Source organism: Bufo bufo, chromosome 9 (genome assembly GCF_905171765.1).
Source record: "Bufo bufo chromosome 9, aBufBuf1.1, whole genome shotgun sequence".
NCBI classification, from domain to species: Eukaryota; Metazoa; Chordata; class Amphibia; order Anura; family Bufonidae; genus Bufo; species Bufo bufo.
In genome coordinates, this window is record NC_053397.1 from 6980236 (window position 1) to 7047924 (window position 67689).

Genomic DNA, 67689 nt, shown 5'->3' on the forward strand with positions numbered 1-67689 from the left:
AGGGGCCACATCCATTCCCTTGTAGGAAGGTTAGCAAAGGCGAGAAGTTGTTAGAGGGGCATGATCGGAAACTGTAATGGGGCCTATGGAAGACTTTAGCATTTCTATATGGGGATTAGACAGGAAGATATAATCTAACCGATGATAGGAACGCTGGACCGCTGAATAAAATGTGAAATCTTTTACGGAGACATTTAATGTCCTCCAGGTGTCTATTAAGTGCAATTCCCTTAATAATTTCTGAATTCCTCAAAGTATTTTTTGTGATTTGGTGGAACTGCCTAGTGATGTGTCTAAGTGAGGGTTCAAGGACACATTAAAGTCTCCCCCCTTTATTTTTACACCTTCAGCAAAGTCTTGGTCTGGGTCGTTTTAAGCCAGCGATGTTGTCGGGTGTTAGGGGCATAAAGACCTGCAAGCGTTACCAATAGGGGACCAATCTCACCCTTCACAGATATGAATCTGCCTTCAGAGTCTTGCTGCACTACTACTGGTAACAACGGTACGTTTTTTCTAATCGCGATACTAACTCCTCTAGAAGCAGATCCATATGTGCTATGAAACCACTGAATAGTGTGATTTGGATATAGACGGAATCTTTCCTGTCTTGAAATGCGTTTCCTGAAGAAAGCATATGTCACTTCCAATTTTTTTTGAGAAGTGTTGAGATTTGAGACCTTTTTTTGGGGCGTGTTAAGTCCTCTACCATTGAAGGTGGTTATATTCAATTCTGTCAAAGATACATCGATAGCGTGTAATGCAAGAACTTCGGAAATATCATGCAAGGTGGAAAAGCCAACACTAAAACAACTAAGCTGAATCCATAAAGATCTAATGAGCTGAATACATGAGAACAAGTATAAGCATCTGAGAATAGGTAATGTACCAAAGTGACAGTGGTGAGGAGCCATGGTGTAGTAGCCTGGAGGGGTAGATGATTACGGAGATACATCCTAACCCGTGCCCTCCACGCCCGTGCTTCTGTTAACAATATAACTGCCTTTCTATAGGGTGGAAAAGTGAAAAATACATATGGCAGAGACTAAAACAACTTAAAGAAAGCACAACTGCTGAAGAAAAATGTGTAACACACCACGCAGGTAAACCCACTGCAGCAGACTAGATATTGTCCCTAGTGTGAACAGCGCCCAACAAGTTTTCCACTTTTGCATGTAGTAGGATCAGTATAACCTTGAAAGGGGATGGTGCGACACTTCTTCAAATGAATCCAAGATGTAGTATCTTGAGGCCCAGTAGATGATGTTCCGGAGGGTGTCAGGTGTTGCCTTTCACTCCGGGCGCTTTTCTATTAGTGAAGGATTTTTGCTTGGAAGCCACTTTCCAGGCGTCCTGGGAAGGGAGCTGTGGTAATCCTGAGACTGTGATGTCCACTGGCAGCCAGGTATCTAAAGTGATTGGTGAAAAGTCCAGAATTGTCCAGGCCGCAGGTAGATCTTGCGGCGAGCGAACTATACAGCGGCGTACATTTTTAGCAAATGTAATCCCAAAAGGGTAGAGCCACTTATACAACAGCTTATGGTTTCTCAAGTGGTCTGTTAGTGGTCTTAGAACCCTGCGTTTAGCCAAAGGTGGAGGAGGCCAAGTCCTGAAACATTAAGACCAATGATTCACCATACCGGAGGGCTGTTTTCTAGCGGGATGCTTGCAAAATGGCTGCTGTGTCTTTGTAGCTTAGAAGGCCACATATTACATCTATGGGGGGCTCCCCATTTCTGGGTGTGGGGCGCAGGGAGCTATGTATTCTTTCAATGGTGATGCCTGCAGCTCTTTCCTCACCCAGTAGATCAGCAAACAGTGTCCTAGCAGCTATTTCTATTTCTGGAGGCACCAATTCATCAAGACCTTTCAGTCTAATGCTCCTATTTTCCTGGTCCTCAATCATGAGGATGGCATTATTTAAGGAGGAGATCTGTGCGTCCATTACGCTTAACATGGCCGCGCTGTGTGCAACCACCTGCCCCTGTCGGGTTTCTAGCTGCTCCACCCGGTTCCCTAGGGCGCGCATGTCCTGTCTTAAATCACGTACCTCCTGTAACAAGGGAGCCAGGGCTTGAGACAGTGTCTCTTTGAAGAAGGCTTTGGTGAGCGCTTCACTATCTTTCTGAAGCGCTGCCTCCTCAGGAGTTTTCGTGTAGTCAGCGTTTCCTTCATCCTCTCCTTCTGATTCCCGCTCTGAGATCCGGGACTCCATCTTGGACGAGCGGACTGGGGAAAGTGTAGTTTTCTTGTTCAAGAATCTGTCGATGTCCTTCTGACTTTTCTTCGATCTGGGGGTTTCAGAGTCATCCCTGGATCTATCTCTTCCGATTTTTCCCATCTTGGAGCTATTTAGAGTCTGCAAAAGCTGTGAAGCACGGGCTTTTGAGGAGAGAGCTCTTTCGCAAGCCCCCGTCATGGGCCTTTCTGACCCGATTAAGGATGAATTACAGTTAGGTCCATAAATATTGGGACATTGACACAATTCTAACATTTTTGGCTCCATACACCACCACAATGGATTTGAAATGAAACGAACAAGATGTGCTTTACCTGCAGACTGTCAGCTGTAATTTGAGGGGATTTACATCCAAATCAGGTGAACGGTGCAGGAATTACAGCAGTTTGCATATGTGCCTCCCACTTGTTAAGGAACCAAAAGTAATGGGACAGAATAATAATCATAAATCAAACTTTCACTTTTTAATACTTGGTTGCAAATCCTTTGCAGTCAATTACAGCCTGAAGTCTGGAACGCATAGACAGGGGCGTAGCTATAGGGGGTGCAGAGGTAGCAGTTGCTACCGGGCCCAGGAGCCTGTGGGGCCAAAAGACCCTTGTGCAACCTAAGACACTGGTATTATAAAAGTGTATGCAAATTACACCTCTGGCTGGACAGAAGGGGTTAGGTTAAGAATTTGGTATGGAGGAGGGGGGGGGGGGGTGCAGTTTAAATTTTTGCCTCCTGCAGCACGAAGGTTTGAGGAAGGGGGGCCCAAGCTGAACTCTTGCACCAGGGCCAATGAGCCTTTAGCTACGCCCCTGCGCATAGACATCTCCAGACGCTGGGTCTCATCCCTGGTGATGCTCTGCCCGGCCTCTACTGCAACTGTCTTCAGCTCCTGCTTGTTCTTGGGGCATTTTCCCTTCAGTTTTGTCTTCAGCAAGTGAAATGCTCAATCGGATTCAGGTCCGGTGATTGACTCGGCCATTGCAGAACATTCCACTTCTTTCCCTTAAACTCTTTGGTTGCTTTTGCAGTATGCTTTGGGTCATTGTCCATCTGCACTGTGAAGCGCCGTCCAATGAGTTCTGAAGCATTGGGCTGAATAGGAGCAGATAATATTGCCCGAAACACTTCAGAATTCATCCTGCTGCTTTTGTCAGCAGTCACATCATCACTAAATACAAGAGAAGCAGTTCCATTGGCAGCCATACATGCCCACGCCATGACACTAGCACCACCATGCTTCACTGATGAGGTGGTATGCTTAGGATCATGAGCAGTTCCTTTCCTTCTCCATACTCTTCTCTTCCCATCACTCTGGTACAAGTTGATCTTGGTCTCATCTGTCCATAGGATGTTGTTCCAGAACTGTGAAGGCTTTTTTAGATTTCGTTTGGTAAACTCTAATCTGGCCATTCTGTTTTTGAGGCTCACCAGTGGTTTCCATCTTGTGGTGAACCCTCTGCATTCACTCTGGTGAAGTCTTCTCCTGATTGTTGACTTTGACACACATACACCTACCTCCTGGAGAGTGTTCTTGATCTGGCCAACTGTTGTGAAGGGTGTTTTCTTCACCAGGGAAATAATTCTTCGCTCATCCACCACAGTTGTTTTCCGTGGTCTTCCGGGTCTTTTGGTGTTGCTGAGCTCACCGGTGCGTTCCTTCTCTTTGATAATGTTCCAAACAGTTGTTTTGGCCGCGCCTAATGTTTTTGCTATCTCTCTGATGGGTTTGTGGTGTTTTTTCAGCCTAATGATGGCTTCACTGATGGTGACAGCTCTTTGGATCTCATCTTGAGAGTTGACAGCAACAGATTCCAAATGCAGATAGCAGACTGGAAATGACCTCTGACCTTTTATCTGCTCATTGTAATTGGGATAATGAGGGAATAACACACACCTGGCCATGGAACAGCTGAGAAGCCAATTGTCCCATTACTTCTGGTCCCTTAACCACCTCAGCCCCCAGTGCTTAAACACCCTTAATGACCAGGCCACTTTTTACACTTCTGACCTACCCTACTTTCACCGTTTATTGCTCGGTCATGCAACTTACCACCCAAATGAATTTTACCTCCTTTTCTTCTCACTAATAGAGCTTTCATTTGGTGGTATTTCATTGCTGCTGACATTTTTACTTTTTTTTGTTATTAATCGAAATTTAACGATTTTTTTGCAAAAAAATGACATTTTTCACTTTCAGTTGTAAAATTTTGCAAAAAAAACGACATCCATATATAAATTTTGCTCTAAATTTATTGTTCTACATGTCTTTGATAAAAAAAAAATGTTTGGGTAAAAAAAAAATGGTTTGGGTAAAAGTTATAGCGTTTACAAACTATGGTACAAAAATGTGAATTTCCGCTTTTTGAAGCAGCTCTGACTTTCTGAGCACCTGTCATGTTTCCTGAGGTTCTACAATGGCCAGACAGTACAAACACCCCACAAATGACCCCATTTCGGAAAGTACACACCCTAAGGTATTCGCTGATGGGCATAGTGAGTTCATAGAACTTTTTATTTTTTGTCACAAGTTAGCGGAAAATGATAATTTTTTTTTTTTTTTTTCTTACAAAGTCTCATATTCCACTAACTTGTGACAAAAAATAAAAACTTCTATGAACTCACTATGCCCATCACGAAATACCTTGGGGTCTCTTCTTTCCAAAATGGGGTCACTTGTAGGGTAGTTATACTGCCCTGGCATTCTAGGGGCCCAAATGTGTGGTAAGGAGTTTGAAATCAAATTCTGTAAAAAATGACCTGTGAAATCCGAAAGGTGCTCTTTGGAATATGGGCCCCTTTGCCCACCTAGGCTGCAAAAAAGTGTCACACATCTGGTATCTCTGTATTCAGGAGAAGTTGAGGAATGTGTTTTGGGGTGTCTTTTTACATGCACCCATGCTGGGTGAGATAAATATCTTGGTCAAATGCCAACTTTGTATAAAAAAATGGGAAAAGTTGTCTTTTGCCAAGATATTTCTCTCACCCAGCATGGGTATATGTAAAATGACACCCCAAAACACATTCCCCAACTTCTCCTGAGTACGGAGATACCAGATGTGTGACACTTTTTTGCAGCCTAGGTGGGCAAAGGGGCCCATATTCCAAAGAGCACCTTTCGGATTTCACAGGTCATTTTTTACAGAATTTGATTTCAAACTCCTTACCACACATTTGGGCCCCTAGAATGCCAGGGCAGTATAACTACCCCACAAGTGACCCCATTTTGGAAAGAAGACACCCCAACGTATTCCGTGAGGGGCATGGCAAGTTCCTAGAATTTTTTATTTTTTGTCACAAGTTAGTGGAAAATGATGATTTTTTTTTTTATTTTTTTTTTCATACACAGTCTCATATTCCACTAACTTGTGACAAAAAATAAAAACTTCCATGAACTCACTATGCCCATCAGAGAATACCTTGGGGTCTCTTCTTTCCAAAATGGGGTCACTTGTGGGGTAGTTATACTGCCCTGGCATTCTAGGGGCCCAAATGTGTGGTAAGGATTTTGAAATCAAATTCTGTAAAAAATGACCTGTGAAATCCGAAAGGTGCTCTTTGGAATATGGGCCCCTTTGCCCACCTAGGCTGCAAAAAAGTGTCACACATCTGGTATCTCCGTACTCGGGAGAAGTTGAGGAATGTGTTTTGGGGTGTCTTTTTACATATACCCATGCTGGGTGAGATAAATATCTTGGTCAAATGCCAACTTTGTATAAAAAAATGGGAAAAGTTGTCTTTTGCCAAGATATTTCTCTCACCCAGCATGGGTATATGTAAAATGACACCCCAAAACACATTCCCCAACTTCTCCTGAGTACGGAGATACCAGATGTGTGACACTTTTTTGCAGCCTAGGTGGGCAAAGGGGCCCATATTCCAAAGAGCACCTTTCGGATTTCACAGGTCATTTTTTACAGAATTTGATTTCAAAATCCTTACCACACATTTGGGCCCCTAGAATGCCAGGGCAGTATAACTACCCCACAAGTGACCCCATTTTGGAAAGAAGAGACCCCAAGGTATTCTCTGATGGGCATAGTGAGTTCATGGAAGTTTTTATTTTTTGTCACAAGTTAGTGGAATATGAGACTGTGTATGAAAAAAAAAATAAAAAAAAAAATCATCATTTTCCACTAACTTGTGACAAAAAATAAAAAATTCTAGGAACTCGCCATGCCCCTCACGGAATACCTTGGGGTGTCTTCTTTCCAAAATGGGGTCACTTGTGGGGTAGTTATACTGCCCTGGCATTTTCCAGGGGCCCTAATGTGTGGTAAGTAGGTAAATGACCTGTGAAATCCTAAAGGTGCTCTTTGGAATATGGGCCCCTTTGCCCACCTAGGCTGCAAAAAAGTGTCACACATGTGGTATCGCCGTATTCAGGAGAAGTTGGGGAATGTGTTTTGGGGTGTCATTTTACATATACCCTTGCTGGGTGAGAGAAATATCTTGACAAAAGACAACTTTCCCCATTTTTTTATACAAAGTTGGCATTTGACCAAGATATTTCTCTCACCCAGCATGGGTATATGTAAAATGACACCCCAAAACACATTCCCCAACTTCTCCTGAGTACGGCGATACCAGATGTGTGACACTTTTTTGCAGCCTAGATGCGCAAAGGTGCCCAAATTCCTTTTAGGAGGGCATTTTTAGACATTTGGATACCAGACTTCTTCTCACGCTTTGGGGCCCCTAGAATGCCAGGGCAGTATAAATACCCCACATGTGACCCCATTTTGGAAAGAAGACACCCCAAGGTTCTCAATGAGGGGCATGGCGAGTTCATAGAATTTTTTTTTTTTTGGCACAAGTTAGCGGAAATTGATATTTTTAATTTTTTTCTCACAAAGTCTCCCGTTCCGCTAACTTGGGACAAAAATTTCAATCTTTCATGGACTCAATATGCCCCTCACGGAATACCTGGGGGTGTCTTCTTTCCGAAATGGGGTCACATGTGGGGTATTTATACTGCCCTGGCATTCTAGGGGCCCTAAAGCGTGAGAAGAAGTCTGGAATATAAATGTCTAAAAAATTTTACGCATTTGGATTCCGTGAGGGGTATGGTGAGTTCATGTGAGATTTTATTTTTGACACAAGTTAGTGGAATATGAGACTTTGTAAGAAAAAAAATTAAAATTTCCGCTAACTTGGGCCAAAAAAATGTCTGAATGGAGCCTTACAGGGGGGTGATCAATGACAGGGGGGTGATCAATGACAGGGGGGTGATCAATGACAGGGGGGGTGATCAGGGAGTCTATATGGGGTGATCACCACAGTCATTGATCACGCCCCTGTAAGGCTTCATTCAGACGTCCGGATGCGTTTTGCGGATCCGATCCATCTATCAGTGCATCCGTAAAAATCATGCGGATGTCTGAATGGAGCTTTACAGGGGGGTGATCAATGACAGGGGGGTGATCAATGACAGGGGGGTGATCAGGGAGTCTATATGGGGTGATCAGGGGCTAATAAGGGGTTAATAAGTGACGGGGGGGGGGGGGTGTAGTGTAGTGTAGTGGTGCTTGGTGCTACTTTACTGAGCTACCTGTGTCCTCTGGTGGTCGATCCAAACAAAGGGGACCACCAGAGGACCAGGTAGCAGGTATATTAGACGCTGTTATCAAAACAGCGTCTAATATACCTGTTAGGGGTTAAAAAAAACACATCTCCAGCCTGCCAGCGAACGATCGCCGCTGGCAGGCTGGAGATCAACTCTCTTACCGTCCGTTCTTGTGAGCGCGCGCGTTCACAGGAAATCTCGGCCATCGCGAGAGGACGCGCCGGCGCGTCCACTCGGAATGAATCAACCACCTCCAGGACGCGTCTGTGCGTACAGCGGTCCGGAGGTGGTTAACAAGTGGGAGGCACATATACAAACTGCTGTAATTCCTGCACCGTTCACCTGATTTGGATGTAAATACCTCAAATTACAGCTGACAGTCTGCAGGTAAAGCACATCTTGTTTGTTTCATTATACACCACAATGGATTTGAAGAGCCAAAAATGTTAGAATTGTGTCGATGTCCCAATATTTATGGACCTGACTGTAGCTGGTCACAAATGTGTCTTTCAGACGTCTTCTTTACCATTCCTGGGATACATCATCTCTCATAGTGGGTTGCAGATGGATCCTGAAAAGCTGAGTGCTCTAATGGCCTGGCCACCCACAGGGTCTTCGCGCCACACAGTGCTTCCCAGGTTTTGCAAATTTTTATCACCAGTTCATTCCTAATTTTTCATCTCTTACATCCCCAATCTCCGCCCTTACTAAGAAAGGGGTGAACGCCACAGTCTGGACTTCTGAGGCTAAAGCTGCTTTAATCCAATCAAAGAAGTTCTTTGCCTCTGCTCCTGTTCTACACCATTCAGATGTCTCATGCCAATTCTTTTTAGAAGTGGATGCCTCCTCCATAGGAGCCAGTGCTGTTTTAGTACAGAAAGGTTCCAAGGGCAATATGCTTACCCGCAGATTTTTCTCCAAGTTATTCTCCCCTGTAAGAACTTCTGGCCATAAAACTAGCATTGGAGGAGTGGCGTTATCTATTGGAAGGGGCCCAACATCCAGTGATAATCTTCAGAGGCATCAGCCAAGAAATCTAGGGCGTTGTTTATAATGGGGGAAGGAAATAAGCAACTGCTCCCTAGGGGTACCCCCTTTAATGTGGGCTTCTAACTCTCCAATCCACATCTTTAGGGACCTAGCGACAGAGGTAGCGGAAATAGCAGGTTTAAAGGCTGCTGCAGAGGCCTCCCAATTTTTCTTTAAGTAAACCTCTGCCCTTCTGTCCATTGGGTCCTTAAGGGAACCCATATCTTCAAAGGGTAGAGAATTTTTCCTGGACATCTTAGGCACGGGAGCAGCCAGCCTTGGGGCCCTATCCCAGGGGGCGGATATTTCCATTTCACAGAGGAAGGAATGAAAAACGTCCTATCTGGTCTCTTCCATTCCCTGGTGATTACCGCCTGAATGTTCTTATGTACATCAAACACCTTCCTCTTTCTAGGACCCAGGCCCTCAAACATAGAGTCTTGCACCGATTGCTGAGGTCTTTGATCATCCAATCCCATAGTAGCTCTGATCGCCTTGACTAGGGAGTTAGTGTTCTCAGTATGAAATAGCGGTTTCCCTGCGGCCTCGTCCTCAGAAGAATAGTCCGATGACAAACGCTCTCCTCCTTCCTCCCAGATAGAATATCGCTGTCACTGGAGGGGGAATCTTTAGATGCCGCAGCAGAAGTACCGGGGCGGCTTTTAATCAATCCGCTAACCGACTCTCTGATCTCAGACTGCCCGTGCCCGACAACCGCCATACTGTGCCTGGATAGATCCATACAGTGCCCACATGGAGAGCCTGTGCCCAACAACCGCCATACTGTGCCTGGATAGATCCATACAGTGCCCACATGGAGAGCCTGTGCCCAACAACCGCCATACTGTGCCTGGATAGATCCATACAGTGCCCACATGGAGAGCCTGTGCCCAACAACCGCCATACTGTGCCTGGATAGATCCATACAGTGCCCACATGGAGAGCCTGTGCCCAACAACCGCCATACTGTGCCTGGATAGATCCATACAGTGCCCACATGGAGAGCCTGTGCCCAACAACCGCCATACTGTGCCTGGATAGATCCATACAGTGCCCACATGGAGAGCCTGTGCCCAACAACCGCCATACTGTGCCTGGATAGATCCATACAGTGCCCACATGGAGAGCCCGTGCCCAACAACCGCCATTTTCTGACACTGATATGATGTAGATGGTGCGGGGGAGTTAATAACACCACAGTTCCAGTGCACTTGCAGTAGTAGCCCCAGACCGCCCCACCCTGCTAGATATGGCTGCTGATAGCTCTGCCCTCTGTGCCTCACCTGTCACTCCCCCCAACAACTGCAATCATCACACCATTAGGGCTCATGCACACGTCCATATGCCCTCCGAGACATACAGTCCGTGAGCGGGCCATATGTCACGAAGCGGCATACATCGTGCGCACAGCATCATAGGTTACTATGATGCTGTGTGCATCGGGCCGCTGTCCCGCACTCATAATATCATACAAGTGCGGGACAATAGTCCCACGAGCGGCCCAATGCGCACAGCATTATAGTAAACCTATGATGCTGTGCGCTCCCGCGCGCACGATGTATGCCGCTCCGGGACATATGGCCCGCTCACAGACTGTATGTCTCGGAGGGCATACGGTCGGGTGCATGAGCCCTTAGGCCTCTTGCACACAACCGTATGGCTTTTTCATTTTTTTGCGGTCCGCAAAAAATACAGATGACATCCGTGTGCATTCGGAACGGAACAGCCGGCCCCTGATAGAACAGTCCATAATGCGGACAATAATAGGACATGTTCTACCTTTGAACAGAACGGAAAAACGGAAATAGAAGGCATACAGAGTACCTTCCAATTTTTTTGGGGGTCCATTGAAATGAATAGTTCCGTATACTGAACGCAAAAAACTGAAAAAAAAATATATAAGTAATATTCCGCCAGACCTGGTACTTTTTGGGTCAGTTTTGGAAGGATGGTGTAAATAGTACTTGTCCTAGTTATGCTCGATGTATAGACCGCCCAACCTCGGGCTTCTGTAAAAAAATAAACAAAAAAAAACGTTGCCCCTAAGACCCTTAATGAGGAACTACAAGTACCTGCAAGCTATGGTGTAGTCATCAGCTATAAAACAGCTGCAGCCATGCTGAGCTCCTGTCTACGGCGCACTGCATGCTGGGAGCTCCACCGTAACTTATAGCTGGCACTGGCGGAAGTGACGACACACGGTACTTCCGGAAAATACAGACGATCTGGTAACCTAGCAACGCGTCGTCCGTTAGCCACGCCCTCGCCTCTTTCAGCCTATCAGTTTGGAGGCGGCTGGAGAGGCGCTATTCATCTTTAACCCCTTCTTGCTCGGACGTTAGCTTCCAGCACTACTGATCAGTGCGGGGAGCGGCCGCGGAGGTGCGGGAAGGGTTAATAGGCACAGGGCGGCAGATTCGTACTCCCAGGCCGGGCTGTGAGCTGTGGTCAGTGCGGACAGGACGTGGAGAGCCCAGCACCATGGAGCTGCCGGTAAGTGCTGGAACAGCCTGGGGACGGACTACAAGGCTCAGCAGAACGTCATGTGTCCCGACATGTGAATGTTATGTTGAGAGTTGTAGTTCCACAGATTTCAATTACCTGCAGTGTCTCTATTTTATGACCGTATAACCCCCCCCCCCCCATCCTTATGGCACAGGACCCCCCCCCCCATCCTTATGGCACAGGACCCCCCCATCCTTATGGCACAGGACCCCCCCCATCCTTATGGCACAGGACCCCCCCCATCCTTATGGCACAGGACCCCCCCCATCCTTATGGCACAGGACCCCCCCCATCCTTATGGCACAGGCCCCCCCCCCCCCATCCTTATGGCACAGGACCCCCCCCCCCCATCCTTATGGCACAGGACCCCCCCATCCTTATGGCACAGGACCCCCCTCAGTCCTTATGGCACAGGACCCCCCCCCCCCCCCGTCCTTATGGCACAGGACCCCCCCCCCGTCCTTATGGCACAGGACCCCCCCCCCCCCCGTCCTTATGGCACAGGACCCCCCCCCGTCCTTATGGCACAGGACCCCCCCCCCCGTCCTTATGGCACAGGACCCCCCCCCCCTGTCCTTATGGCACAGGATGCCCCCCCCCTGTCCTTATGGCACAGGACCCCCCCCCCCTGTCCTTATGGCACAGGACCCCCCCCCCCCCCCCCTGTCCCTATGGCACAGGACCCCCCCCCCACCCCTTGTCCTTATGGCACAGGACCCCCCCCCCCCCTGTCCTTATGGCACAGGACCCCCCCCCCCCTGTCCTTATGGCACAGGACCCCCCCCCCCCCCTGTCCTTATGGCACAGGACCCCCCCCCCCCCCTGTCCTTATGGCACAGGCCCCCCCCCCCCCCTGTCCTTATGGCACAGGACCCCCCCCCCCCCTGTCCTTATGGCACAGGACCCCCCCCCCCCCCCCCTGTCCTTATGGCACAGGATGCCCCCCCCCCTGTCCTTATGGCACAGGACCCCCCCCCCCTGTCCTTATGGCACAGGACCCCCCCCCCCCCCTGTCCTTAGGGCACAGGACCCCCCCCCCCCCTGTCCTTGTGGCACAGGCCCCCCCCCCCCCTGTCCTTAGGGCACAGGCCCCCCCCCCCTGTCCTTATGGCACAGGACCCCCCCCCCCTGTCCTTATGGCACAGGACCCCCCCCCCCCTGTCCTTATGGCACAGGACCCCCCCCCCCCCTGTCCTTATGGCACAGGACCCCCCCCCCCCCTGTCCTTATGGCACAGGACCCCCCCCCCCCCCCTGCCCTTATGGCACAGGACCCCCCCCCCCCCCTGTCCTTATGGCACAGGACCCCCCCCCCCCCGTCCTTATGGCACAGGACCCCCCCCCCCCCTGTCCTTATGGCACAGGACCCCCCCCCCCTGTCCTTATGGCACAGGACCCCCCCCCCCCTGTCCTTATGGCACAGGACCCCCCCCCCCCCTTGTCCTTATGGCACAGGACCCCCCCCCCCCCCTGTCCTTATGGCACAGGACCCCCCCCCCCCCCCTGTCCTTATGGCACAGGACCCCCCCCCCCCCTGTCCTTATGGCACAGGACGCCCCCCCCCTGTCCTTATGGCACAGGACGCCCCCCCCCCCCCCCCCCCCCTGTCCTTATGGCACAGGACGCCCCCCCCCCCCTGTCCTTATGGCACAGGACGCCCCCCCCCCCCTGTCCTTATGGCACAGGACGCCCCCCCCCCCTGTCCTTATGGCACAGGACGCCCCCCCCCCTGTCCTTATGGCACAGGACGCCCCCCCCCCTGTCCTTATGGCACAGGACGCCCCCCCCCCTGTCCTTATGGCACAGGACGCCCCCCCCCCCTGTCCTTATGGCACAGGACGCCCCCCCCCCTGTCCTTATGGCACAGGACGCCCCCCCCCCCTGTCCTTATGGCACAGGACCCCCCCCCCCTGTCCTTATGGCACAGGACCCCCCCCCCCCCTGTCCTTATGGCACAGGACCCCCCCCCCCCTGTCCTTATGGCACAGGACCCGCCCCCCCCCTGTCCTTATGGCACAGGACGCCCCCCCCCTGTCCTTATGGCACAGGACGCCCCCCCCCTGTCCTTATGGCACAGGACCCCCCCCCCGTCCTTATGGCACAGGACGCCCCCCCCCCTGTCCTTATGGCACAGGACGCCCCCCCCCCTGTCCTTATGGCACAGGACGCCCCCCCCCCTTTCCTTATGGCACAGGACCCCCCCCCCCTGTCCTTATGGCACAGGACGCCCCCCCCCCTGTCCTTATGGCACAGGACGCCCCCCCCCCTGTCCATATGGCACAGGACGCCCCCCCCCCTGTCCATATGGCACAGGACGCCCCCCCCCCTGTCCTTATGGCACAGGACCCCCCCCCGTCCTTATGGCACAGGACCCCCGTGGTTATGGCACGGGACCCCCCCCCCCCCATCCTTTGGCACAGAACCCCCCCCCGTCCTCCTTAAGGCACACATCCATGTTTACCTTCTCAGGAGGCACAGAACACGCGGCCGGATGTGACAGTACCGGCTTCTTACCCCCCCCTCCGCTTTCATGCTCTTCTGAATATTAAATCAGTCATTCCAGAGCTTGGGAAAGCTGCGGGCGGTCCCTGCGGGTGCAGCAATGGCGGCCGCTCTGTGCAGACTGATCCCAAACACTGCCCGACAATAGTCCCTTATTACGTCCCAGTAATGTCGTGTTCTCTTCTCAGGAGGATCCTTCCCTGGAGCGAAACTTTAAGGGGCACAGAGACACCGTCACCAGCGTGGACTTCAACCCCAACATGAAGCAGATTGGTGAGAGACATGAACACTGACCTCGGAGCGTGTCCTCTCATCATACATGTAATCTACAGGAACAGTCACTGTACACACATGACACTACTATTCCTGTATTTTACTCCAGAGCTGCACTCACTATTCTGCTGGTGCAGTCACTGTGTACATACATTACATTACTTATCCTGTACTGATCCTGAGTTACATCCTGTATTATCCTCCAGAGCTGCACTCACTATCCTGCTGGTGCAGTCACTGTGTACATACATTACTTATCCTGTACTGATCCTGAGTTACATCCTGTATTATACCCCAGAGCTGCACTCACTATTCTGCTGGTGCAGTCACTATGTACATACATTACTTATCCTGTACTGATCCTGAGTTACATCCTGTATTATACTCCAGAGCTGCACTCACTATTCTGCTGGTGCAGTCACTGTGTACATACATTACTTATCCTGTACTGATCCTGAGTTACATCCTGTATTATACTCCAGAGCTGCACTCACTATTCTGCTGGTGCAGTCACTGTGTACATACATTACTAATCCTGTACTGATCCTGAGTTACATCCTGCATTATACTCCAGAGCTGCACTCACTATTCTGCTGGTGCAGTCACTGTATACATACATTACTTATCCTGTACTGATCCTGAGTTACATCCTGTATTATACTCCAGAGCTGCACTCAATATTCTGCTGGTGCAGTCACTGTGTACATACATTACTTATCCTGTACTGATCCTGAGTTACATCCTGTATTATACTCCAGAGCTGCACTCACTATTCTGCTGGTGCAGTCACTGTGTACATACATTACTTATCCTGTATTATACTCCAGAGCTGCACTCTCTATTCTGCCGGTGCAGTCACTGTGTACACATGTGTTCTAGTATGATCCTGTACTTGCAGCCAGCGGCTCTATGGACTCGTGTGTCATGGTCTGGAACATGAAGCCTCAGATGAGGGCGTACCGCTTTGTGGGCCACAAGGATGCTGTGATGTCGGTGGAATTCTCGCCCTCCGGGCATCTCCTCGCTTCTGCCTCCAGGGATAAGACCGTCCGTCTCTGGGTCCCCAGTGTGTGAGTATGGGGAACTTTCTTTGTTTACAATGGCTGTTAACTACCTATTGAGATCTACTACTTCTCACAGCTGAGGGTTTGCTACTGTTGTATCCTGAACACATTGGTAGGACTTGGCTCTTGGCCTATTGTTTATGACAGTGGAGCCCTTGGGTGTGTACAGACTGCAGACCACTGAGCTCCTGCTCCCCCTAGTGGTGGACTTTCATAATGCACAGTCAGTTTACCAGCCTCATGCCTATCCGATCCTGACCTGCCTGGTACCTCTTAGGGTGAATTCCTACGCGGCAGATTTGTTTCAGATTCTTCTTCAAAGACGACGGCCGCAGTGGCAGATGTATTAATATCGAGCCCCAGACGTTATATATGTGACTGTGTTTTCCAGGAAAGGAGAATCGACTGTGTTTAAAGCGCACACGGGCACAGTGCGGAGCGTCAGCTTCTCCAGCGACGGGCAGTCCATGGTCACCGCGTCCGACGACAAGACGGTCAAAGTGTGGACGGTTCACCGGCAGAAGTTCCTCTTCTCTCTGAATCAGCACATAAACTGGGTGCGGTGTGCCAAGTAAGTGCTCCGTGCTTTCCACAGCAGCACAGAGGATGGACAGTACCCCACTGCTGTGTACTGGTTGTCACAGTCCTGTCATCACCGAGTAATCATATAAAGCGACCTGCAGTCGTAGTACACAGGAGACGGACAGCTCCGGCGCGGAGGTGGGAACGGCCGCGTAACTGCCCACATGGACCCCCGCGGCTGTGGTGTCAAGCTCCGCCCCCTGAGGGTTTCCATTCATTTTACTGGCAGGTCACCGCTGTTATGACTCATACTGCCAGGTGAATCCTCATCCTCTGCAGCACTACTACTCTCAATCTCTCCTCCAGGTTTTCACCGGACGGACGGCTGATCGTGTCCGCCAGCGACGACAAAACCATCAAACTGTGGGACAAGACCAGCCGCGAGTGCACGCACTCCTTCTGTGAGCATGGCGGGTAAGGACCACCCCGACACTGAACTACATTGCCCAGCAGGAATTAAAGGGGCCGCCTGGTTTGGACGACTCCCGCCTTCCCCCACCAGTTCTACAGCTTTGTACATGTATCAGTTTCTCGTGATTTTCCAGACCTCCGCTTCCTGTCACTGAGTGGGAACATTCTTATTTACATCTAGAGGTTGAAAGAGCTTTCTGACGTAATGTTTCTCACAGCTGAGGTTTTGTTACAGTTGTATCCTGGCCTCCGGACTGATCCATTTTACTTTACCTGCACAGATACATTGTAACAAAGTGTCCGGATAGGGGAGAGATTTGTGCCGCTCACAGAGTCCGGATACAATTGCAACGAATGCCCAGCTTTGAGCAGTATTCGGTCAGGGTGAATGTTCCAAGTCAGTGACAACAAGCAGAGATACTGAAATGGTGAGGAACCGAAAGCCAGGATATTGCCGAGGCCTTCAGTCTGGTGGTCGGTAACATAGCCCCCCCTAGTGGCCGCACATGCGCCTGGCGGCCTTTACCAGGACACGTGAAGCTTTAGGTTTATTAACCATTTATCTCGTCTGCTTTGTGCTCCAGGTTTGTGAACTTCGTGGACTTTCACCCCAGTGGGACCTGCGTGGCGGCTGCGGCCACGGACAACACAGTGAAAGTCTGGGACATCCGGATGAACAAACTTATCCAACATTACCAAGGTACTGGCCCCCGCATGGAGGGGCCCCGCCATGTCCTGCAGGTCCATTCACTCACGGCCTGCAGCGCGTATTACTAGGAAACCGTCAGCTGGTGGACACCGCCCCGACCGCTGATTGGAAGGGACATCAAAGGGAACCGCTCTGATTGTTGTAGCTGTCCATTACTCGGGCCACACGACACCAAGATGGCGCCGCCGCCGCGTGTAATGTGGTCGGTTATTACACGATGCCACAGTCGCGAGAAATCCACGTTTGCCGGATATCTGGCCGCAGATCGACCGTCCTGCTGTTGGATCTGAATTGGTGGCGTGCGAGTTTTTAATCCTAAATTGTGCAAATCTCAACCCAGCAGCGAGTTGTAGACGGATCGCATGACGTGTGTGAACCCGGCCCAACGCGTCCGTTATCGGGTTGTTAGAAGACTCTGCTGACGTTACCGGCCCTTTAAATGGCATGCTGCTCATCCTGTGACCCTGGCCGTGTTGACAGAGAGCAGGAAGACGCGAGCGCCGCTTTCGCTGAGTCACCGTGACGCCGGCAGAGTCCATCTGGATCGGGGGGGTTGTAAGCTGTTGTGAAACTACAAGTCCCAGCATTGCCCTGACCATCTGCAGCTTCAGTGCCACTCTGGGAGTTGTAGTTTGACAACAGGCTGGTGTATAATAACCCCCCCCCCCCAGGCTGATTCCGGACCATCAGACCCCCCTCCCCCGAGCTGCTGCCTTCAGGGCCCTAGAGATTCCAGATTTAGGTCTAGGTCTATCTGTACCTGGAAAAGCTGGGTGACTACAATATGGCGGCCATTACAGAGGTTGCACCCAGCTTTCCCACCCTGCCTGATGGGGCTGATTCAGGAGGCTAGGAGAGGGCGGCCATATTGGTTGTCGCAGCTCCATTGGGAGTCCTCGCCCAGCTTTCCTGGAGTCCGCAGTGTGACGTACATAGCGATGTCGCCCCATGTTGGCGGGCTGGTACTGATGGCGCTGTTTGGTGTCTTGCAGTGCACAGCGGGGCGGTGAACGCTCTGTCCTTCCACCCCTCGGGCAATTATCTGATCACCTCCTCCAACGACTCCACCCTGAAGATCCTGGACCTGCTGGAGGGGCGGCTGCTGTACACGCTGCACGGGCATCAGGTGAGCGCCTGACGGGACTGCAATAGACCTTCTGTCTCAGTTCTCCACCACTGTCAGGATCTCTGCTTCTTGTCATTGAATAGTAACAATCTTATTGACGTTCTAATACATCAGTAACTCTCTGTATGTTGCAGGGGGCAGCGACTAGTGTCCGCTTCTCCAGGGAAGGACAATTCTTCGCTTCTGGAGGGTCCGACGAGCAAGTGAGTAATGTGTGTGCGGTCTCACCTGGGATAGCGATGAGGTGTGTGTGCGGTCACTCCCGGGATAGTGATGAGGTGTGTGTGCGGTCTCTCCCGGGATAGCGATGAGGTGTGTGTGCGGTCTCACCCGGGATAGTGATGAGGTGTGTGTGCGGTCTCTCCCGGGATAGTGATGAGGTGTGTGTGCGGTCACTCCCGGGATAGTGATGAGGTGTGTGTGCGGTCACTCCCGGGATAGTGATGAGGTGTGTGTGCGGCTCTCTCCCGGGATAGTGATGAGGTGTGTGTGCGGCTCTCTCCCGGGATAGTGATGAGGTGTGTGTGCGGTCACTCCCGGGATAGTGATGAGGTGTGTGTGCGGCTCTCTCCCGGGATAGCGATGAGGTGTGTGTGCGGTCTCACCCGGGATAGTGATGAGGTGTGTGTGCGGTCACTCCCAGGATAGCGATGAGGTGTGTGTGCGGTCTCACCCGGGATAGTGATGAGGTGTGTGTGCGGCTCTCTCCCGGGATAGTGATGAGGTGTGTGTGCGGTCACTCCCAGGATAGCGATGAGGTGTGTGTGCGGCTCTCACCCGGGATAGTGATGAGGTGTGTGTGCGGTCACTCCCGGGATAGCGATGAGGTGTGTGTGTGTGCGGTCTCACCCGGGATAGTGATGAGGTGTGTGTGCGGTCACTCCCGGGATAGTGATGAGGTGTGTGTGCGGCTCTCTCCCGGGATAGTGATGAGGTGTGTGTGCGGTCACTCCCAGGATAGCGATGAGGTGTGTGTGCGGTCTCACCCGGGATAGTGATGAGGTGTGTGTGCGGTCACTCCCAGGATAGCGATGAGGTGTGTGTGCGGCTCTCACCCGGGATAGTGATGAGGTGTGTGTGCGGTCACTCCCGGGATAGCGATGAGGTGTGTGTGTGTGCGGTCTCACCCGGGATAGTGATGAGGTGTGTGTGCGGTCTCTCCCGGGATAGTGATGAGGTGTGTGTGCGGTCACTCCCGGGATAGTGATGAGGTGTGTGTGCGGCTCTCTCCCGGGATAGTGATGAGGTGTGTGTGCGGTCTCACCCGGGATAGTGATGAGGTGTGTGTGCGGTCACTCCCGGGATAGTGATGAGGTGTGTGTGCGGCTCTCTCCCGGGATAGTGATGAGGTGTGTGTGCGGCTCTCTCCCGGGATAGTGATGAGGTGTGTGTGCGGTCACTCCCGGGATAGTGATGAGGTGTGTGTGCGGCTCTCTCCCGGGATAGTGATGAGGTGTGTGCGGCTCTCTCCCGGGATAGTGATGAGGTGTGTGCGGCTCTCTCCCGGGATAGCGATGAGGTGTGTGCGGCTCTCTCCCGGGATAGTGATGAGGTGTGTGCGTTTTCCTGCAGATCATGGTCTGGAAGACAAACTTTGATTCCTCCACGTACAGCGACGTCTTACGGCACAAGAAGCGAGGTGTGTACATGAGCGGCACAGACAACGGAAGCAGTGCCCCGCTGCAGCCCCCGTACCCGGCCCGTGAGGAGGTGAGGTCTCCTATTGGTATCTGGGGTGGGAGGTTCACATTCAGCTGGAGCTGACCTTTCGATGCCGGTTCGTGTTGCGGTGCGGACGGCGTCCATTATTACGTGTTATAACCAACACTGTTTCCGTGTGTTACCAGCTTATAGCGAGCCCCGACCCACCCGGACCCCAGCCCACCAACCGGCCAGAATCCCAAGCCGATGACTTCAATATGCGGAACATCGCCAGCACGCTGGAGCACATCGTCGGGCAGCTGGATGTCCTGACTCAGGTACTCGTCAAGGTCGCCTCCACCGTAGCGATGGTAATCTCCTATATGTATAGGAGAGACTCATAGCTCTGTCCATCCTGCTCTTCCTGGTTCATGAATAGAAGGCTAGAACTACAGTTCAGACTGACACAGGCAGTTGTGCTATTCAGACCAGGCTGCTCTGTTACTAGCAGCCCCTTATCCTCACATAATCCGATATTCTCTCTCTCAGACCGTAGGGATTTTAGAGCAACGACTTTCCCTGACTGAAGACAAACTGAGAGAATGTATGGAGAGGCAGGAGAAGCGGCCCGGCGCCGCCACATGACGAGGCCAGGACAGGCGGCGCCGCTGCTCATGTACGATATTTGTGTGTTTTGGGTTTTTATCATTTTCTATTGTAAATATTAACAACTTTATTAATAAAAAAGAAATTGTTTTTTTTTAGAAAATGTGGCTTTGTAACGCTCTGCGATGTGTACGCTGCGATGGCGGCCATATTGGTTGTCACCCGCAGATAGAGATGTAGGTGCAGGACGACCCCCTCATACGGGGACACACGGACGCTCCCCTCCTGGGCAGAGGGCTGAATAAATCCGCGGACGCGCCCGTTATTACGAGGGCGTCACTAATGAGGCGATTTCCTCACCGGCCGCGCAATTCTTCTTTGTGGTTTCACAACTTGTACAGGAAATTTCTTGTGTGTAAACCCCCCCCCCCCCCCCCCCCCCCCCCCCCCAATATGGAGGCAAAAGAAGGGGAAGTGCAGTCATTGTACTCGGAGAAGTTCCGCAACTTTTCTAACAGACTTTATTTCATCTCTTCTCCTTTTTTCACATTTCTGCTTGCTGTCAGCTAATGAAAACCACCTAACCTTATATGGAATGACACTGTATGTTTCTATAGGTTTTGTAGTCAAAACTGTAACCACAAAACGTGGTGTGAACAGAGCCTGAGGGGTCGGCAGGGATATGCTATCAGTGTCCCCCCGCTGGTACCTGCTCCTCTCTGCAGAGCCGGGCCCCCGACGTGAAGGAGAACGCGCCAAGCATGAGCAGCACGCTCTATTCATACTATGTGCGCTCGCCTGTTCTCGGACCTCCCATAGCGGAGAGCACACTGTGCGTTCTTCACTGCGGGGCCCAGTTCTGGAGAGAGGAGCAGATCCCCCTCCTGTCTGACACGGATAGCATATCCCAGCACAAAGCCGTCCACGTCTGAGAGGCAAGTAATCATACAAGGTCCGCAATCCACGGGGCACCGGCCGTGTGCATGAGCCCCAACACAGAGGCAGCTCTGAACCCTCAGTTTACACATCAAATATAGAATTAAAGGGGTTCTCACTGTTTACCGCCGTCCCAGTGACGTCACGACTTGTATCAATGGCCTGGGTGCGGCTAAGCTCTGTTCACTTCAATGGAGCTTAGCCCCGCCCAGACCAGTGATACTAGTCGTGACGTCACTGGGTCGGCGGTAAATAGTGAGAAGGCTGCGGCGCTGCTAGAGTGCCCTGGGGTCGGACCCTGGCTGTCCAGTTTAAACAAAGGGCAGAACCCCTTTAATCTTCCTACAGAGTCACTGGGCACATCTTACTTATCCTATATTATACTCCAGAGCTGCACTCACTATTCTGCTGGTGCAGTCACTGTGTACATACATTACTTATCCTGTACTGATCCTGAGTTACATCCTGTATTATACTCCAGAGCTGCACTCACTATTCTGCTGGTGCAGTCACTGTGTACATACATTACTTATCCCGAGTTCCATCCTGTATTATACTCCAGAGCTGCACTCACTATTCTGCTGGTGCAGTCACTGTGTACATACATTACTTATCCTGTACTGATCCTGAGTTACATCCTGTATTATACTCCAGAGCTGCACTCACTATTCTGCTGCTGCAGTCACTCTGTACATACATTACTTATCCTGTACTGATCCTGAGTTCCATCCTGTATTATACTCCAGAGCTGCACTCACTATTCTGCTGGTGGAGTCACTGTGTACATACATTACTTATCCTGTACTGATCCGGAGTTACATCCTGTATTATACCCCAGAGCTGCACTCACTATTCTGCTGGTGCAGTCACTGTGTACATACATTACTTATCCTGTACTGATCCTGAGTTACATCCTGTATTATACCCCAGAGCTGCACTCACTATTCTGCTGGTGCAGTCACTGTGTACATACATTACTTATCCTGTACTGATCCTCAGTTACATCCTGTATTATACTCCAGAGCTGCACTCACTATTCTGCTGGTGCAGTTACTGTGTACATACATTACTTATCCTGTACTGATCCTGAGTTACATCCTGTATTATACTCCAGAGCTGCACTCACTATTCTGCTGGTGCAGTCACTGTGTACATACATTACTTATCCTGTACTGATCCTGAGTTACATCCTATATTACACCCCAGAGCTGCACTCAGTCACTGTGTACATACATTACTTATCCTGAGTTACATCCTGTATGACACTCCAGAGCTGCACTCAGTCACTGTGCACAGACATTACTTGGCCGGAGTTCCTTCCGTCATTCCCCTCCAGAGCTGCGCTCCCTCCGCGCCCCCGGCTCTCCCAGTGACAGGCGCGGCCCCGGCGCTGGCTCCTCCCGGAGGAGGAGGGGATCCCGGGTGTCTCGGTGCGCGGTGTTGGCCCCCATGGCGGCGGCGCCCCCCAGTAAGAGCGGCCGGTGGCTGCAGCGGTGCCTGGAGTCTGGCGGGGGCGGCCTGCTGCTGCTGGACTGCCGGCCTCAGGAGCGCTTCCAGGCGGCGCACATCGAGGCGGCCGTCAGCGTCACCGTGCCCGGCCTGATGTTGCGCCGCCTCCGCACGGGCAGCATGTCCGTCCGCTCCGTCATCGCCAGCGACCCCGAGGCCTTCTCCCGCCGCCGGCAGGTGGACTCCGTGCTGCTGTACGACGAGGCGACCCTGGACTGGCCGGACAACCAGAGCTCGGTGCTCGGCCTGCTGCTCCACAAGCTCCGGGAGGACGACTGCCGAGCCTACTACCTGCGAGGTGAGACTACAACCCCCAGAGTGCAGAGGAGGCTGGGGGGCGGGGCTCAGGGGGTCCTAACCGGGTCTGAGGGGCCCCATAGAAGTATTACACCAAGGTGTGTGGGTCCATTTTCCGGTTCTGACTGTATAGGGGTCCGCGGCTCGCAGTAATGGCACCTGACCTCTGTCTACCCCAGACCGCCAATCCGCGCGGCGGCTGGAACCTGCCCTTTTAGGGTATGTTCACACGACGGGTTTCCGTAGCGGTTTCCGCCGCGGTTTCATCTTGAATGATGCTAAACCGCGAGCAGCTTCCCACGGTGTCCACGTCATAACCGCGCCAAGAATGGACCTGTCCGGAAAACAGCCTCCGTTTAATACAAATTTCAGATCCGCACACGGAAAAAAACCCTCCGTGCGGATTCCCCTCTAAATCCATAGGACACTTGTACCGCGCGGATTGCGGCACAGAATCTTCGGGCGTCACCTGCCGATTCCGAGGCCGATCAGGTTTTTTAGACGTTTTTGTTTTCGAAATAATGAATAATTCTTTCATTAGTCTTTGAATTCCTCATCATTTCCAAGATCTCTGCTTGCTGTCAGCCTGAATACATCTCACAGCTGAGGGTTTGTTACTGCTGTATCCAGTCTGAACAATGTTCTGTGATGTAAACAGACCACTCCAGAGTGATACATTGTATCTTGCACGCGACCGTGTGTCCCCCGTGGTCGTATTGCGGCCCGCATACGGCGGGTCCGCAATACACGGGAGACCGGCCGTGTGCATTCCGCGTCACGGATGCGGACCCGTTCACTTGAATGGGTCCGCAAATCTAGAGATGCGGTGCGGAACGGAAGCACTACGGAGAGCTTTCGTTGGGTTCCGTTCCGCAAAAATATAGAACTTGTCCTGTCTTTTTGCAGAACGGACGGACCGCGGACCCCATTCAAGTGAATGGGGTCGCGATCCGCATGCGGCTGGCTCACGGTCGGTGCCCGTGCATTGCGGACCGCGGCACGGGCAGCACACGTTCACAGTGCTGCTGCTCACAGAGGATTGTCCAGACAGGATCCATTGCAACGGATCCTCAGCTTTGAGGGCAGGTTTTCAGGTGTTCCCATTCCCTGACAGCAAGAAGAGATCTTGAAAAAGGTGAGAAATTGAAACACAAGGCCTTTCATTTTACAATGCTGAAGCTGCGTCAGCAGAGCGGTATGTAGCAGAGCTGAGTTTGTCATTTGCTGCCTTGTCTGAAACCAGATTGCACAACGTGATGCGACAGACCCGGCTCTGCTACATCTGTATAGGCAGTGGTAAGGTGCGGTATACCGCTCTTTTGCCGTTGCCACCACAATCTCACACAGCCGCCATTTTTCCCTGGGAATATCTGGTGAAGTTAAGGGGTACAAAGCGCCAGCTCTTCAGCTCGGTAACGGGTAACGCAGTGCCCGCGGGTGACCCGCGGATGTGTCGGTAACGCGGCGCTGTTTTCTGGGAAAGGATTCCTCCGTACTGGTGGTACAACATATTATTCAGGTGACAACCTTGCTGCATGTGACATTTCCTGCTCGGGTGTAAGACGAGCTCCAGCATGTCAGGGGTTACTCACCTCCCCCGACACACGCTGCGTGGGCGTCAAAATCTGCGTGTGTAATAAAGGGAACGTCAGGCGGGTGGAGCCGGAGCCGACTTGTCACTTCACGTCCTGCAGGGAGACTTCTCCTCGTATACACCCGACGGGCGACCTCTGATCTCACAGAAGTCAGAAAGGTCACCCCCAGAAATGCGCAGCCGCCATCTTCTATAAACGGATACTGAACCTCTGTATGTGAGGTCTGCGGGGCGAGACTTGGACCCATAAAGGTCGCCCAGCCCCCAGACTGGACCCCAAAAGGTCGCTCAGACCCCAGACTGGACCCCTAAAGGTCGCCCAGACTGGACCCCTAAAGGTCGCTCAGACCCCAGACTGGACCCCTAAAGGTCGCTCAGACCCCAGACTGGACCCCTGAAGGTCGCTCAGACCCCAGACTGGACCCCTGAAGGTCGCTCAGACCCCAGACTGGACCCCTGAAGGTCGCCCAGACCCCAGACTGGACCCCTAAAGGTCGCTCACATCCCAGACTGGACCCCTAAAGGTCACCCAGACTGGACCCCTAAAGGTCACCCAGACTGGACCCCTAAAGGTCACCCAGACTGGACCCCTAAAGGTCACCCAGACTGGACCCCTAAAGGTCACCCAGACTGGACCCCTGAAGGTCACCCAGACTGGACCCCTGAAGGTCACCCAGACTGGACCCCTGAAGGTCGCCCAGACTGGACCCCTAAAGGTCGCTCAGACCCCAGACTGGACCCCTAAAGGTCGCTCAGACCCCAGACTGGACCCCTAAAGGTTGTTCAGACCCCAGACTTGACCCCTGAAGGTCGCCCAGACCCCAGACTGGACCCCTGAAGGTCGCCCAGACCCCAGACTGGACCCCTGAAGGTCGCCCAGACCCCAGACTGGACCCCTGAAGGTCGCCCAGACCCCAGACTGGACCCCTGAAGGTCGCCCAGACCCCAGACTGGACCCCTGAAGGTCGCTCAGACCCCAGACTGGACCCCTGAAGGTCGCCCAGACCCCAGACTGGACCCCTAAAGGTCGTTCAGACCCCAGACTTGACCCCTGAAGGTTGCCCAGACCCCAGACTGGACCCCTGAAGGTCGCCCAGACCCCAGACTGGACCCCTGAAGGTCGCCCAGACCCCAGACTGGACCCCTAAAGGTCGCCCAGACCCCAGACTGGACCCCTAAAGGTCGCCCAGACCCCAGACTGGACCCCTAAAGGTCGCTCAGACCCCAGACTGGACCCCTAAAGGTCACCCAGACTGGACCCCTAAAGGTCACCCAGACTGGACCCCTAAAGGTCGCCCAGACCCCAGACTGGACCCCTGAAGGTCGCCCAGACCCCAGACTGGACCCCTGAAGGTCGCCCAGACCCCAGACTGGACCCCTGAAGGTCGCCCAGACCCCAGACTGGACCCCTGAAGGTTGCCCAGACCCCAGACTGGACCCCTAAAGGTCGCCCACATCCCAGACTGGACCCCTGAAGGTCGCCCAGACCCCAGACTGGACCCCTGAAGGTCGCTCAGACCCCAGACTGGACCCCTGAAGGTCGCCCAGACCCCAGACTGGACCCCTAAAGGTCGTTCAGACCCCAGACTTGACCCCTGAAGGTTGCCCAGACCCCAGACTGGACCCCTGAAGGTCGCCCAGACCCCAGACTGGACCCCTGAAGGTCGCCCAGACCCCAGACTGGACCCCTAAAGGTCGCCCAGACCCCAGACTGGACCCCTAAAGGTCGCCCAGACCCCAGACTGGACCCCTAAAGGTCGCTCAGACCCCAGACTGGACCCCTAAAGGTCACCCAGACTGGACCCCTAAAGGTCGCCCAGACCCCAGACTGGACCCCTGAAGGTCGCCCAGACCCCAGACTGGACCCCTGAAGGTCGCCCAGACCCCAGACTGGACCCCTGAAGGTCGCCCAGACCCCAGACTGGACCCCTGAAGGTCGCCCAGACCCCAGACTGGACCCCTGAAGGTCGCCCAGACCCCAGACTGGACCCCTGAAGGTCGCCCACATCCCAGACTGGACCCCTGAAGGTCGCCCAGACTTGACCCCTAAAGTTCGTTCAGGCCCCAGACAAGTCTCCTAAAATAATCTGATCCCTAAATCCAATCCTTTAAAATGAATCAGACCCCAGACCAAACCAACAAGAAACCAAGCTTCTGCACTTAGCGCTCCCTCCTCTTCCAGGCCGCGGCGCTCACAATGTCCTGTCGTGGTTCCGGCGGTAGATCTGCTCCTGATGTCAGGCCGTCCTCCTCAGGTCTGTGGGGTCCGGACAGCTGGTGACCCCGTCTTATCTATTCAGTGTCCCCTGATATCTAGATGGGTTGGGGAAGTCACGCCCACATATGGCGCAGCCGCAAAGAGTAATCGTTAGTACGAGTCCACGTGACTTTTGCCACGGTGCCAGCCACTGCAGATGTCACATTGTTGCGAATAGGATTTGAGTGGGGGCGTGACCCCTGTGGACCTTCGTGTCTGATCTCTTGTTGCGGTCTTCTCCAGGTGGATACAGTAAGTTCCAGAGGGAGCACCCGGAGCATTGCGAGCTCGGCCTGGAGATCCCCTCCCCCACCGATCCGGGGCCGGATTCTCTGCTCGGATTGTCCAGTCTCAGGATAAGTTGTGAAAGTTCCGATGGTGAATCTGACCGAGAACCCAACAGTGCGACCGAATCGGAAGGAAGCCCCGCCCTCACCAACCAGGCCACGTTCCCCGTCCAGATCCTTCCGTATTTATACCTCGGCTGCGCCAAAGATTCGGCTAACCTGGACATACTGGGGAAATACAACATCCGCTACATCCTGAACGTCACGCCCAACCTGCCCAACGCCTTCGAGCACAACGGCGACTTCAAGTACAAGCAGATCCCCATCTCCGACCACTGGAGCCAGAACCTGTCGCAGTTCTTCCCGGAGGCCATATCCTTCATCGGTAGGTTGGCAGCATCCTGTCATTGAATAGAAACCTGCTCATCTACATCCAGTGGTTGAACAGACCTTGGACGTCTCGCTGAGGCTTTGTTACATTGTGTCCAGTCTAGACAATCCTTTACAGCTCAGCATGTTACCTGCACTGATACATTGTAACAAACTCTCAGAACAGAGGCAGACTTGGTGCAAATCATACTGTGCCAGCCAGGGGACTTAAAGGGGCCGCCCCTTATGGTAATGGCAGATCAGCTCTATACTCCAACCACATCCAGAGCTGCATTCAACATGCCTATGGTTTTCACTGTATTGTGAAAGCTCGAACAGTACTCCCATATCTAGATCTAAACTCTTAGGCCAGTGAGGGGCCATGGGGTGACCGGCAGTATACACTTCTAGTGCTGCTCTGGATGTGACTGGAGAATAAGAACAGTGTCTGCAGCTCTGGATGTGACTGGAAAATAAGAACTGTGTCCGCAGCTCTGGATGTGCATGGATGTAAGCACTGTGACTGCAGCTCTGGGTGTGACTGGACAATAAGAACTGACTGCAGCTCTGGGTGTGACTGGAGAATAAGAACTGACTGCAGCTCTGGGTGTGAGTGGAGAATAAAGACTGACTGCAGCTCTGGGTGTGAGTGGAGAATAAAGACTGACTGCAGCTCTGGGTGTGAGTGGAGAATAAAGACTGACTGCAGCTGTGGGTGTGACTGGACAATAAGAACTGACTGCAGCTCTGGGTGTGACTGGAGAATAAGAACTGAATAGTAGTGTAGAAGCAGCACTGTGCGGTCTCAGGATAATGCGTCTATGTCAATGCAGCAGCCTAACCGTAGGCCCTTGATCCATCAGGCCAAATCGTATACGTGTAGAAAAGAAGATGGCTTCGGCAGCATTCCGCAATATCAAAAATACTTTAATCGTACCTCCAGACACAGATGGCAACGAACGTTTCGACTGTGTAACAGTCTTTGTCAAGCCTAATGACACAAAATCTGATAGGCATATATATACCCCCCTCATATAAAATACACACCCCGTTACATCATTAGTGCAGATCACTACACAATAGGATACACATGTTCATACTTTAACTCACAGCTAACGACATGTCCAACGAACTCATGTAGTTCTACTCGGCGTTCCCTTATCTGTAATGCGCAGTCGCGTCTCAACCCATCTAAAACCCGGAAGTATCATACGTCGCCATGGCGCCCAGAGGCGCACGTGTCTCTAGCCAATGAGCTGCCAGAGGGCCTCACTGACGTCACAGACTGCGCGTCAACCTCGTAACACTCACCCAAGAGCGCACATCCGTGCGTCGATGGCGTGGGTCACATGAGGTACGCAGCCAGTAACAACATCGCGCAGGTACCGGCGCCATGACAACGAAGACGCCACGATCCACGCTGCTTACTGTGGAGTAAATATGTGCTATCCGTATCCAAAATGAACTGGTTTGTGCAACATATAGACAACACAGATAATAGCCCGATTACAGAGGGACATCAAGCCGGACTGTACATATTCATGATCATAACAGGTATAGGGCAAAAACATATCATAGCAAGTACAGATAGCAATACAAACAGTGTATCCCATGTATACTTCACATATGGATCATCATCATAGCACTTTGACATATAAATTTGGGGACCAATCCCCCGGTGGATGCGCTACATATAGGTTAAAATCATAATGTCCCTATACTAAGAGGACAAAACAATGACACACATCAATCGATGGATGAGACATTGAACTCTAGATTCAAACCAAAGGGTTGAAGGGACCTAAGGGTATGGATCCATTTAAGTTCCTTTTTCCTCAGGATTCCCTTCCTGTCCCCACCCCTTCTCAAATATCCCACGCTATCAATAGCCCGAAATCTCAATTGATTGATAGAATGTTTGCAATCAATGAAGTGTTTGGCAACCGGTTTGTCGAGTGCACCTGTTCTTATTGTACTTTTATGTTTATTAATTCTTTCCCTCAATTCCATCGTAGTCTCACCCACATAGATCAAGCTACATGGGCACTGTATCATGTAAACCACATCTGTGGACTTACATGTATAGTGACCCTTGATTTTGAACCGTTTACCACTATAGGGATGTGTAAAACCGTCGCCTTTCATGATGCCACCACAGTTGCAACAGGAAAGGCAAGGGAAATTACCATTCCTCATTGGTGCTAGTCTTTTCTGTCTTTCGATGTCCTTACCCCCTATATCCGCTTTCACCAATCTATCCCGTAGGTTGGGGCTCCGTTTGTATGCCATCATTGGGGGAACTGAAAATTCAGTGACTGTAGGCAATCCTTTCTGCAGGATCTGCCATTCCTGACGTAGGATGGTGGCTATATTGCCGCTATCACTCCCAAAGATGGATACAAATGGAATTCGGGGGGTCTCATGTTTCTGTGGTTTCTTTACCAAAGTGGAACAACGTTCCATAGATGTAATCCTATGCTTGGTACGGTTAATCAATTTGGTGGGATAACCTCTCTTACTAAACTTATCGCACATCTCATCAACTCTGAATTCAAAGAGGGTGTCATCTGATACGATGCGACGTACTCTAAGTAATTGACTCCACGGAAGGGAGCTTACCATATTCTGAGGGTGACTACTGTCATACATTAACAAGGTGTTCTTGTCTGTAGGTTTTTGGAAGAGATCAGTACAGATCCTTCCATTGAGCACCTGAACTCGGACGTCAAGGAACTGCAGCTCACGGGCAGAATGCATCACGGTGAACTGCAGGTCCCGGACCCCAGAGTTCAGGTGCGCATGGAACTCATCCAACTCAGGCACAGTTCCCGTCCAAATCAAGAAAATGTCGTCGATGTAGCGCCACCAGCACAGGACTCTCTCAAAAAATGTGGAGTGATACACCAGCCGATCCTCCACCTCCGCCATGAAGATGTTTGCGTAGGTGGGGGCCACATTGGACCCCATCGCCACACCCCGCTTTTGCTGGTAGAAGGTGTCCCCGAAGAGAAAATAATTCCTCCTCAGGACCACCTCCAGGAGGGCGAGGATCAGCCGGCGCGCCCCAGGAGAGAGCCCTGTGCCGGCCAGGGCCACATCGACGACATTTAGACCATAAGAGTGATCAATGGATGTATACAGGGATACAACATCAAAACTCACAAGCAAAAACTCCGCCGGCAAATCAAGTGAATTCAGCTTTGTCAAGAAATGGCCAGTATCACTGATATAGGAGGGAGCCGTGGTCGCGTGGATCCGCAACACTTTGTCCAAAAAGATGGATACAGGATTAAAGATGGAACCCCTGCCCGACACTATAGGTCGGCCAGGGGGATCCACAAGACTCTTGTGGATCTTTGGTAATACATATATCACAGGGGTGATCGGATGGCTCACCCGCAGAAAGCTGTTTAGTTCATCGTCAATGACTCCTTGACTAAGAGCCTCATCCAATAACACCCCTATGATATCTGCTATGTCCCACCTCGGATCCTTGCCCAACATCTCATAGACATTAATATCTCCTACCTGTCTTTTGATCTCATCAATATATTTACAGGTGTCCATCACGACCACGGCGCCCCCCTTGTCAGCTGGCTTGATCGTCAATTGCTTGTTGTGTTCCAGTTCAAGAACAGCCCGCCTCTCATCTTGAGATAGGTTGTGTTTGAACTGGTGGGTTCCCTCCACCCTCAATTGCTCGATCCGTTTCCTGACAAAGCTGATGTAGGTTTCAATCACATGGTTGTTTTGCGGTGGAGTAAAGTGACTTTTATTGCGTAAATCGAAGTTTTTGCACATTAAGGTATCAGTGGAAACATCAAGTTGACTAATAGGTACATCAATATTTCTAACTGAAAAAAAAGCCTTCAGTCTCAAGCGTCTAAAGAACTTTTGTAAGTCGAGCTCAAACTCGAACCAGTCCCTTGATGTTGTAGGGCAGAATGTTAGGCCACGGCTTAGCACACTAATTTGTGCTTTGTCAAGCTGGAAGGAAGAGATGTTCACGACCAGGTTCATCATTTCCGCTGTCCGCGTCTCGTTACTCTCCCCTGGATATGGGTGGGGGCCTCTATCGATATTGGGGGAAGGGTTCTTGTTGGATCGGTGGTGTTTCCTACCACCCCTTCTATATCGCCCTCCCCTCTTTTTCTGCTTGGGCCTAAAAAATTAGACGCACCTGATTCGTCAGCGGAATCAGATTCCCCAGTGCTGAAGCCAAATCTGCCTTGATCAAAGCGTTTACCCCGTCTACGCCTATTAAACCTTTGTGGCTGAGATGACTGCCAGTTGTATATTTTGCCAGACTGGTAATCATCTAAGTCTCTATGCCACTTATCTCTCTTGACGTGTTCCACTTCCAACTTATGTCGTGCAATATGTTGTGTGGTCTTGTCTTTGTATACTGTAAAATCCTCAGCACTCATGAGGTCCTGGATCTGGACTTCCAACTCGGCTGTGGTTTTCCTCAGGTTGTCAACCTCTTTCTGCAAAAAGTCTATGTTTAATAACATTAATTCAAAAGAATATTGATTGTTGATAGCTTCAAAGGCTTTACAAAAATCACCATTCGTCGGGAATAAATTGGGGCGAAGATTAGATCTAAGTCCCCTAGGTATCCTCTGTTGCTTGTAATATTCCCTTAAGGTAATCAAATGTAATTCCATAGTATTCAATCTCTTGAGGTCCTGCTCTACTTTACGTTTCAGGATATCAACAGAGGGGGAGCTTAAAAATGTCACATCACATCCATCTACATTGATAAGTCGCTGTATGTCCTCATCAGTATATACATACATGTGTCTTGGCGAGGTATCCATATTCTTACTTGGACCTGGGGGACCCTCCATGATGTGTATCACCACTGCGTCCAACTCCCCAGTGCACGCCTCTCGGATCAAATGTAGAGACAAATAGTAGTGTAGAAGCAGCACTGTGCGGTCTCAGGATAATGCGTCTATGTCAATGCAGCAGCCTAACCGTAGGCCCTTGATCCATCAGGCCAAATCGTATACGTGTAGAAAAGAAGATGGCTTCGGCAGCATTCCGCAATATCAAAAATACTTTAATCGTACCTCCAGACACAGATGGCAACGAACGTTTCGACTGTGTAACAGTCTTTGTCAAGCCTAATGACACAAAATCTGATAGGCATATATATACCCCCCTCATATAAAATACACACCCCGTTACATCATTAGTGCAGATCACTACACAATAGGATACACATGTTCATACTTTAACTCACAGCTAACGACATGTCCAACGAACTCATGTAGTTCTACTCGGCGTTCCCTTATCTGTAATGCGCAGTCGCGTCTCAACCCATCTAAAACCCGGAAGTATCATACGTCGCCATGGCGCCCAGAGGCGCACGTGTCTCTAGCCAATGAGCTGCCAGAGGGCCTCACTGACGTCACAGACTGCGCGTCAACCTCGTAACACTCACCCAAGAGCGCACATCCGTGCGTCGATGGCGTGGGTCACATGAGGTACGCAGCCAGTAACAACATCGCGCAGGTACCGGCGCCATGACAACGAAGACGCCACGATCCACGCTGCTTACTGTGGAGTAAATATGTGCTATCCGTATCCAAAATGAACTGGTTTGTGCAACATATAGACAACACAGATAATAGCCCGATTACAGAGGGACATCAAGCCGGACTGTACATATTCATGATCATAACAGGTATAGGGCAAAAACATATCATAGCAAGTACAGATAGCAATACAAACAGTGTATCCCATGTATACTTCACATATGGATCATCATCATAGCACTTTGACATATAAATTTGGGGACCAATCCCCCGGTGGATGCGCTACATATAGGTTAAAATCATAATGTCCCTATACTAAGAGGACAAAACAATGACACACATCAATCGATGGATGAGACATTGAACTCTAGATTCAAACCAAAGGGTTGAAGGGACCTAAGGGTATGGATCCATTTAAGTTCCTTTTTCCTCAGGATTCCCTTCCTGTCCCCACCCCTTCTCAAATATCCCACGCTATCAATAGCCCGAAATCTCAATTGATTGATAGAATGTTTGCAATCAATGAAGTGTTTGGCAACCGGTTTGTCGAGTGCACCTGTTCTTATTGTACTTTTATGTTTATTAATTCTTTCCCTCAATTCCATCGTAGTCTCACCCACATAGATCAAGCTACATGGGCACTGTATCATGTAAACCACATCTGTGGACTTACATGTATAGTGACCCTTGATTTTGAACCGTTTACCACTATAGGGATGTGTAAAACCGTCGCCTTTCATGATGCCACCACAGTTGCAACAGGAAAGGCAAGGGAAATTACCATTCCTCATTGGTGCTAGTCTTTTCTGTCTTTCGATGTCCTTACCCCCTATATCCGCTTTCACCAATCTATCCCGTAGGTTGGGGCTCCGTTTGTATGCCATCATTGGGGGAACTGAAAATTCAGTGACTGTAGGCAATCCTTTCTGCAGGATCTGCCATTCCTGACGTAGGATGGTGGCTATATTGCCGCTATCACTCCCAAAGATGGATACAAATGGAATTCGGGGGGTCTCATGTTTCTGTGGTTTCTTTACCAAAGTGGAACAACGTTCCATAGATGTAATCCTATGCTTGGTACGGTTAATCAATTTGGTGGGATAACCTCTCTTACTAAACTTATCGCACATCTCATCAACTCTGAATTCAAAGAGGGTGTCATCTGATACGATGCGACGTACTCTAAGTAATTGACTCCACGGAAGGGAGCTTACCATATTCTGAGGGTGACTACTGTCATACATTAACAAGGTGTTCTTGTCTGTAGGTTTTTGGAAGAGATCAGTACAGATCCTTCCATTGAGCACCTGAACTCGGACGTCAAGGAACTGCAGCTCACGGGCAGAATGCATCACGGTGAACTGCAGGTCCCGGACCCCAGAGTTCAGGTGCGCATGGAACTCATCCAACTCAGGCACAGTTCCCGTCCAAATCAAGAAAATGTCGTCGATGTAGCGCCACCAGCACAGGACTCTCTCAAAAAATGTGGAGTGATACACCAGCCGATCCTCCACCTCCGCCATGAAGATGTTTGCGTAGGTGGGGGCCACATTGGACCCCATCGCCACACCCCGCTTTTGCTGGTAGAAGGTGTCCCCGAAGAGAAAATAATTCCTCCTCAGGACCACCTCCAGGAGGGCGAGGATCAGCCGGCGCGCCCCAGGAGAGAGCCCTGTGCCGGCCAGGGCCACATCGACGACATTTAGACCATAAGAGTGATCAATGGATGTATACAGGGATACAACATCAAAACTCACAAGCAAAAACTCCGCCGGCAAATCAAGTGAATTCAGCTTTGTCAAGAAATGGCCAGTATCACTGATATAGGAGGGAGCCGTGGTCGCGTGGATCCGCAACACTTTGTCCAAAAAGATGGATACAGGATTAAAGATGGAACCCCTGCCCGACACTATAGGTCGGCCAGGGGGATCCACAAGACTCTTGTGGATCTTTGGTAATACATATATCACAGGGGTGATCGGATGGCTCACCCGCAGAAAGCTGTTTAGTTCATCGTCAATGACTCCTTGACTAAGAGCCTCATCCAATAACACCCCTATGATATCTGCTATGTCCCACCTCGGATCCTTGCCCAACATCTCATAGACATTAATATCTCCTACCTGTCTTTTGATCTCATCAATATATTTACAGGTGTCCATCACGACCACGGCGCCCCCCTTGTCAGCTGGCTTGATCGTCAATTGCTTGTTGTGTTCCAGTTCAAGAACAGCCCGCCTCTCATCTTGAGATAGGTTGTGTTTGAACTGGTGGGTTCCCTCCACCCTCAATTGCTCGATCCGTTTCCTGACAAAGCTGATGTAGGTTTCAATCACATGGTTGTTTTGCGGTGGAGTAAAGTGACTTTTATTGCGTAAATCGAAGTTTTTGCACATTAAGGTATCAGTGGAAACATCAAGTTGACTAATAGGTACATCAATATTTCTAACTGAAAAAAAAGCCTTCAGTCTCAAGCGTCTAAAGAACTTTTGTAAGTCGAGCTCAAACTCGAACCAGTCCCTTGATGTTGTAGGGCAGAATGTTAGGCCACGGCTTAGCACACTAATTTGTGCTTTGTCAAGCTGGAAGGAAGAGATGTTCACGACCAGGTTCATCATTTCCGCTGTCCGCGTCTCGTTACTCTCCCCTGGATATGGGTGGGGGCCTCTATCGATATTGGGGGAAGGGTTCTTGTTGGATCGGTGGTGTTTCCTACCACCCCTTCTATATCGCCCTCCCCTCTTTTTCTGCTTGGGCCTAAAAAATTAGACGCACCTGATTCGTCAGCGGAATCAGATTCCCCAGTGCTGAAGCCAAATCTGCCTTGATCAAAGCGTTTACCCCGTCTACGCCTATTAAACCTTTGTGGCTGAGATGACTGCCAGTTGTATATTTTGCCAGACTGGTAATCATCTAAGTCTCTATGCCACTTATCTCTCTTGACGTGTTCCACTTCCAACTTATGTCGTGCAATATGTTGTGTGGTCTTGTCTTTGTATACTGTAAAATCCTCAGCACTCATGAGGTCCTGGATCTGGACTTCCAACTCGGCTGTGGTTTTCCTCAGGTTGTCAACCTCTTTCTGCAAAAAGTCTATGTTTAATAACATTAATTCAAAAGAATATTGATTGTTGATAGCTTCAAAGGCTTTACAAAAATCACCATTCGTCGGGAATAAATTGGGGCGAAGATTAGATCTAAGTCCCCTAGGTATCCTCTGTTGCTTGTAATATTCCCTTAAGGTAATCAAATGTAATTCCATAGTATTCAATCTCTTGAGGTCCTGCTCTACTTTACGTTTCAGGATATCAACAGAGGGGGAGCTTAAAAATGTCACATCACATCCATCTACATTGATAAGTCGCTGTATGTCCTCATCAGTATATACATACATGTGTCTTGGCGAGGTATCCATATTCTTACTTGGACCTGGGGGACCCTCCATGATGTGTATCACCACTGCGTCCAACTCCCCAGTGCACGCCTCTCGGATCAAATGTAGAGACAAATAGTAGTGTAGAAGCAGCACTGTGCGGTCTCAGGATAATGCGTCTATGTCAATGCAGCAGCCTAACCGTAGGCCCTTGATCCATCAGGCCAAATCGTATACGTGTAGAAAAGAAGATGGCTTCGGCAGCATTCCGCAATATCAAAAATACTTTAATCGTACCTCCAGACACAGATGGCAACGAACGTTTCGACTGTGTAACAGTCTTTGTCAAGCCTAATGACACAAAATCTGATAGGCATATATATACCCCCCTCATATAAAATACACACCCCGTTACATCATTAGTGCAGATCACTACACAATAGGATACACATGTTCATACTTTAACTCACAGCTAACGACATGTCCAACGAACTCATGTAGTTCTACTCGGCGTTCCCTTATCTGTAATGCGCAGTCGCGTCTCAACCCATCTAAAACCCGGAAGTATCATACGTCGCCATGGCGCCCAGAGGCGCACGTGTCTCTAGCCAATGAGCTGCCAGAGGGCCTCACTGACGTCACAGACTGCGCGTCAACCTCGTAACACTCACCCAAGAGCGCACATCCGTGCGTCGATGGCGTGGGTCACATGAGGTACGCAGCCAGTAACAACATCGCGCAGGTACCGGCGCCATGACAACGAAGACGCCACGATCCACGCTGCTTACTGTGGAGTAAATATGTGCTATCCGTATCCAAAATGAACTGGTTTGTGCAACATATAGACAACACAGATAATAGCCCGATTACAGAGGGACATCAAGCCGGACTGTACATATTCATGATCATAACAGGTATAGGGCAAAAACATATCATAGCAAGTACAGATAGCAATACAAACAGTGTATCCCATGTATACTTCACATATGGATCATCATCATAGCACTTTGACATATAAATTTGGGGACCAATCCCCCGGTGGATGCGCTACATATAGGTTAAAATCATAATGTCCCTATACTAAGAGGACAAAACAATGACACACATCAATCGATGGATGAGACATTGAACTCTAGATTCAAACCAAAGGGTTGAAGGGACCTAAGGGTATGGATCCATTTAAGTTCCTTTTTCCTCAGGATTCCCTTCCTGTCCCCACCCCTTCTCAAATATCCCACGCTATCAATAGCCCGAAATCTCAATTGATTGATAGAATGTTTGCAATCAATGAAGTGTTTGGCAACCGGTTTGTCGAGTGCACCTGTTCTTATTGTACTTTTATGTTTATTAATTCTTTCCCTCAATTCCATCGTAGTCTCACCCACATAGATCAAGCTACATGGGCACTGTATCATGTAAACCACATCTGTGGACTTACATGTATAGTGACCCTTGATTTTGAACCGTTTACCACTATAGGGATGTGTAAAACCGTCGCCTTTCATGATGCCACCACAGTTGCAACAGGAAAGGCAAGGGAAATTACCATTCCTCATTGGTGCTAGTCTTTTCTGTCTTTCGATGTCCTTACCCCCTATATCCGCTTTCACCAATCTATCCCGTAGGTTGGGGCTCCGTTTGTATGCCATCATTGGGGGAACTGAAAATTCAGTGACTGTAGGCAATCCTTTCTGCAGGATCTGCCATTCCTGACGTAGGATGGTGGCTATATTGCCGCTATCACTCCCAAAGATGGATACAAATGGAATTCGGGGGGTCTCATGTTTCTGTGGTTTCTTTACCAAAGTGGAACAACGTTCCATAGATGTAATCCTATGCTTGGTACGGTTAATCAATTTGGTGGGATAACCTCTCTTACTAAACTTATCGCACATCTCATCAACTCTGAATTCAAAGAGGGTGTCATCTGATACGATGCGACGTACTCTAAGTAATTGACTCCACGGAAGGGAGCTTACCATATTCTGAGGGTGACTACTGTCATACATTAACAAGGTGTTCTTGTCTGTAGGTTTTTGGAAGAGATCAGTACAGATCCTTCCATTGAGCACCTGAACTCGGACGTCAAGGAACTGCAGCTCACGGGCAGAATGCATCACGGTGAACTGCAGGTCCCGGACCCCAGAGTTCAGGTGCGCATGGAACTCATCCAACTCAGGCACAGTTCCCGTCCAAATCAAGAAAATGTCGTCGATGTAGCGCCACCAGCACAGGACTCTCTCAAAAAATGTGGAGTGATACACCAGCCGATCCTCCACCTCCGCCATGAAGATGTTTGCGTAGGTGGGGGCCACATTGGACCCCATCGCCACACCCCGCTTTTGCTGGTAGAAGGTGTCCCCGAAGAGAAAATAATTCCTCCTCAGGACCACCTCCAGGAGGGCGAGGATCAGCCGGCGCGCCCCAGGAGAGAGCCCTGTGCCGGCCAGGGCCACATCGACGACATTTAGACCATAAGAGTGATCAATGGATGTATACAGGGATACAACATCAAAACTCACAAGCAAAAACTCCGCCGGCAAATCAAGTGAATTCAGCTTTGTCAAGAAATGGCCAGTATCACTGATATAGGAGGGAGCCGTGGTCGCGTGGATCCGCAACACTTTGTCCAAAAAGATGGATACAGGATTAAAGATGGAACCCCTGCCCGACACTATAGGTCGGCCAGGGGGATCCACAAGACTCTTGTGGATCTTTGGTAATACATATATCACAGGGGTGATCGGATGGCTCACCCGCAGAAAGCTGTTTAGTTCATCGTCAATGACTCCTTGACTAAGAGCCTCATCCAATAACACCCCTATGATATCTGCTATGTCCCACCTCGGATCCTTGCCCAACATCTCATAGACATTAACCACCTCCCGACCGCCTAACGCACGGATGCGTCCGGAAGGTGGTTGATTCATTCCTCCTGGACGCATCCGTGCGTCATCTCGCGAGACGCGAGATTTCCTGTGAACGCGCGCACACAGGCGCGCGCGCTCACAGGAACGGAAGGTAAGAGAGTTGATCTCCAGCCTGCCAGCGGCGATCGTTCGCTGGCAGGCTGGAGATGTGATTTTTTTAACCCCTAACAGGTATATTAGACGCTGTTTTGATAACAGCGTCTAATATACCTGCTACCTGGTCCTCTGGTGGTCCCCTTTGTTTGGATCGACCACCAGAGGACACAGGTAGCTCAGTAAAGTAGCACCAAGCACCACTACACTACACTACACCCCCCCCCGTCACTTATTAACCCCTTATTAGCACCTGATCACCCCATATAGACTCCCTGATCACCCCCCTGTCATTGATTACCCCCCTGTCATTGATCAACCCCCTGTAAAGCTCCATTCAGACGTCCGCATGATTTTTACGGATCCACTGATAGATGGATCGGATCCGCAAAACGCATCCGGACGTCTGAATGAAGCCTTACAGGGGCGTGATCAATGACTGTGGTTATCACCCCATATAGACTCCCTGATCACCCCCCTGTCATTGATTACACCCCTGTCATTGATTTCCCCCCTGTAAAGCTCCATTCAGACGTCCGCATGATTTTTACGGATCCACTGATAGATGGATCGGATCCGCAAAACGCATCCGGACGTCTGAATGAAGCCTTACAGGGGCGTGATCAATGACTGTGGTTATCACCCCATATAGACTCCCTGATCACCCCCCTGTCATTGATCACACCCCTGTCATTGATCACCCCCCTGTAAAGCTCCATTCAGACGTCCGCATGATTTTTACGGATGCACTGATAGATGGATCGGATCCGCAAAACGCATCCGGACGTCTGAATGAAGCCTTACAGGGGCATGATCAATGACTGTGGTGATCACCCCATATAGACTCCCTGATCACCCCCCTGTAAAGCTCCATTCAGATGTCCGCATGATTTTTACGGATGCACTGATAGATGGATCCGATCCGCAAAACGCATCCGGACGTCTGAATGAAGCCTTACAGGGGCATGATCAATGACTGTGGTGATCACCCCATATAGACTCCCTGATCACCCCCCTGTAAAGCTCCATTCAGATGTCCGCATGATTTTTACGGATGCACTAATAGATGGATCCGATCCGCAAAACGCATCCGGACGTCTGAATGAAGCCTTACAGGGGCGTGATCAATGACTGTGGTGATCACCCCATATAGACTCCCTGATCACCCCCCTGTCATTGATTACACCCCTGTAAAGCTCCATTCAGACGTCCGCATGATTTTTACGGATCCACTGATAGATGGATCGGATCCGCAAAACGCATCCGGACGTCTGAATGAAGCCTTACAGGGGCATGATCAATGACTGTGGTGATCACCCCATATAGACTCCCTGATCACCCCCCTGTCATTGATCACCCCCCCTGTCATTGATCACCCCCCCTGTCATTGATCACCCCCCCTGTCATTGATCACCCCCCCTGTCATTGATCACCCCCCTGTCATTGATCACCCCCCCTGTCATTGATCACCCCCCCTGTCATTGATCACCCCCCCTGTCATTGATCACCCCCCCTGTCATTGATCACCCCCCCTGTCATTGATCACCCCCCTGTCATTGATCACCCCTCTGTAAGGCTCCATTCAGACATTTTTTTGGCCCAAGTTAGCGGAATTATTTTTTTTTTTTCTTACAAAGTCTCATATTCCACTAACTTGTGTCAAAAAATAAAATCTCACATGAACTCATCATACCCCTCACGGAATCCAAATGCGTAAAATTTTTTAGACATTTATATTCCAGACTTCTTCTCACGCTTTAGGGCCCCTAGAATGCCAGGGCAGTATAAATACCCCACATGTGACCCCATTTCGGAAAGAAGACACCCCCAGGTATTCCGTGAGGGGCATATTGAGTCCATGAAAGATTGAAATTTTTGTCCCAAGTTAGCGGAACGGGAGACTTTGTGAGAAAAAAATTAAAAATATCAATTTCCGCTAACTTGTGCCAAAAATTTTTTTTTTCTATGAACTCGCCATGCCCCTCATTGAATACCTTGGGGTGTCTTCTTTCCAAAATGGGGTCACATGTGGGGTATTTATACTGCCCTGGCATTCTAGGGGCCCCAAAGCGTGAGAAGAAGTCTGGTATCCAAATGTCTAAAAATGCCCTCCTAAAAGGAATTTGGGCACCTTTGCGCATCTAGGCTGCAAAAAAGTGTCACACATCTGGTATCGCCGTACTCAGGAGAAGTTGGGGAATGTGTTTTGGGGTGTCATTTTACATATACCCATGCTGGGTGAGAGAAATATCTTGGTCAAATGCCAACTTTGTATAAAAAAATGGGAAAAGTTGTCTTTTGCCAAGATATTTCTCTCACCCAGCAAGGGTATATGTAAAATGACACCCCAAAACACATTCCCCAACTTCTCCTGAATACGGCGATACCACATGTGTGACACTTTTTTGCAGCCTAGGTGGGCAAAGGGGCCCATATTCCAAAGAGCACCTTTAGGATTTCACAGGTCATTTACCTACTTACCACACATTAGGGCCCCTGGAAAATGCCAGGGCAGTATAACTACCCCACAAGTGACCCCATTTTGGAAAGAAGACACCCCAAGGTATTCCGTGAGGGGCATGGCGAGTTCCTAGAATTTTTTATTTTTTGTCACAAGTTAGTGGAAAATGCTGATTTTTTTTTTTTTTTTTTTTTTTTTATACAAAGTCTCATATTCCACTAACTTGTGACAAAAAATAAAAACTTCCATGAACTCACTATGTCCATCAGCGAATACCTTGGGGTGTCTTCTTTCCAAAATGGGGTCACTTGTGGGGTAGTTATACTGCCCTGGCATTCTAGTGGCCCAAATGTGTGGTAAGGAGTTTGAAATCAAATTCTGTAATAAATGACCTGTGAAATCCGAAAGGTGCTCTTTGGAATATGGGCCCCTTTGCCCACCTAGGCTGCAAAAAAGTGTCACACATCTGGTATCTCCGTACTCAGGAGAAGGTGGGGAATGTGTTTTGGGGTGTCATTTTACATATACCCCTGCTGGGTGAGAGAAATATCTTGGCAAAAGACAACTTTTCCCATTTTTTTATACAAAGTTGGCATTTGACCAAGATATTTCTCTCACCCAGCATGGGTATATGTAAAAAGACACCCCAAAACACATTCCCCAACTTCTACTGAATACGGAGATACCAGATGTGTGACACTTTTTTGCAGCCTAGGTGGGCAAAGGGGCCCATATTCCAAAGAGCACCTTTCGGATTTCACAGGTCAATTTTTACAGAATTTGATTTCAAACTCCTTACCACACATTTGGGCCCCTAGAATGCCAGGGCAGTATAACTACCCCACAAGTGACCCCATTTTGGAAAGAAGAGACCCCAAGGTATTCGCTGATGGGCATAGTGAGTTCATGGAAGTTTTTATTTTTTGTCACAAGTTAGTGGAATATGAGACTTTGTATGAAAAAAAAAAAAAAAAAAAAAAATCATCATTTTCCACTAACTTGTGACAAAAAATAAAAAATTCTAGGAACTCGCCATGCCCCTTACGGAATACCTTGGGGTGTCTTCTTTCCAAAATGGGGTCACTTGTGGGGTAGTTATACTGCCCTGGCATTCTAGGGGCCCAAATGTGTGGTAAGGAGTTTGAAATCAAATTCAGTAAAAAATGACGAGTGAAATCCGAAAGGTGCTCTTTGGAATATGGGCCCCTTTGCCCACCTAGGCTGCAAAAAAGTGTCACACATCTGGTATCTCCGTACTCAGGAGAAGGTGGGGAATGTGTTTTGGGGTGTCATTTTATATATACCCATGCTGGGTGAGAGAAATATCTTGGCAAAAGACAACTTTTCCCATTTTTTTATACAAAGTTGTCATTTGACCAAGATATTTATCTCACCCAGCATGGGTATATGTAAAAAGACACCCCAAAACACATTCCTCAACTTCTCCTGAGTACGGCAATACCAGATGTGTGACACTTTTTTGCAGCCTAGGTGGGCAAAGGGGCCCATATTCCAAAGAGCACCTTTCGGATTTCACAGGTCATTTTTTACTGAATTTGATTTCAAACTCCTTACCACACATTTGGGCCCCTAGAATGCCAGGGCAGTATAACTACCCCACAAGTGACCCCATTTTGGAAAGAAGAGACCCCAAGGTATTTCGTGATGGGCATAGTGAGTTCATAGAACTTTTTATTTTTTGTCACAAGTTAGTGGAATATGAGACTTTGTAAGAAAAAAAAAAAAAAAAAAAAAAATCATCATTTTCCGCTAACTTGTGACAAAAAATAAAAAGTTCTATGAACTCACTATGCCCATCAGCGAATACCTTAGGGTGTGTACTTTCAGAAATGGGGTCATTTGTGGGGTGTTTGTACTGTCTGGGCATTGTAGAACCTCAGGAAACATGACAGGTGCTCAGAAAGTCAGAGCTGCTTCAAAAAGCGGAAATTCACATTTTTGTACCATAGTTTGTAAACGCTATAACTTTTACCCAAACCATTTTTTTTCTACCCAAACATTTTTTTTTTATCAAAGACATGTAGAACTATAAATTTAGAGCAAAATTTCTATATGGATGTCGTTTTTTTTGCAAAATTTTACAACTGAAAGTGAAAAATGTCATTTTTTTGCAAAAAAATCGTTAAATTTCGATTAATAACAAAAAAAGTAAAAATGTCAGCAGCAATGAAATACCACCAAATGAAAGCTCTATTAGTGAGAAGAAAAGGAGGTAAAATTCATTTGGGTGGTAAGTTGCATGACCGAGCAATAAACGGTGAAAGTAGTGTAGGTCAGAAGTGTAAAAAGTGGCCTGGTCTTTCAGGGTGTTTAAGCACTGGGGGCTGAGGTGGTTAATATCTCCTACCTGTCTTTTGATCTCATCAATATATTTACAGGTGTCCATCACGACCACGGCGCCCCCCTTGTCAGCTGGCTTGATCGTCAATTGCTTGTTGTGTTCCAGTTCAAGAACAGCCCGCCTCTCATCTTGAGATAGGTTGTGTTTGAACTGGTGGGTTCCCTCCACCCTCAATTGCTCGATCCGTTTCCTGACAAAGCTGATGTAGGTTTCAATCACATGGTTGTTTTGCGGTGGAGTAAAGTGACTTTTATTGCGTAAATCGAAGTTTTTGCACATTAAGGTATCAGTGGAAACATCAAGTTGACTAATAGGTACATCAATATTTCTAACTGAAAAAAAAGCCTTCAGTCTCAAGCGTCTAAAGAACTTTTGTAAGTCGAGCTCAAACTCGAACCAGTCCCTTGATGTTGTAGGGCAGAATGTTAGGCCACGGCTTAGCACACTAATTTGTGCTTTGTCAAGCTGGAAGGAAGAGATGTTCACGACCAGGTTCATCATTTCCGCTGTCCGCGTCTCGTTACTCTCCCCTGGATATGGGTGGGGGCCTCTATCGATATTGGGGGAAGGGTTCTTGTTGGATCGGTGGTGTTTCCTACCACCCCTTCTATATCGCCCTCCCCTCTTTTTCTGCTTGGGCCTAAAAAATTAGACGCACCTGATTCGTCAGCGGAATCAGATTCCCCAGTGCTGAAGCCAAATCTGCCTTGATCAAAGCGTTTACCCCGTCTACGCCTATTAAACCTTTGTGGCTGAGATGACTGCCAGTTGTATATTTTGCCAGACTGGTAATCATCTAAGTCTCTATGCCACTTATCTCTCTTGACGTGTTCCACTTCCAACTTATGTCGTGCAATATGTTGTGTGGTCTTGTCTTTGTATACTGTAAAATCCTCAGCACTCATGAGGGGACTTAGATCTAATCTTCGCCCCAATTTATTCCCGACGAATGGTGATTTTTGTAAAGCCTTTGAAGCTATCAACAATCAATATTCTTTTGAATTAATGTTATTAAACATAGACTTTTTGCAGAAAGAGGTTGACAACCTGAGGAAAACCACAGCCGAGTTGGAAGTCCAGATCCAGGACCTCATGAGTGCTGAGGATTTTACAGTATACAAAGACAAGACCACACAACATATTGCACGACATAAGTTGGAAGTGGAACACGTCAAGAGAGATAAGTGGCATAGAGACTTAGATGATTACCAGTCTGGCAAAATATACAACTGGCAGTCATCTCAGCCACAAAGGTTTAATAGGCGTAGACGGGGTAAACGCTTTGATCAAGGCAGATTTGGCTTCAGCACTGGGGAATCTGATTCCGCTGACGAATCAGGTGCGTCTAATTTTTTAGGCCCAAGCAGAAAAAGAGGGGAGGGCGATATAGAAGGGGTGGTAGGAAACACCACCGATCCAACAAGAACCCTTCCCCCAATATCGATAGAGGCCCCCACCCATATCCAGGGGAGAGTAACGAGACGCGGACAGCGGAAATGATGAACCTGGTCGTGAACATCTCTTCCTTCCAGCTTGACAAAGCACAAATTAGTGTGCTAAGCCGTGGCCTAACATTCTGCCCTACAACATCAAGGGACTGGTTCGAGTTTGAGCTCGACTTACAAAAGTTCTTTAGACGCTTGAGACTGAAGGCTTTTTTTTCAGTTAGAAATATTGATGTACCTATTAGTCAACTTGATGTTTCCACTGATACCTTAATGTGCAAAAACTTCGATTTACGCAATAAAAGTCACTTTACTCCACCGCAAAACAACCATGTGATTGAAACCTACATCAGCTTTGTCAGGAAACGGATCGAGCAATTGAGGGTGGAGGGAACCCACCAGTTCAAACACAACCTATCTCAAGATGAGAGGCGGGCTGTTCTTGAACTGGAACACAACAAGCAATTGACGATCAAGCCAGCTGACAAGGGGGGCGCCGTGGTCGTGATGGACACCTGTAAATATATTGATGAGATCAAAAGACAGGTAGGAGATATTAATGTCTATGAGATGTTGGGCAAGGATCCGAGGTGGGACATAGCAGATATCATAGGGGTGTTATTGGATGAGGCTCTTAGTCAAGGAGTCATTGACGATGAACTAAACAGCTTTCTGCGGGTGAGCCATCCGATCACCCCTGTGATATATGTATTACCAAAGATCCACAAGAGTCTTGTGGATCCCCCTGGCCGACCTATAGTGTCGGGCAGGGGTTCCATCTTTAATCCTGTATCCATCTTTTTGGACAAAGTGTTGCGGATCCACGCGACCACGGCTCCCTCCTATATCAGTGATACTGGCCATTTCTTGACAAAGCTGAATTCACTTGATTTGCCGGCGGAGTTTTTGCTTGTGAGTTTTGATGTTGTATCCCTGTATACATCCATTGATCACTCTTATGGTCTAAATGTCGTCGATGTGGCCCTGGCCGGCACAGGGCTCTCTCCTGGGGCGCGCCGGCTGATCCTCGCCCTCCTGGAGGTGGTCCTGAGGAGGAATTATTTTCTCTTCGGGGACACCTTCTACCAGCAAAAGCGGGGTGTGGCGATGGGGTCCAATGTGGCCCCCACCTACGCAAACATCTTCATGGCGGAGGTGGAGGATCGGCTGGTGTATCACTCCACATTTTTTGAGAGAGTCCTGTGCTGGTGGCGCTACATCGACGACATTTTCTTGATTTGGACGGGAACTGTGCCTGAGTTGGATGAGTTCCATGCGCACCTGAACTCTGGGGTCCGGGACCTGCAGTTCACCGTGATGCATTCTGCCCGTGAGCTGCAGTTCCTTGACGTCCGAGTTCAGGTGCTCAATGGAAGGATCTGTACTGATCTCTTCCAAAAACCTACAGACAAGAACACCTTGTTAATGTATGACAGTAGTCACCCTCAGAATATGGTAAGCTCCCTTCCGTGGAGTCAATTACTTAGAGTACGTCGCATCGTATCAGATGACACCCTCTTTGAATTCAGAGTTGATGAGATGTGCGATAAGTTTAGTAAGAGAGGTTATCCCACCAAATTGATTAACCGTACCAAGCATAGGATTACATCTATGGAACGTTGTTCCACTTTGGTAAAGAAACCACAGAAACATGAGACCCCCCGAATTCCATTTGTATCCATCTTTGGGAGTGATAGCGGCAATATAGCCACCATCCTACGTCAGGAATGGCAGATCCTGCAGAAAGGATTGCCTACAGTCACTGAATTTTCAGTTCCCCCAATGATGGCATACAAACGGAGCCCCAACCTACGGGATAGATTGGTGAAAGCGGATATAGGGGGTAAGGACATCGAAAGACAGAAAAGACTAGCACCAATGAGGAATGGTAATTTCCCTTGCCTTTCCTGTTGCAACTGTGGTGGCATCATGAAAGGCGACGGTTTTACACATCCCTATAGTGGTAAACGGTTCAAAATCAAGGGTCACTATACATGTAAGTCCACAGATGTGGTTTACATGATACAGTGCCCATGTAGCTTGATCTATGTGGGTGAGACTACGATGGAATTGAGGGAAAGAATTAATAAACATAAAAGTACAATAAGAACAGGTGCACTCGACAAACCGGTTGCCAAACACTTCATTGATTGCAAACATTCTATCAATCAATTGAGATTTCGGGCTATTGATAGCGTGGGATATTTGAGAAGGGGTGGGGACAGGAAGGGAATCCTGAGGAAAAAGGAACTTAAATGGATCCATACCCTTAGGTCCCTTCAACCCTTTGGTTTGAATCTAGAGTTCAATGTCTCATCCATCGATTGATGTGTGTCATTGTTTTGTCCTCTTAGTATAGGGACATTATGATTTTAACCTATATGTAGCGCATCCACCGGGGGATTGGTCCCCAAATTTATATGTCAAAGTGCTATGATGATGATCCATATGTGAAGTATACATGGGATACACTGTTTGTATTGCTATCTGTACTTGCTATGATATGTTTTTGCCCTATACCTGTTATGATCATGAATATGTACAGTCCGGCTTGATGTCCCTCTGTAATCGGGCTATTATCTGTGTTGTCTATATGTTGCACAAACCAGTTCATTTTGGATACGGATAGCACATATTTACTCCACAGTAAGCAGCGTGGATCGTGGCGTCTTCGTTGTCATGGCGCCGGTACCTGCGCGATGTTGTTACTGGCTGCGTACCTCATGTGACCCACGCCATCGACGCACGGATGTGCGCTCTTGGGTGAGTGTTACGAGGTTGACGCGCAGTCTGTGACGTCAGTGAGGCCCTCTGGCAGCTCATTGGCTAGAGACACGTGCGCCTCTGGGCGCCATGGCGACGTATGATACTTCCGGGTTTTAGATGGGTTGAGACGCGACTGCGCATTACAGATAAGGGAACGCCGAGTAGAACTACATGAGTTCGTTGGACATGTCGTTAGCTGTGAGTTAAAGTATGAACATGTGTATCCTATTGTGTAGTGATCTGCACTAATGATGTAACGGGGTGTGTATTTTATATGAGGGGGGTATATATATGGCTATCAGATTTTGTGTCATTAGGCTTGACAAAGACTGTTACACAGTCGAAACGTTCGTTGCCATCTGTGTCTGGAGGTACGATTAAAGTATTTTTGATATTGCGGAATGCTGCCGAAGCCATCTTCTTTTCTACACGTATACGATTTGGCCTGATGGATCAAGGGCCTACGGTTAGGCTGCTGCATTGACATAGACGCATTATCCTGAGACCGCACAGTGCTGCTTCTACACTACTATTTGTCTCTACATTTGATCCGAGAGGCGTGCACTGGGGAGTTGGACGCAGTGGTGATACACATCATGGAGGGTCCCCCAGGTCCAAGTAAGAATATGGATACCTCGCCAAGACACATGTATGTATATACTGATGAGGACATACAGCGACTTATCAATGTAGATGGATGTGATGTGACATTTTTAAGCTCCCCCTCTGTTGATATCCTGAAACGTAAAGTAGAGCAGGACCTCAAGAGATTGAATACTATGGAATTACATTTGATTACCTTAAGGGAATATTACAAGCAACAGAGGATACCTAGGGGACTTAGATCTAATCTTCGCCCCAATTTATTCCCGACGAATGGTGATTTTTGTAAAGCCTTTGAAGCTATCAACAATCAATATTCTTTTGAATTAATGTTATTAAACATAGACTTTTTGCAGAAAGAGGTTGACAACCTGAGGAAAACCACAGCCGAGTTGGAAGTCCAGATCCAGGACCTCATGAGTGCTGAGGATTTTACAGTATACAAAGACAAGACCACACAACATATTGCACGACATAAGTTGGAAGTGGAACACGTCAAGAGAGATAAGTGGCATAGAGACTTAGATGATTACCAGTCTGGCAAAATATACAACTGGCAGTCATCTCAGCCACAAAGGTTTAATAGGCGTAGACGGGGTAAACGCTTTGATCAAGGCAGATTTGGCTTCAGCACTGGGGAATCTGATTCCGCTGACGAATCAGGTGCGTCTAATTTTTTAGGCCCAAGCAGAAAAAGAGGGGAGGGCGATATAGAAGGGGTGGTAGGAAACACCACCGATCCAACAAGAACCCTTCCCCCAATATCGATAGAGGCCCCCACCCATATCCAGGGGAGAGTAACGAGACGCGGACAGCGGAAATGATGAACCTGGTCGTGAACATCTCTTCCTTCCAGCTTGACAAAGCACAAATTAGTGTGCTAAGCCGTGGCCTAACATTCTGCCCTACAACATCAAGGGACTGGTTCGAGTTTGAGCTCGACTTACAAAAGTTCTTTAGACGCTTGAGACTGAAGGCTTTTTTTTCAGTTAGAAATATTGATGTACCTATTAGTCAACTTGATGTTTCCACTGATACCTTAATGTGCAAAAACTTCGATTTACGCAATAAAAGTCACTTTACTCCACCGCAAAACAACCATGTGATTGAAACCTACATCAGCTTTGTCAGGAAACGGATCGAGCAATTGAGGGTGGAGGGAACCCACCAGTTCAAACACAACCTATCTCAAGATGAGAGGCGGGCTGTTCTTGAACTGGAACACAACAAGCAATTGACGATCAAGCCAGCTGACAAGGGGGGCGCCGTGGTCGTGATGGACACCTGTAAATATATTGATGAGATCAAAAGACAGGTAGGAGATATTAATGTCTATGAGATGTTGGGCAAGGATCCGAGGTGGGACATAGCAGATATCATAGGGGTGTTATTGGATGAGGCTCTTAGTCAAGGAGTCATTGACGATGAACTAAACAGCTTTCTGCGGGTGAGCCATCCGATCACCCCTGTGATATATGTATTACCAAAGATCCACAAGAGTCTTGTGGATCCCCCTGGCCGACCTATAGTGTCGGGCAGGGGTTCCATCTTTAATCCTGTATCCATCTTTTTGGACAAAGTGTTGCGGATCCACGCGACCACGGCTCCCTCCTATATCAGTGATACTGGCCATTTCTTGACAAAGCTGAATTCACTTGATTTGCCGGCGGAGTTTTTGCTTGTGAGTTTTGATGTTGTATCCCTGTATACATCCATTGATCACTCTTATGGTCTAAATGTCGTCGATGTGGCCCTGGCCGGCACAGGGCTCTCTCCTGGGGCGCGCCGGCTGATCCTCGCCCTCCTGGAGGTGGTCCTGAGGAGGAATTATTTTCTCTTCGGGGACACCTTCTACCAGCAAAAGCGGGGTGTGGCGATGGGGTCCAATGTGGCCCCCACCTACGCAAACATCTTCATGGCGGAGGTGGAGGATCGGCTGGTGTATCACTCCACATTTTTTGAGAGAGTCCTGTGCTGGTGGCGCTACATCGACGACATTTTCTTGATTTGGACGGGAACTGTGCCTGAGTTGGATGAGTTCCATGCGCACCTGAACTCTGGGGTCCGGGACCTGCAGTTCACCGTGATGCATTCTGCCCGTGAGCTGCAGTTCCTTGACGTCCGAGTTCAGGTGCTCAATGGAAGGATCTGTACTGATCTCTTCCAAAAACCTACAGACAAGAACACCTTGTTAATGTATGACAGTAGTCACCCTCAGAATATGGTAAGCTCCCTTCCGTGGAGTCAATTACTTAGAGTACGTCGCATCGTATCAGATGACACCCTCTTTGAATTCAGAGTTGATGAGATGTGCGATAAGTTTAGTAAGAGAGGTTATCCCACCAAATTGATTAACCGTACCAAGCATAGGATTACATCTATGGAACGTTGTTCCACTTTGGTAAAGAAACCACAGAAACATGAGACCCCCCGAATTCCATTTGTATCCATCTTTGGGAGTGATAGCGGCAATATAGCCACCATCCTACGTCAGGAATGGCAGATCCTGCAGAAAGGATTGCCTACAGTCACTGAATTTTCAGTTCCCCCAATGATGGCATACAAACGGAGCCCCAACCTACGGGATAGATTGGTGAAAGCGGATATAGGGGGTAAGGACATCGAAAGACAGAAAAGACTAGCACCAATGAGGAATGGTAATTTCCCTTGCCTTTCCTGTTGCAACTGTGGTGGCATCATGAAAGGCGACGGTTTTACACATCCCTATAGTGGTAAACGGTTCAAAATCAAGGGTCACTATACATGTAAGTCCACAGATGTGGTTTACATGATACAGTGCCCATGTAGCTTGATCTATGTGGGTGAGACTACGATGGAATTGAGGGAAAGAATTAATAAACATAAAAGTACAATAAGAACAGGTGCACTCGACAAACCGGTTGCCAAACACTTCATTGATTGCAAACATTCTATCAATCAATTGAGATTTCGGGCTATTGATAGCGTGGGATATTTGAGAAGGGGTGGGGACAGGAAGGGAATCCTGAGGAAAAAGGAACTTAAATGGATCCATACCCTTAGGTCCCTTCAACCCTTTGGTTTGAATCTAGAGTTCAATGTCTCATCCATCGATTGATGTGTGTCATTGTTTTGTCCTCTTAGTATAGGGACATTATGATTTTAACCTATATGTAGCGCATCCACCGGGGGATTGGTCCCCAAATTTATATGTCAAAGTGCTATGATGATGATCCATATGTGAAGTATACATGGGATACACTGTTTGTATTGCTATCTGTACTTGCTATGATATGTTTTTGCCCTATACCTGTTATGATCATGAATATGTACAGTCCGGCTTGATGTCCCTCTGTAATCGGGCTATTATCTGTGTTGTCTATATGTTGCACAAACCAGTTCATTTTGGATACGGATAGCACATATTTACTCCACAGTAAGCAGCGTGGATCGTGGCGTCTTCGTTGTCATGGCGCCGGTACCTGCGCGATGTTGTTACTGGCTGCGTACCTCATGTGACCCACGCCATCGACGCACGGATGTGCGCTCTTGGGTGAGTGTTACGAGGTTGACGCGCAGTCTGTGACGTCAGTGAGGCCCTCTGGCAGCTCATTGGCTAGAGACACGTGCGCCTCTGGGCGCCATGGCGACGTATGATACTTCCGGGTTTTAGATGGGTTGAGACGCGACTGCGCATTACAGATAAGGGAACGCCGAGTAGAACTACATGAGTTCGTTGGACATGTCGTTAGCTGTGAGTTAAAGTATGAACATGTGTATCCTATTGTGTAGTGATCTGCACTAATGATGTAACGGGGTGTGTATTTTATATGAGGGGGGTATATATATGCCTATCAGATTTTGTGTCATTAGGCTTGACAAAGACTGTTACACAGTCGAAACGTTCGTTGCCATCTGTGTCTGGAGGTACGATTAAAGTATTTTTGATATTGCGGAATGCTGCCGAAGCCATCTTCTTTTCTACACGTGGAGAATAAGAACTGACTGCAGCTCTGGGTGTGACTAGAATATTAGACAGTCACATCTGTTTTCAAAATACCTGCTTGTTGTCCATGAATAACATTCCTGAAGCTGGAATCTGTCCTGACATGGCACTAGCCGCACAGCTGATGTTTGTTACAGTGTAATAGTGCAGAATATTTCACAGACTTGATATATTGCAACAAACCCTCAGCTGCCTTTGGTCAGAAAGCATTTACTATGTAAAACAGTAATCTCCCATTCACTGACAAGAAACAGAGATCCTAAAAATGGCGAGGAATTGAAATGGAAAGTATGTTGGAAGTTAGAGATCAGTTTGCGTAACTTTCTAGCAGACTTTGGGTTTCAGCTCCTCTGTGTGTAGGATCTCTGCTTGCTGTGAGTGAATGGCGGCACTCGTTTACAGATTATTGTGATTATTTCTCCCGTTCTCTTTCAGATGAAGCTCGTTCCAACAAGTGCGGGATCCTCGTCCACTGTCTCGCAGGCATCAGCCGCTCGGTCACGGTCACCGTGGCGTACCTCATGCAGAAGCTCAACCTCTCGCTGAACGACGCCTACGACTTCGTGAAGAGGAAAAAGTCCAACATCTCGCCAAACTTTAACTTCATGGGACAGCTGCTGGACTTCGAAAGGACCCTGAAAAGCCCCTGCGACATCCGCTCGCCCACAAACCAGCTGTACTTCAGCACGCCCACAAATAACAACCTCTTCCAGCTGGACAGCCTGGAGTTCACATGATGACTCCTCCGGGCGTGGATGATGGGAGTCGTGTATGTTCACCCTGTGTCATCTGTAAGTTATATCCAGAGCAGAAGTCGCCGGCGGTTTTTGTCTTGCACTTAACAAATCGTCGCCGTAGAGAAGAAAATGTCTATTTTTTATTGTATTTTTGTATCCAGGGCAGTTCATAAGTAAATAGTGAGGTTCCTTTCATGCGGTGTCAGCGGGACTTGGTCTGTGCTGGATCCCCAGGCGCTCCGCGGCCGTCCTGCATCCTCCAGGCGCGCCGCGGCCGTCCTGCATCCTCCAGGCGCGCCGCGGCCGTCCTGGATCCTCCAGGCGCTCCGCGGCCGTCCTGGATCCTCCAGGCGCTCCGCGGCCGTCCTGGATCCTCCAGGCGCTCCGCGGCCGTCCTGGATCCTCCAGGCGCTCCGCGGCCGTCCTGGATCCTCCAGGCGCTCCGCGGCCGTCCTGGATCCTCCAGGCGAGTCGCGGCCGTCCTGGATCCTCCAGGCGAGTCGCACCCGTCCTGGATCCTCCAGGCGAGTCGCACCCGTCCTGGATCCTCCAGGCGAGTCGCGGCCGTCCTGGATCCTCCAGGCGAGTCGCGGCCGTCCTGGATCCTCCAGGCGAGTCGCGGCCGTCCTGGATCCTCCAGGCGAGTCGCGGCCGTCCTGGATCCTCCAGGCGAGTCGCGGCCGTCCTGGTTCCTCCAGGCGAGTCGCGGCCGTCCTGGATCCTCCAGGCGAGTCGCGGCCGTCCTGCATCCTCCAGGCGAGTCGCGGCCGTCCTGCATCCTCCAGGCGCGCCGCGGCCGTCCTGCATCCTCCAGGCGCGCCGCGGCCGTCCTGCATCCTCCAGGCGCGCCGCGGCCGTCCTGGATCCTCCAGGCGCGCCGCGGCCGTCCTGGATCCTCCAGGCGCGCCGCGGCCGTCCTGGATCCTCCAGGCGCTCCGCGGCCGTCCTGGATCCTCCAGGCGCTCCGCGGCCGTCCTGGATCCTCCAGGCGCGCCGCGGCCGTCCTGGATCCTCCAGGCGCTCCGCGGCCGTCCTGGATCCTCCAGGCGCTCCGCGGCCGTCCTGGATCCTCCAGGCGCTCCGCGGCCGTCCTGGATCCTCCAGGCGCTCCGCGGCCGTCCTGGATCCTCCAGGCGCTCCGCGGCCGTCCTGGATCCTCCAGGCGCGCCGCGGCCGTCCTGGATCCTCCAGGCGCTCCGCGGCCGTCCTGGATCCTCCAGGCGCGCCGCGGCCGTCCTGGATCCTCCAGGCGCGCCGCGGCCGTCCTGGATCCTCCAGGCGCGCCGCGGCCGTCCTGGATCCTCCAGGCGCGCCGCGGCCGTCCTGGATCCTCCAGGCGCTCCGCGGCCGTCCTGGATCCTCCAGGCGCTCCGCGGCCGTCCTGGATCACTAGGTGCTGTAGATTATAAGATGCCGGATGGAAGGAATCGCACTGAATATATATATTTGTATTAGAGTCGTTAGGTGGCGGGTAATTAATATTTGACTAATCAGCAAATTCTATTTGGTGGGCGGAGTCATTAATCAGCGTTTGATCCCCAAATCTTTTTGTATAAAAAAATGGTATCTTTTGTATTTTTTTTATAAGCCAAATGTTTCTATTGACCAAATGCTGTTTGCACAGTTTCCAGGCCGACGTACGCCGCTCGCGCCGCCGCTCAGGCTCCTCTGCGATGGGACGTTACTTGTTTCTCTCTTGTGCCATATCGATAGTATTGACCGTTGTCTAAGGAGCTTACAATCCAGAAGTGTCCGAGGAAGAGACAGGTTTATTCTATGCAAATTGTATTCACCTGCCTGCAATGATCAGTGTTCCAGAGGACACGTCCTCCATGTTTACGGGGCCCTTTATTATTGGGGACAACTATAAAGCTCCCAATGGGTGCCTTTAAATCTTAAAGGGCCAGTGTCCTGTCTTCTGTATTTAAAACTTTATTATTCTGCATTGGAAAGTTCAGTAACACGCGCCTCAGCTGTGTGAGGAGGACGAGGTCAGAACAGGGTTTCAGTGCCTGAATAAGAATATCCAGTGTCACTGACTGCAAGCAGAGATCCTGCAAATGGTAAAGAATTCAGCTGCAAAGTCTCCTACAAACATCACACAGCGATTAATGGCAGATGCCCCTATAGTGTACAGTCACCTATAGAATCAGACCACATAGCCAGTACCATCACCTGATCCTGACTTATAGGCAGTATTATGTACACCAGAGCTGCATTCCGTATTCTGCACCTCCAGAGCTGAAATCTCCCATCTTTCTCTGCTTGTTCAGTGACTGCACAGAGACTTACACCAGGTTGTCTCCCAAGAAGCTCAGGTGTCTATCCACAACATGCTGCCTGTTTCCTGCAACAACCAGCAGAATAGTGAGTGCAGCTCTGGAGTATAATACAATTGGAACCACTTTAACTGGCTGCATTCCCCATTGGTATCCGTTTCCCACTACGCTTCCTGCGGGAGGTATGATGGGATTTGTAGTTTGATAGCAGTATTTTTGGATATTAACCCCCCCCCCCATAACAATGATAATCCTGTATTATTACCGTATCGGACGAGCGCCTCACTGCCAAATCGCAGCCTCGTCTCATGTTGTGCCTCGTACGTGTGCTCTACAGCAGTGTTTCCCAACCAGTGTGCCTCCAGCTGTTGCAAAACTACAACTCCCAGCATGCCCGCACAGCCAAAGGCTGTCCAGGCATTCTGGGAGTTGTAGTTTTGCAACAGCTGGAGGCACACTGGTTGGGAAACACTGCTCTACAGCCATCACCTGCCACCGTTTCTTTCACTGAGGCACGTTTTCCTCAAAGCCTCATTCTTGCGCTCGGACTTTAGGGGTAAAGCGTGGCCGCAGTGCCTGAGGGGGGCTCAGTAAAAGCGCAGGTTCACGTTAAATGTCATTTGACAGATTACGTTTAAATATTATTTTGAATGACGTCACTCTTTGTACTCCAATCGCACCCAAAGCTGCATCCACACGGCTCCGTGTCTGTATTGGGCTACTCTCTGCTGTCATCGGTTGTGGGAGATGCCGTCTTTACAGCGGTCACTGTAATTGTAATAGTATATTATAGGATTCCTCTCAGCAGGAAGGTAGTTTCTTGGGGCTCCTCAGGGGCGGGGCTTGTCTTATTGTCTATGACCAGCAGAGAGGTAGCCTGCATGATTGTGCATCCAGATAATGGGTCCCCGGTACACGTAGGAAAGGTGTGCAACATTTGGAGATGTATAAAGGCGGAGAAGCCATATGTTCTGATTCTGCCAGTATAAAGCTTGGAGAGAATGCGCCCACTGCTGATATATAAAGTGTAACTCCACCCAGAACCCAGTGTTAGATGGAGGTTGTCAAGTTCTTATACCTTCTCCTGTATGGGACAGTCTGCCACACTGCTGGAAGCCTCCACTTTATCCATGCCAATAGGTGGAGCTTCTTTCCAACATGCAGTTTACAGGAGCGCCCACAAGGGACAGAAGCGGGGTCCACGTACATCTGTCAGGTGGGAATCTCCTTTAAAGGCTATGTAACCTTTGGGGACTTTTTTTTTTTTTATTGCATTGTACACATTTTGAGCTAAAAATCGTTTTTTCAGTTGGTCTTTATGAAAAATTTGGAGCCCTTCTCTCCGTACATGGCTGAGATTCTCTAGTAGCAGGATCTGAATTTCCTCTCTGTTCTGTCAGGCAGCTCAGCTGACGGCTCCTTATCTCTGACCTTAAACACTCATTATAGCTCAGTCCTTATCTTACTGCTAAGAATGTAGCTTAAATACGTGTTTATGACCTTTTTGTAAGTACCAGTCACACAGCTAAAAAAACTGTTATCCCTTTGTGACAAAAGGGCTCAATATTTTTAATAAAGCCCAACTAAAAAAATGATTTTTAGCCCCAAATGAGTAAAATGCAATCCTAAAGAATTCTCCCCGAAGTTTGTTTCTTTCCGTTATAATTTTTTTATATCTTTTCCCCTCCCGAGCTCTCTGGATCTTATCAGCTATTATACTGTGGTACAGCCGGCGGCGAGCGCAGCGTATAACAACCGTATTTTTTACGCTTTCTACGGATCCGACTCTTTATAAATCGGCGACTTTTTCACGTTTTGTATTCTCCGGCAGAAAGAAATGGCAGATGATCTGAATGTCCGACACGATGAACGAGCACAGAGCGCACAACCGGCTCGCCGGACAGAAGGCTGCAGAGGCACTCCAGCAATATGGAGGGAGGGGGCATTCTCCTTACTGTTTGTACCCCTCCCCCCCTTTCACAAAATTTGGGGGAACCACGATAGTGCAGAATTGGGGTTGGGGTACTCTGCTTAGTTGCTACGTTTTGTGTTGTCATCATAGCTTTTTCTGACCGCGGCGAGTCGGTTGTGCGCTCCACGTATCTATGGTTGAGATGGCGTCTGATTTCCAGAATGTAAGAATGATTGTTTATACATCAAATAAACATATTTTTCTTTATTACGACTATGTGCTGGTTTTGTTACAAAGATCCAAACAGCAGTTTGTGCTTCAGAGCTGCTCTTCTTGTTGTAAAAAAGAGGCGCTGGAAGTCACTTTGGAGGCTGCACACAAGTATATAAGGGAGATTTCCGCTCAGAAGCCTACAGAGTAGTGAGTGCAGCTCTGGAGGATACTGGATAAAAGCTCATGCACACGACCGTTGGGTCCCCGCATGCGGACCCGTTCACTTGAATGGGGTCTGCTATCCACATCCGGCGGTCCGCACCGCAAAAAAGTAGTGCATGCATACATACTGGACAGAAAACCCATAGAAGCACTCCGTAGTGCCTCCGTTCCCCACCGGACTTCCGGATTGCAAACACATTAAAATGCAAAAACGTCCGGGACCCGTATATTGCGGTCGTGTTCATGAGCCCTAAGCAATATGTATACACACAGTGGCTTCACCAGCAGAATAGTGAGTGCAGCTCTGGAGTATAATACAGGATGTAACTCAGGATCAGTACAGGATAAGTAATGCATGTACACAGTGACTGCACCAGCAGAATAGTGAGTGCAGCTCTGGAGTATAATACAGGATATAACTCAGGATCAGTACAGGATAAGTAATGTATGTACACAGTGACTGCACCAGCAGAATAGTGAGTGCAGCTCCGGAGTATAATACAGGATGTAACTCAGGATCAGTACAGGATAAGTAATGTATGTACACAGTGACTGCACCAGCAGAATAGTGAGTGCAGCTCCGGAGTATAATACATGATGTAACTCAGGATCAGTACAGGATAAGTAATGTATGTACACAGTGACTGCACCAGCAGAATAGTGAGTGCAGCTCCGGAGTATAATACATGATGTAACTCAGGATCAGTACAGGATAAGTAATGTATGTACACAGTGACTGCACCAGCAGAATAGTGACTGAAGCTCTGGAGTATAATGCAGGATGTAACTCAGGATCAGTACAGGATAAGTAATGTATGTACACAGTGACTGCACCAGCAGAATAGTGAGTGCAGCTCTGGAGTATAATACAGGATGTAACTCAGGATCAGTACATGATAAGTAATGTATGTGCACAGTGACTGCACCAGCAGAATAGTGAGTGCAGCTCTGGAGTATAATACAGGATGTAACTCAGGATCAGTACATGATAAGTAATGTATGTACACAGTGACTGCACCAGCAGAATAGTGAGTGCAGCTCTAAAGTATAATACAGGATGTAACTCAGGATCAGTACAGGATAAGTAATGTATGTACACAGTGACTGCACCAGCAGAATAGTGAGTGCAGCTCTGGAGTATAATACAGGATGTAACTCAGGATCAGTACAGGATAAGTAATGTATGTACACAGTGACTGCACCAGCAGAATACTAAGTGCAGCTCTGGAGTATAATACAGGATGTAACTCAGGATCAGTACAGGATAAGTAATGTATGTACACAGTGACTGCACCAGCAGAATAGTGAGTACAGCTCTGGAGTATAATGCAGGATGTAACTCAGGATCAGTACAGGATAAGTAATGTAATATATATACACAGTGACTGCACCAGCAGAATAGTGAGTGCAGCTCCGGAGTATAATACAGGATGTAACTCAGGATCAGTACAGGATAAGTAATGTATGTACACAGTGACTGCACCAGCAGAATAGTGAGTGCAGCTCTGGAGTATAATACAAGATGTAACTCAGGATCAGTACAGGATAAGTAATGTATGTACACAGTGACTGCACCAGCAGAATAGTGAGCGCAGCTCTGGAGTATAATACAGGATGTAACTCAGGATCGGTACAGGATAAGTAATGCATGTACACAGTGACTGCATCAGCAGAATAGTGAGTGCAGCTCTGGAGTATAATACAGGATGTAACTCAGGATCAGTACAGGATAAGTAATGTATGTACACAGTGACTGCACCAGCAGAATAGTGAGTGCAGCTCTGGAGTATAATACAGGATGTAACTCAGGATCAGTACAGGATAAGTAATGTATGTACACAGTGACTGCACCAGCAGAATAGTGAGTGCAGCTCTGGAGTATAATACAGGATGTAACTCAAGATCAGTACAGGATAAGTAATGTATGTACACAGTGACTGCACCAGCAGAATAGTGAGTGCAGCTCTGGAGTATAATACAGGATGTAACTCAGGATCAGTACAGGATAAGTAATGTATGTACACAGTGACTGCACCAGCAGAATAGTGAGTGCAGCTCTGGAGTATAATACAGGATGTAACTCAGGATCAGTACAGGATAAGTAATGTATGTACACAGTGACTGCACCAGCAGAATAGTGAGTGCAGCTCTGGAGTATAATACAGGATGTAACTCAGGATCAGTGCAGGATAAGTAATGTATGTACACAGTGACTGCACCGGCAGAATAGTGAGTGAAGCTCTGGAGTATAATATAGGATGTAACTCAGGATCAGTACATGATAAGTAATGTATGTGCACAGTGACTGCACCAGCAGAATAGTGAGTGCAGCTCTGGAGTATAATACAGGATGTAACTCAGGATCAGTACAGGATAAGTAATGTATGTACACAGTGACTGCACCAGCAGAATAGTGAGTGCAGCTCTGGAGTATAATACAGGATGTAACTCAGGATCAGTACAGGATAAGTAATGTATGTACACAGTGACTGCACCAGCAGAATAGTGAGTGCAGCTCTGGAGTATAATACAGGATGTAACTCAGGATCAGTACAGGATAAGTAATGTATGTACACAGTGACTGCACCAGCAGAATAGTGAGTGCAGCTCTGGAGTATAATACAGGATGTAACTCAGGATCAGTACAGGATAAGTAATGTATGTACACAGTGACTGCACCAGCAGAATAGTGAGTGCAGCTCTGGAGTATAATACAGGATGTAACTCAGGATCAGTACAGGATAAGTAATGTATGTACACAGTGACTGCACCAGCAGAATAGTGAGTGCAGCTCTGGAGTATAATACAGGATGTAACTCAGGATCAGTACAGGATAAGTAATGTATGTACACAGTGACTGCACCAGCAGAATAGTGAGTGCAGCTCTGGAGTATAATACAGGATGTAACTCAGGATCAGTACAGGATAAGTAATGTATGTACACAGTGACTGCACCAGCAGAATAGTGAGTGCAGCTCTGGAGTATAATACAGGATGTAACTCAGGATCAGTACAGGATAAGTAATGTATGTACACAGTGACTGCACCAGCAGAATAGTGAGTGCAGCTCTGGAGTATAATACAGGATGTAACTCAGGATCAGTACAGGATAAGTAATGTATGTACACAGTGACTGCACCAGCAGAATAGTGAGTGCAGCTCTGGAGTATAATACAGGATGTAACTCAGGATCAGTACAGGATAAGTAATGTATGTACACAGTGACTGCACCAGCAGAATAGTGAGTGCAGCTCCGGAGTATAATACAGGATGTAACTCAGGATCAGTACAGGATAAGTAATGTATGTACACAGTGACTGCACCAGCAGAATAGTGAGTGCAGCTCTGGAGTATAATACAGGATGTAACTCAGGATCAGTACAGGATAAGTAATGTATGTACACAGTGACTGCACCAGCAGAATAGTGAGTGCAGCTCTGGAGTATAATACAGGATGTAACTCAGGATCAGTACAGGATAAGTAATGTATGTACACAGTGACTGCACCAGCAGAATAGTGAGTGCAGCTCTGGAGTATAATACAGGATGTAACTCAGGATCAGTACAGGATAAGTAATGTATGTACACAGTGACTGCACCAGCAGAATAGTGAGTGCAGCTCTGGAGTATAATACAAGATGTAACTCAGGATCAGTACAGGATAAGTAATGTATGTACACAGTGACTGCACCAGCAGAATAGTGAGCGCAGCTCTGGAGTATAATACAGGATGTAACTCAGGATCGGTACAGGATAAGTAATGCATGTACACAGTGACTGCACCAGCAGAATAGTGAGCGCAGCTCTGGAGTATAATACAGGATGTAACTCAGGATCAGTACAGGATAAGTAATGTATGTACACAGTGACTGCACCAGCAGAATAGTGAGTGCAGCTCTGGAGTATAATACAGGATGTAACTCAGGATCAGTACAGGATAAGTAATGTATGTACACAGTGACTGCACCAGCAGAATAGTGAGTGCAGCTCTGGAGTATAATACAGGATGTAACTCAGGATCAGTACAGGATAAGTAATGTATGTACACAGTGACTGCACCAGCAGAATAGTGAGTGCAGCTCTGGAGTATAATACAGGATGTAACTCAGGATCAGTACAGGATAAGTAATGTATGTACACAGTGACTGCACCAGCAGAATAGTGAGTGCAGCTCTGGAGTATAATACAGGATGTAACTCAGGATCAGTACAGGATAAGTAATGTATGTACACAGTGACTGCACCAGCAGAATAGTGAGTGCAGCTCTGGAGTATAATACAGGATGTAACTCAGGATCGGTACAGGATAAGTAATGTATGTACACAGTGACTGCACCAGCAGAATAGTGAGTGCAGCTCTGGAGTATAATACAGGATGTAACTCAGGATCAGTACAGGATAAGTAATGTATGTACACAGTGACTGCACCAGCAGAATAGTGAGTGCAGCTCTGGAGTATAATACAGGATGTAACTCAGGATCAGTACAGGATAAGTAATGTATGTACACAGTGACTGCACCAGCAGAATAGTGAGCGCAGCTCTGGAGTATAATACAGGATGTAACTCAGGATCGGTACAGGATAAGTAATGCATGTACACAGTGACTGCACCAGCAGAATAGTGAGCGCAGCTCTGGAGTATAATACAGGATGTAACTCAGGATCGGTACAGGATAAGTAATGTATGTACACAGTGACTGCACCAGCAGAATAGTGAGTGCAGCTCTGGAGTATAATACAGGATGTAACTCAGGATCAGTACAGGATAAGTAATGTATGTACACAGTGACTGCACCAGCAGAATAGTGAGTGCAGCTCTGGAGTATAATACAGGATGTAACTCAGGATCAGTACAGGATAAGTAATGTATGTACACAGTGACTGCACCAGCAGAATAGTGAGTGCAGCTCTGGAGTATAATACAGGATGTAACTCAGGATCAGTGCAGGATAAGTAATGTATGTACACAGTGACTGCACCAGCAGAATAGTGAGTGCAGCTCTGGAGTATAATACAGGATGTAACTCAGGATCAGTACAGGATAAGTAATGTATGTACAGTACATGGTGACTGATGCAGATACTCCCGGGGCGGATTGGCCATAGACCTTACAGGGAAATTTCCTGGTGGGCCGATGTCCGGGGGTCCACCCAAGCCCTCCTCTTGACCGCTGGCCAGGTACATAATGAGCTCTCAGCGGTAATTAACCCTGTGAGAATCAGAAACTCATATACCCCACCAGCGACCGCACATGCCCTCTGAATTCAACTGCTATGGCCGCACCTCACCTCCTAAGCCCCCCGCTCCATATCTTAGAGACAACTGGAGGAGGACAGAATATGGCAGCTAATGATGGCCACAACAGAAGGACAGCTTTTGGGGCGGTATATTGTGCTGCTCTGTGGTATATGTTTCTGCTGGGACGGTATTTTGCGCTATGGTATTGCTGGCCCTGACTATTTGTGTTGCCGTGCCTTCTGTCAATTTGAACACTCCTGAAAAATGAGGCCACTTTTAGTTTTTTTTTTTTCCAGGGCCACTTTAAGTTCCCAGTCCGTCCCTGGATTGTCCACACTTTACATGAACGTCCTGCCCCAGCATGTCAATCTGTATGTACAGCACAGGAGATACTGTAATGTGTGATCCAGGAAGACGCTGTCTCCCTCTGCTGGTGGTAAGGGATACTGCAGCATTTCCATGGACACTTTTCACTTCCCGTCATCTTCTATCTGCAGGTTTTATCGCTTATTATAATTTGCACGTGTCATTGTTGGCTGTACATTTAGAAGGAATGATATTACAGCCGAGCTCCAGGTATAACGGATAATACTGTGTCTAGGGCAGGAGCGTTCTAGTAAGGCCGTGTTCAGACGCTGCGGGCATGTTAGAGCTGCAGGGAAGTTTTTGCTCCGATTGTGGAAAAGTGTATTAATGCCGCATTGTGTGAACACAGCCTAAATGAAGCTGCACGGTACATGCTTGACCGCTGCTCCATATAAACTCATCTGCTAAGGTCATTTGGGTCGGGGGACCCTTTCTGACTACTTGGGGGGGGGGGGGGGGTAGTTGAGTCCCATCCGTTCTAACACTCGGTAACAACCCAGAGGATAGAAGAGACTGTTTACACTGGAGCCTTAAAGGGGTTTTCCAGGTGTTAAATATTGAGGACGTATCCTCAGGATAGGAGCAGCCTCCTCGCAGCGCCGTACATTGTATAGTGGCCGTGCTTGGTATTGCAGCCCAGGCTCATTCACTTGAAAGAGACCGAGTTGCACATAGGTCATGTGACCGATGAAGATGACATCACTGGCCTAGTATAAGTCCATGGCCCCCATCAGACCACCGCTGTCTCTTCAAATCAGTGCGGAGTCGGACTCCCAATTAGGAGGTTAGGTCACTAATATCAAGATCTCAAACAACCACTTTAAAGGGGGCTTCAACCTTTTAGTTATGGGGGTGATCTACCCTCCGGATAGCTTATCAAATCTATTGGGGTCCCACTGTCTGCAGCAGCCTCCAGTAGGCTCCATCCCCTGTGTAGCGGCCATGCCAGGTTAACATTAACACGAATGGGAGCCAAGATGCAGTACCTGGCATCGCCACTGCACTGTGGAGGGCGCCTTCTGCTTCCAGCGCCGCCCACTGTCATGATGCTTGGGGGTGTCAGACCCCCACCTATGTGATACTGTCTTGAGGATACGTCATTAGTATCTCCAAGGTGGAAAACGAGCGCCGATTGGCCCCTGTGTAAAAGGGCCCAGCCTGTAACCTGCGGAGAGCACCTGAACTCTGAGCCAGGGCGCTGGTACTTACCTCTGGTGGTTTTGGGGTCTCTTTAGAATCAGTTCCTTCAGGTCTTTAAAGGGGTTGGTCCCATGTTCCCGTCCTGATGGTAGACCGAGCCTGCGCCCTGCCACCCAATTCATTCCCTAAGGCAGTGCTGGAGTATCCGGGTACAGCGCTCGGCGATTTCCAGTAGTCCTATAGAGGATGCTCACAAAAAGTTTGGGAAATTTGGCTTTTGGGTGAAATTTTTGGAAAGATTTACAAATTCTGGCGCCACAAAATGTCAGTGTCTCAAGAACTTGTCACATGGCCTTGAGCATCAATTCCAGCCCGACAACGACGTCTTCTGCTGTTCACACATCGACTTACTGTCTGCTGAGGCATGGCACCCCACTCTTCTTGAAGGGCGGCCCTCAGGTCATTGAGGTACAGAGTTACGCGCCTTTACACGGCGACTCAGCTGATTTCAGAGGTTTTCAATGGGATTCAGGTCTGGAGAAAGTGCAGGCCGCTCCATTTGAGGTCCCCAGGAGCCGCTCCCTAATGATGTGACCTTGATGAGCTGGAGCCACTGTCCTCCATGAAGATGACATTAGGCCTGTGTTGTTCCTGCTGCGGTCAGGTACCTTGCAGGTCGTCTAGAACGCAGACCACGCTGATGTAAACAGTTTCCAATGGTCTGAGGTGACACTTGGTGCCTCTTACCTCCCCTAAATGTGCCTGAAGTTGTGTGGCATTCGTCATCCGGTTCCGCAGGACATTGTTCACAGTGAAGCGGTCATCAGTGTGGGATGTGGCCACAGGACGTCCCCTTCTCTGCCTGTCTGTGACTCTTCCAGTCTCTGTATCTCTTATACAACCTGCTGATGACTCTCTGTGACACTGTAAGCTCAGGGGCCTCTTCCATCTGAGATGGCTTGAAGCCTCGCAAGGGCGAGGTAATGTTCATCAATTGTTAGGTGTCGTCTTGGTCTCATGATGTCACAATGTGAGCAGCGTGATGAGGAGGACTCTTTAATACCAATTCTAATTGAAGAAGGACATTTATTGGGCGATTCATGGATCAAATACCTGGTGTGAATTTTGCCGTTAAGCTCCTTGTTAGAGAACAGCAAGTTGTGCAGAAAGTCCTGAAACACTGAACAGCTGGACATGTGCATCCGGAAGGTCAGAGAAGGTCACATTAACTTCACCTGTAAAGGTCAGAGGGCATTTTAGGTTCACCCTGAGATTTCACCCACAAAGCGAACATCCCGGACTGTTTGTGAGTGGGGCAGGAGGGGGTCCGACACCCAGCGCCCCCAAGCATCATGGCAGTCGTCGGAGTTGTACTCTCCCGTACAGGCGCCGTTTCCACTGAACTCCACGCTGCCATTTCCCAGGAATACGCGTGCGCACAGAGCACGTCTGGACAGGCAAAAAAACGCCGCCGTGAACCTGGACAAATCCTCTCCGGAATCCCGTCATGTTGGACTGATGGACACCGAGATACAAAAAACATCAGTGTTTTTCTGGAACTTTGATGGAACAGAACAAGAAAAGACGTGGCATAAGTGCGAACAGCGCCTGATACAGGGTGTGATCGCAGACGTGGGCTGCGGGCTTCACTGTACGGCTCGGTCTACACGCCGACAGCGCACAACCACACTGCAACATTTGGAGCGCAACATTTTTTATAATGGCAGTCTATGGTGTCGCACTGCAACATGCTGCGACTGCGAGGCAACAGTCGCAGAAAAATCCACCTCAAATGTTGCGTCTCAGTCGCAGTATGTTGCAGTGCGACACCATAGACTGCCATTATAAAAATTGTTGCGCGACATTAGTGCGACAAATGTCGTAGTGTAGACGGAGCTTAATGGAACTGACCAGAATGTAAAACGGAGCCGCCGTCACCTCCTCCTCCACTTGCGGAATGTTACTTCCGGAACCATCCAGCGGTGACTTCCGTTCCCAGGGGACGTATTTATCGCTGCACCTCGGCTGAGTAATTTCCCGGCGTGCTTTGCGTCCTGTCTTTCTCTTCCGGTTTGTGATTGTAGCTGAGAAGCGGTGAGTGCGGCCATGGGGCTGAGAATCCGGGGTCATCCGCGGCTGTGGAGCCCGGCACCGGGGGGGAGTCACACCGGGGCCGTCACAGGACACAGCCCGGGGCCGGAGATCCGGATATCTCCCGGGTTATAGAGCGGATCACAGCCGCCCGGTGCGGGGGTCCCTGCAGGGTTCGGGGGGGCTCTGCTCCCGCTGTTACCAGGGGACGCCGGGCAGGTGTTATGTATCGGGTTGTGTTCACACATGCACTTGTGCTGCGTCCATATCTGCGTTTGTTTTGTTTCTTGACTCGTTGCTCACGTCGTCGACATCTGCAGCAAATCCTCCGTCCGGTCTCGTCCCCCCCAGAATTTGATGTGGATTCTCTGCCAAAAAAACCCGCTCTGACTCTTCATCCCATTGAAATCAATGAAGCCGCACGTCTCGTGGCCGGGAGGA

At 49.1% G+C, this 67689-nt stretch overlaps 2 protein-coding genes across 2 annotated transcripts; both read left to right on the top strand.

Annotated features, from left to right (window-relative positions):
• The first annotated feature begins 11040 nt into the window (after positions 1–11040).
• On the top strand, positions 11041–20395 carry POC1A (POC1 centriolar protein A). Its single transcript, XM_040408263.1, has 11 exons — positions 11041–11315; positions 14017–14101; positions 15000–15171; positions 15557–15736; positions 16054–16161; positions 16743–16858; positions 17860–17993; positions 18128–18196; positions 19566–19703; positions 19841–19972; positions 20184–20395. The coding sequence occupies exons 1-11, from the start codon at positions 11304–11306 to the stop codon at positions 20277–20279; spliced, it is 1242 nt and encodes a 413-aa protein (XP_040264197.1). The 5' UTR covers positions 11041–11303; the 3' UTR covers positions 20280–20395.
• A 2120-nt stretch (positions 20396–22515) lies between these two features.
• Positions 22516–58251, top strand: LOC120979755 (dual specificity protein phosphatase 7-like). The gene is made up of 4 exons (XM_040408713.1): positions 22516–22983; positions 27077–27505; positions 53486–53841; positions 57898–58251. The coding sequence occupies exons 1-3, from the start codon at positions 22626–22628 to the stop codon at positions 53785–53787; spliced, it is 1089 nt and encodes a 362-aa protein (XP_040264647.1). The 5' UTR covers positions 22516–22625; the 3' UTR covers positions 53788–53841; positions 57898–58251.
• The last annotated feature ends 9438 nt before the right edge of the window (positions 58252–67689 follow it).

What these genes read in the sequence shown, in the direction of transcription:
- POC1A (XM_040408263.1), top strand. An exon ending in AACTGGGTGCGGTGTGCCAA is followed by an intron (nt 15,737 to 16,053) that starts GTAAGTGCTCCG and finishes TCTCTCCTCCAG; the next exon opens with GTTTTCACCGGACGGACGGC. An exon ending in AGCTGGATGTCCTGACTCAG is followed by an intron (nt 19,973 to 20,183) that starts GTACTCGTCAAG and finishes TCTCTCTCTCAG; the next exon opens with ACCGTAGGGATTTTAGAGCA.
- LOC120979755 (XM_040408713.1), top strand. Translation starts at nt 22,626, where the DNA reads ATGGCGGCGGCGCCCCCCAGTAAGAGCGGCCGGTGGCTGCAGCGGTGC. An exon ending in CCGAGCCTACTACCTGCGAG is followed by an intron (nt 22,984 to 27,076) that starts GTGAGACTACAA and finishes GGTCTTCTCCAG; the next exon opens with GTGGATACAGTAAGTTCCAG. An exon ending in GGAGGCCATATCCTTCATCG is followed by an intron (nt 27,506 to 53,485) that starts GTAGGTTGGCAG and finishes GTTCTCTTTCAG; the next exon opens with ATGAAGCTCGTTCCAACAAG.